The 59,711-nt window shown below is 37.9% G+C and overlaps 3 protein-coding genes and 1 long non-coding RNA gene across 5 annotated transcripts; 3 read left to right on the top strand and 1 right to left on the bottom strand.

Moving 5' to 3' along the window:
• Window positions 1–16,025: 16,025 nt before the first annotated feature.
• LOC136264720 (UPF0489 protein C5orf22 homolog) lies at window positions 16,026–20,639 on the top strand. The gene is made up of 7 exons (XM_066059497.1): window positions 16,026–16,036; window positions 16,082–16,361; window positions 16,537–16,608; window positions 16,860–16,942; window positions 16,996–17,047; window positions 20,201–20,334; window positions 20,383–20,639. The coding sequence occupies exons 1-7, from the start codon at window positions 16,026–16,028 to the stop codon at window positions 20,501–20,503; spliced, it is 753 nt and encodes a 250-aa protein (XP_065915569.1). The 3' UTR covers window positions 20,504–20,639.
• Window positions 20,640–26,812: 6,173 nt separating this feature from the next.
• On the top strand, window positions 26,813–29,863 carry LOC136264364 (transient receptor potential cation channel subfamily A member 1-like). The gene is made up of 2 exons (XM_066059094.1): window positions 26,813–26,917; window positions 27,035–29,863. Exon 2 carries the CDS (start codon window positions 27,041–27,043, stop codon window positions 29,708–29,710), a length of 2,670 nt encoding a protein of 889 aa, XP_065915166.1. The 5' UTR covers window positions 26,813–26,917; window positions 27,035–27,040; the 3' UTR covers window positions 29,711–29,863.
• A 6,039-nt stretch (window positions 29,864–35,902) lies between these two features.
• Window positions 35,903–39,520, bottom strand: LOC136264377 (uncharacterized). Of its 2 annotated transcripts, XR_010705091.1 has the most exons (3): window positions 39,253–39,435; window positions 39,048–39,102; window positions 35,903–38,984 (listed from the first exon to the last, which is right to left on the bottom strand). It is a non-coding gene; the product is annotated as an uncharacterized lncRNA (long non-coding RNA). The 2 variants fall into 2 exon arrangements; XR_010705090.1 differs by having other exon boundaries at window positions 35,903–39,102; window positions 39,253–39,520.
• A 3-nt stretch (window positions 39,521–39,523) lies between these two features.
• LOC136264366 (transient receptor potential cation channel subfamily A member 1-like) lies at window positions 39,524–42,884 on the top strand. Its single transcript, XM_066059097.1, has 2 exons — window positions 39,524–39,662; window positions 39,977–42,884. The coding sequence occupies exon 2, from the start codon at window positions 40,048–40,050 to the stop codon at window positions 42,646–42,648; it is 2,601 nt and encodes an 866-aa protein (XP_065915169.1). The 5' UTR covers window positions 39,524–39,662; window positions 39,977–40,047; the 3' UTR covers window positions 42,649–42,884.
• The last annotated feature ends 16,827 nt before the right edge of the window (window positions 42,885–59,711 follow it).

The raw sequence follows: 59,711 nt of genomic DNA, 5'->3' as shown, positions 1-59,711 counted from the left end.
TGTAATAGAGAGGTTCCACTGTATTAATTTTTACATTCCAGGTTTGTACAGGAACAAAATACTCCAGCAAGCAAGATCTAAAATATAATTATATCTTTTGTCATTATCACAGACCTAGGTAGGAATATTTAAAAACATACAGCTACTTGCTGTGGGCTGTAGATGTGTGAAACAAGAAGAAGAGGATGGAGATTAGAGACTATTTGGAAAGTTCAAAAACTACTTTCCAGGTGTATGTTCAACACAAGCTTTAGAAAGATTTGAAAGCCTATGGAAGGCTGCTTCAATGTGCGTCTATTAGAGAGTTTTGAAAATTTTCAGGCAGATCCCTATTATGACCTACTATCATGCATGTTTCGTGACAAAGGATCTATTCTAAACAGAAGGCTGTGTATAGTCCACTACAGAGGGATCTAGTAATTGTGGTAACTTTATGGATCATGGCTTGTCCATGCATGCATCTGAAAGCTATAGAGTAGCTTGTGAGCTAGTACATCACCTCTGTACAGTTTAACAATTTGTCATACCTATTCCCCTGTCAAGACAAAATATAACAGATTGTTACTTGACTTTTTAACTTCCATGTCTTACCATAATGGATTGGTCAGGCATAACATCCTAGCTATCAAATGAAGGATGAAGTGTAGGGGAAAGACATAACATGCTTATGATGACCTTGAAGTACTATTTTTTTATTATTTAAAGCTTTACAGCACAAGTGCTGAAGGTCAGTGTAGGACACCTGGTCCTACAGCCTGCTCAAAGACTATAGGCTAACTCCTCTCCAATTAGTAACATTTGCTAGCCTAACAGCAGTGCTTTTAATGATTACTGTAAACAAGATTTTTCAAGGGGGAGAATTTTCCCAATTTTTGCAAATTGGCAGTTGTCCATGTATTTTGACTGCATACACTAGGTTCAAGAATCTACTGAGCTATGTCTGATCAAATCTGCAACATCATGGTGGGTATACATGGTTGTCGCTATACATGATGATTTAGATATGCAAAATAGGTTACAAAACATCATGATATGCAACCATGTGATCATCTCCACAAAAATCAGTCTACTATCTTTTCCAATCATGAATCATAACTCTTGATAGTACTTATACCTATGAACTTGAAGGTATATCAGTATTAAATGGCTAAATAAATGACACATATGAAGTTGTTATATTGGCATAATTAGATCTAATCCAAAACAGCCAAGCTGTAAAAAAAGTGTGCGGCCCTCAGAAAGGCTATGGTGAAAAAAGATGTGAAATCCAAGGTGGCGGCCAAGAAATGGCTGTGATGGTAGGTTAGTGGTAAAAATTTTAATAATGACAATTCAGGTGAATTTTTGTGCCGCTTCACAAAAATTCACCTGAATTGTCGTTATTAAAATTTTTACCACTAACCTACCATCACAGCCATTTCTTGGCCGCCACCTTGGATTTCACATCTTTTTTCACCATAGCCTTTCTGAGGGCCGCACACTTTTTTTACAGCTTGGCTGTTTTGGATTAGATTTCATTTCTTTTTGTATTTGTATACCCCAAAGCCGGCCTATGGCCAGCTTTGGGACTTTTTTAACCTATGTTTTTTTCTTTACTACAGGAAGAAGAAAAGATGAAGTAGATGTACTTTAAATATTTTATCAGTAAATGTACAAATTATATATACTGTATAATACATATGTGACCGGATTTGCGAAAAGGGGTCCAATTTGCCAACTTTGACAATTGATAACTTCAGATTGGAAAGAGCTATTGCCTTGATATTTGGGCAGTGGTGAGCACCACTATAGCTGAATACATGGTGAAATGTTCAGGTTAATAATTATGTTACTTGAACACTGAGTTATGGTCTCCAACATTTACGGAATTGGATGTGTGTGGAAGACCCCTTTTCGCAAATCCGGTCACATATATTGATTACAGAAATCTCCATGGTGGTTTCTTTGTAACTGAACACTCTACAAGGTGACTTCTTCTAATTGCTCTCTCTACAGGGTGAATTGTTTGTAGCTGAACGATCTACAAGGTAACTTCTTCTAGCTGATCTCTCTACAGGTGATGTGTTTGTAGCTGAATTTTGTATAGGTGATTTGTTTGCAGCTGAGCTCTTTACAGAATGGTTTCTTTGTAGCTGAACTCTCTAAAAGGTAACTTCTTCTAACTGATCTTTCTACAGGGCAATTTGTTTCTGGCAGAATTTTCTACAGGGTGATTTCTTTGCAGCTGAACTCTCTACATGGTGGTTTCTTTGTAGCTGAACTCTCTACAAGGTAATTTCTTCTAGCTGATCTCTCTACAGGGAGATTTGTTTGTAGCTGAACTATCTACAAGGTAACTTCTTATAGCTGATCTCTACAGGGTGATTTGTTCGTAGTTGAATTCTGTACAGGTGATTTGTTTGCAGCTGAGCTCTTTACAAAATGGTTTCTTTGTAGCTGAACTTTCTCCAAGGTAAGTTCTTCTAACTGATCTTTCTACAGGGTGATTTGTTTGTAGCTGAACTATCTACAAGGTAATTTCTTCTAGCTGATCTCTCTACAGGGCGATTTGTTTGTAGCTGAATTCTGTACAAGTGATTTGTTTGCAGCTGAGCTCTTTACAGAATAGTTTCTTTGTAGCTGAACTCTCTACAGGGTGATTTGTTTGTAGCTGAAATCCCTACAAGGTAACTTCTTCTAGCTGATCTCTCTACAGGGTGATTTGTTTGTAGCTGAACTCTCTACAGGTGATTTGTTTGTAGCTGAACTCTACAAGGCGATACTTCTAGGTGATTTCTCTACAGGATTCCTTGTTTCTAACTGAACTCTCAACAGGGTGATCTGTTCATAGCTGAACTTTCTACTGGGTGATTTGTTTGCAGCTGAACTCTCTAAATGGTGGTTTCTTTGTAGCTGAACTCTCTACAATGTGACTTCTTCTAGCTGAACTCTCTACAAGGTGACTTGTTTCTAGCTGATCTCTCTACAGGGTGACTTGTTTCTAGCTGAACTCTCTACAGGTGATTTGTTTGTAGCTGAACTCTCTACATGGTGGTTTCGTTGTAGCTGAACTCTCTACAAGGTAACTTCTTCTAGCTGATCTTTTTCACTGCATATTTGTTTGTAGCTGAGTTCTCTACAGGGTGATTTGTTTGCAGCTGAACTCTCTACTCTCTACAATGCGACTTCTTCTAGCTGAACTCTCTACAGGGTGACTTGTTTCTAGCTGAACTCTCTACAGGTGATTTGTTTGCAGCTGAACTCTCTACATGGTGGTTTCTTTGTAGCTGAACTCTCTACAAGGTAACTTCTTCTAGCCGATCTTTCTACAAGGTGATTGAGTTTTTTGCAGCTGAACTCTTTACATGGTGGTTGCTTTGTAGCTGAACTCTCTAAAAGGTGACTTCTTCTAGCTGAACTCTCTACAGGATGATTTGTTTGCAGCTGGATTCTCTACGTGGTAGTTTCTTTGTAGCTGAACTCTCTACAATGTGACTTCTTCTAGCTGAACTCTCTACAGGGTGACTTGTTTCTAGCTGATCTCTCTACAGGGTGACTTGTTTCTAGCTGAATTCTCTACAGGTGATTTGTTTGCAGCTGAACTCTCTACATGGTGGTTTCTTTGTAGCTGAACTCTCTACAAGGTAACTTCTTCTAGCTGATCTTTCTACAGGGTGATTTGTTTGTAGCTGAATTCTCTACAGGGTGATTTATTTGCAGCTTAACTCTCTACAAGGTGACTTCTTCTAGCTGAACTCTCTACAGAGTGATTGATTTTTTGCAGCTGAACTCTCTACATGGTGGTTTCTTTGTAACTTAACTCTCTACAGGGTGATTTGTTTGTAGCTGAACTCTCTACAGGGTGATCTGTTCATAGCTGAACTCCCTATAAAGTAACTTCTTCTAGCTAATCTTTCTACAGGGCGATTTGTTTGTAGCTGAGTTCTCTACAGGGTGATTTGTTTGCAGCTGAACTCTACATGGTAGCTTCTTTGTAGCTCTACAATGTTACTTCTTCTAGCTGAAGTCTCTACAAGGTGACTTGTTTCTAGCTGATCTCTCTACAGGGTGACTTGTTTCTAGCTGAACTCTCTACAGGTGATTTGTTTGCAGCTGAACTCTCTACATGATTGTTTCTTTGTAGCTGAACTCTCTACAAGGTAATTTCTTCTAGCTGATCTCTCTACAGGCCGATTTGTTTGTAGCTGAACTCTCTACATGATGGTTTCTTTGTAGCTGAACTCTCTACAAGGTGATTTCTTCTATAGCTGATCTTTCTACAGGGTGATTTGTTTGTAGTTAAACTCTCTACACGATAGATTCTTTGTAGCTGAACTCTCTACAAGGTGATTTCTTCTATAGCTGATCTTTCTACAGGGTGATTTTGTTTGTACCTGAACTATCTACATGATGGTTTCTTTGTAGCTGAACTCTCTACAAGGTAACTTCTTCTAGCTGATCTCTCTACAGGACAATTTGTTTGTACCTGAACTCTCACATGATTGTTTCTTTGAAGCTGAACTCTCTACGAGGTGATTTCTTCTAGCTGATCTTTCTACAGGGTGATTTGTTTGTAGCAGAACTCTCTACAAGGAAACTTCTTCTAGCTGATCTCTCTACAGGGAGATTTGTTTGTAGCTGAACTCTCTATACATGATTTGTTTGCGGCTGAATTCTCTACATGATGGTTTCTTTGTAGCTGAACTCTCTACAAGGTAACTTCTTCTAGCTGATCTCTTTACAGGGTGAATTGTTTGTAGCAGAACGATCTACAAGGTAACTTCTTCTTACTTATCTCTCTACAGGGTGATTTGTTTGTAGCTGAACTTTTTACAAGGAAACCTCTTTTAACTGAGCTCTGTACAGGGTGAATTGTTTGTAGCTGAACTATCTACAAGGTAACTTCTTCTAGCTGATCTCTCTACAGGATGATTTGTTTGTAGCTGAACTATCTACAAGGTAACTTCTTCTAGCTGATCTCTCTACAGGGTGATTTGTTTGTAGCTGAATTCTGTATAGGTGATTTGTTTGCAGCTGAGCTCTTTACAGAATGGTTTCTTTGTAGCTGAACTCTCTACAAGGTAACTTCTTCTAGCTGATGTATCTACAGGGTCACTAGTTTGTAGCTGAATTCTCTACATGGTGGTTTCTTTGTAACTGAACTATCTACAAGGTGACATCTTCTAGCTGATCTTTCAACAGGGTGATTTGTTTGTATTTGAACTCTCTACAAGAAATCTTCTTCTAACTGATGTTTTAACAGGGTGAATTGTTTGTAGCTGAACTCTCTACAGGGTGATTTGTTTGTAGCTGATCTCTATACAGGTTACTTATTTCTAACTGATCTCTTTAATTCTGTTCAGGGTGACTGCTCTATTAGGATGACTGCTCTATTAGAGTATCTCGATCTCGCACTTGCTACACCAAGTTGGATTTCGTGTTATAACTCCGTGGATTTAAGTCTGATTCTTCTACACCATTGAAGAGCCTTTCTAAGATGATAACTCCATCTGTACAGCGATTTTGAAAGCATTACCCCAAGCGGTTTACCTGGTAGGCGTGGCAAGCATAATAATAATAATAATAATAAAATAAAAATTAGCTAATCTCGATTGCGTAATTGTTACACACTGTTGATTTTTTCGCTGTATCTTCCTGGTTTTTAGCTCGATTTCTTTCAAACCACAAAAGGTTTGAGGTTCAATAGTTAACCTATTCACCCACCGATTTTCAGCTTCTTCCCATACGCGGTTTACCCTGTAGGCGTGACAACATATTGGTGTTATTTTTCGTGCATAATCGCTCATAACTCTTTGTCTGTTTATGGTATTCCAGCCAAAGTTGGTACCGAGATGTGCCTTTATACCCCCCTTCTGTGTGCCAAATTTCAAGGCAATCGGATAACGCGTTCGAGTTTTATAGCAGTTTTTGTAAGTGTGCGACAAGAAAAAGAAAAATAAGAAGAAAAAAAAAACGAAGAAACTCAGCCAATTTTTGAAGTCGCATATCTCGGGAACGCGCGAAGCGATTTCGCTCAAATTTGGAATGTAGAGTGCTGCAGTTGGGGGGCATGTCCACAGCAAAAATCGTCTTGTTTCATCAAGGAAGCACAGAGCTACGTAGGTGCGAAAATTGCGTTTTCTTTCTTCCTGTCAATATACTCACGGGTGTTACGCGCCGGCTTCTTGGGCCGCACGACACACTACCGTGTGTCTTGATATGTGTTGTATGTTAAAGCAATCATAAAGAAGATCTGCTACTATTTTAATCAAATACTCTTAGAGTAATCAAAATTTCAAATTGATTTTATACTAATGAAATACTCTAAGCAATACTGAAACATGGATGCATGTAAAATTGCCTATGTAATAATTTACTGCATATATATATATATAATTATCAGAACATGTGATTATTTTAGTACTATACTCAAAAGCATCCTGCACATATACACTTCTATGATATAATTGCTTCATGATGTAGTGTAAACTTCAATGCTATATTATACACATATCACAAAGAAGATATCAGTCTTGTTGAGACAAACAGAAGTCCATAACAGACAGAGTTGATTATCTGAACAGAAATGTCAATTATCTAAATGCCAAACTGACTCTTTAATTACAGTATTTGTCAACAAGTGTAGCTTTGTTCTATTAGAATAATTAAACAAAATTCTGCATACTACAACATACATATCGTTCCATTATATGAACACCCTTCCCCAAAATTAGTTCAGATAATTTATTCACATTATAAGCTAGTTAACACAAATTTTAATTCATTTCTAATAATGCTCAATTGAGCTGAATAAATTACATCAACAGAGCTTTTCTTGCCCCATACACTTTCTGGTTACATTAATCTAAACAAAACAGCCAAGCTGTAAGAGTGCGGCCCCCAAAAAGGCCGAAGTGAAAAAAAAGATGCGAACTCCCAGGTGGCGGCCAAGAAATGACTGTGGTGGTAGGTTAATGGCAAAAAATCTAATTACGACAATTCAGGTGAATTTGCATTGCCTCCTTCACTAGGATTTGGCACCAAATTCACCTGAAATGTCGTAATTAAAATTTTTGCCAGGTGGCGTTGAAGTATTTATGTGAAGCCATACAATTCTCAATATACCACTTTAGCGAGGGCGTTCAAAGGCGCCGCTCGGTGTTTAACTCGCATATTGCCCGGGCAATATCATGGGAAAGCGGTTTGCCAATGATTTTGATACCCAGCCAGTTCAAAGAATCGATGCGCTTTGACTCGTTATATTAAGCAACATAGAGCTTTGTATTGTGGGACTCGGTTTTGTAGAGGTTGCTAAGCTTAGTACATAGGCTAAGATAGAGTAGTTGGTTGTTACTAAAGGATAATGAAGGCACAAAATAATTGTATGGGCGATTGTGGATGCGTATTTCTACCCAACGCGTATCAGCCTTTGAACAGACCATGGAACAGCAAAGCTACTACTGCTACGTTGAAATAGGTTAGTAACTTACAGTTCTAAGTACTTAACTTAATATAATAATTTACTTACTGTCCCAATAGCGAAGTTAGTTGGCTTAACTTAGTACAAAAATGATAACAATATAAACTCCATCCCACAATCGCAAGTTTTCTAACATTGCGTGTTGAAGCATAGTAACGTATTAATGACGTTTTAACGTATGGACAACGTTTTGATGGCTATTAGCCCACGCTATTAAAACCACAATCGATCTTCAGAAGCTACTGCATAAAACAAATGGGATGAGTTCTCATTAGTTCTTTCACCTATTAGGTGAGTGCGCCCCAAGTGATATATATCACTTGTACCATGGCTGCTTGGGATTTTGCTGACATATACACCTGCAGCCCTCGGGCCTGCGGCCCTTGGGCTTTGGGTGTATATATCAGCAAAATCCCTCGCAGCCATGGTATAACTATTACTTAAACAAGCGCCTGTTCTCACCCACAAGTGCTAATAACTTTTGTTCAAGTCTAATAGTGCGAATTATACAGGAATTTGTATCTAAACAACCTAAGACCATCTACATTACCAGATAAAATTGTGCGAGATAGATTGATTTCTTTACAAGGATACGTACCGCATAAATTACAACCTTCTCCCGTCTTATTTCTCTACAATGGAACCTCGAATGGAACAATGCAGCGCCTAGCTGTTTGACTTACAAACATTTCTTACTTTGTAGAACAATGTGACAGAGTTCGAATTGTGTACAAAAGTATAACCATAGATACTAAATACATAATGGATTGGAAACGCAATACATTTTACGGTTACGGGCTCGATACGGTCACGTGATGACATTTACGGGGCACAGCAGCATTTTCAATAGGCACAATACATTTTTGTCGAATTCGCCCAGAGTTTTCTCGAAAACAGGTGTCTTTTTTAATTCGTTCATCCTTTTTTTAGCACTCTCGAAGGTATGAACTTTTCTTTAGTTTTGCATGTATCGCTAGACTTGTTTTCACAAAGCCAGGAAAACCCCCACAGCCACTACCGTCATGTAGCCATTCTGTCGCTTCGCTTACGGAAAGTAACTGCTGCACAGTGCTAAAAATAATTATTTTGTATTCATTACGATGTGGCGAAACTGTTCAGCACTTCTAAAACTTCGTAATACGCCCTATGCACTAAAACCCCCACAGTAGTTTTTGAACACAAATTTCGCGTTCCTTCCTTCACACCTTCGGTTGTACGAAACGACTAACCTTCAGTCACAAACCAATAAATAGCTGAATCATTTAGCAATGATTTAACGCTTTATAAAACCTGTAATAGTAGTCTCAGTGTTAAGAACAACTGCAGTTTGTACACTTGGTAACGTTGCTATAAATCACGTGACCGTATCGAGCCCGTAACCGTAAAATGTATTGCGTTTCCAATCCATTATGTATTTAGTATCTATGGTATAACAGCTTGAGAAAATACATTTTCACGGCTTCCATGTAGGGTAAAACGCCCTGGAAACAAAGATCGCGAAAAATCTCTCTGTAGCCTTTTAGAGACACGCTTTCCCAATGCCTGTACCAAATTTTGATGGTCTATGGCACGTAATTTTGAAGATATTAGCAGGATAGTGAGACAAGTTGGCTGGCAAGGGCGCGCTCCGTATAGCACTAATCACGGGACAGCAGCGTGCTTCGTTCGCCAGTGACTTAACCAAAGTTTTGACAAATGAAGCCTTCTAGATGTGAATATCATTACTTATATCAACAGCAGTAGCCCAGAAGTCTGATGGAGTTAGTTCTTTCCAGCGCTACAATCAGGTTTGAAACGGTTTACAGTTTTCCGGGTTTGTTCGCGCATGACCACCAACACCCTATTCAATTAACCTTGTAAGGCTTCACATAATTACTCCAACGCCACCTGAACCTACCATCACAGCCATTTCTTGGCTGCCACCTTGGATTTCACATCTTTTTGTACCTTGGCCTTTTTGGGGGCCGCACTCTTTTTTTACAGCTGTTTAGGTATCACTTCCTTTTGCATTGCATGTCACAAAGCCAGCCATAAACTGGCTTTGGTGCTTCCTTTCAACTTTTTGTTTTTCTTTACTGCAGGAATTGTGGAAAAAGGAAGTAATTGTGTGTATAGCTTTTGTCTGATTAAATATTTGTATAGTTAATATTGAATGATGTTATCACATACTGTAGTTAATAAGGTGACTTCTTACATAACTGAACTGTAGCTGAAACTCTCATTGTTTGTAGCTGAACTCTTTTCAGGGTGGTTTGTTTCTAGCTGAACTCTCTACAGGATGATTTGTTTCTAGCTGAGCTCTCTACAGGGTGATTTGTTTGCAGCTGAACTCTCTACATGGTGGTTCTTTGTAGCTGAACTCTCTACAAGGTGACTTGTTCTAGCTGAAATTTCTCCAGGGTGGCTGAACTCTCAAGGATGATTTGTATATATGCAGCTGAACTCTCTACAAGATGATTTGTTTCTAGCTGATCTCTCTATAGTATAACTTGTTTGTAGCTGAACTCTCTACAGGATGGTTTCTTTGTAACTGATCTCTCTACAGGGTGACTTGTTTCTAGCTGATCTTGTTTCTAGCTGATCTTTTTTTCTAGCTGATCTCTCTATAGGGTTATCTGTTTGTAATTGAACTCTCTACAGGATGGTTTCTTTGTATATAGCTGATCTCTCTACAGGGTGACTTGTTTCTAGCTGATCTCTCTACTGGGTGAACTTGTTTCTGGCTGAACTCTCTACAGACGATTTGTTTGCAGCTGAACTCTCTACATGGTGGTTTCTTTGTAGCTGAACTCTCTACAAGGTGACTTCTTCTAGCTGATCTCTCTACAGGGTGAATTGTTTGTAGCTGAATTCTCTACAGGGTGATCTGTTCGTAGCTGAACTGTCTATAGGGTGACTTGTTTGTAGCTGAACTATCTGCAGGGTGATTTGTGTGTAGCTGAACTCTCTACAAGGTGATCCTTCTAGCTGATCTCTCTACAGGGAAAATTGTTTCTAGCTGAACTCTTTACAGGGTGATCTGTTCGTAGCCAATCACTCTGCAGATAGTTCAGCTACAAACCAGTCACCCTGTAGAGAGATTAGCTAGAAGAAGTTACCTTGTAGAGAGTTCAGCTACAAAGAAACCACCATGTAAAGAGTTCAGCTGCAAACAAATCACCCTGTAGATAGTTCAGCTACGATTACAAATCACCCTGTAGACAGTTCAGCTATGATTCGTAGCTGAACTGTCTACAGGGCGATTTGTTTGCAGCTGAACTCTTTATATGATGGTTTCTTTGTAACTGAACTCTCTATAAGGTGATGGCTTCTAGCTGATCTCTATACTAGATGACTAATTCTTTCTAGATGATCTCTCTATAGAGTTATAACTTTCTCTATAGAGTTATAACTTGTTTGTATAGCTGAACTCTTTACATGGTGGTTTTTTTGATTGGTTGCTGAACTCTCCAGCTACACGGTGACTTGTTTGTATTACAGAGTGACTTGTTTGTAGCTGAACTCTCTACAGAGTAACTTACTTGTAGCTGAACATTGTATTAAGTAACTTGTTTGTAGCTGATCTAGATGAACATTCTACTGGGTAGCTTTTTTGTAGCTGAACTCTCTACACAGTGACTTGTTTGTAGCTGAATTCTCTACAGAGTGACTTGTTGTAGCTGAACTCTCTACAGGGTAACTTGTTTATAGTTGAACTCTCTTCAGTATGACTTATAATGTTCTGAATCTCTATAGCGACATATTTGTAGCTGAACTCTCTACAGGGTGATTTGCCTGTAGCTGAATTGTCTATCAGATTAACTGTGTTTGTAGCTGAATTCCCTATAGAATAACTTTTAATGTAATATAATTCTATAATGGAGTAAGTTATAAACGTAGCTGAATGCTCTATTCGGGTGACTGTTCTATTAGAGTATTTCGATCTCGCATTTGCTACAGGTAGTTGCTTTTTGAATCATAACTCAGTGGTTTGTGCTACGATTCTTCTGTACTACTGCAAGGACTTTCTATAATGATTATTCTAGCTACATAATTATTTTCAGCTCATTGCTATAAGTGGTTTGCCTGGTAGACGTGAAAACTAATAGTTTTTTTATATTTTTATTCATAAAAATCGATCACGTAATTTTGACGCAGGTCGGGTTTTGTGTCATATCTCCATGGTCTTTATCTCGATTCCTTTCAAACCACAAAAATGCACTCCTACGATGGTTACTCCATCTACTTATCAGTTTTCAACTCATTCCTCCAAGGGGTTTACCCTGTAGGCGTGACAGAGCAGTTCGACCTTATTTTACGCAAATAAGTCATAACTTTGTGAATGTTAATCGGATTCTTACCAAAGTTGGTACTGCGATCCGCCTTAATGAGCCCTTCAGGTGTACCAAATTTCAGCCCAATCTGAGCATGCATTCATGTTTTATGGCAGATTTTGCGAAGTGTGCAAAATGAAGATGAAAAAACAACGAAGAAATTAAAACAAAACTTTGTTCACTCGTATCTCGGAAATGGCTGGAGCGATTTTCTTCAAATTTGGTATGTAGACTCCCCTAACTGGTCAGCACTCCTGTAGCAAATTTGGTTCCAATCGGATTAGGGATCACAGAGCTACATAGGTGTGAAAATTGTGTTTTCTTTCTTCCTGTTATACTCACGGTGTGGCGTGCCGGCTTCTTGGGCCGCATGACACACTACCGAGCCTTTGGAAGTTTAATTGTCAAAATTAATGGTCATGTCATATACTCCTAGTGGAAAATGAGCTATTAAAAATGTAGAGGGCGTTTCCTCAAAGTCATCCATGAATCTTGTTTACAACCTAGCTACAATTGCAATGTATAACTCAATCTTATCATACTTTGCATGTAGCTAAGAGGGTTCACAGAAACCTTATGAGTGTGATGTTTTCCTGTATTGTAGGAGAAGGATATTCCAGGAAAAGGTAATTATAAAAAATCAAACCAAATTTGTTTGCCGTTGTGTGACTGTAAGACATTTATTCTGCTTCACCCTAATAAAATGTGAGGCATCCTATAGCTATTTAGTTTAAGTTGTGTTTTACCAGTCGTACATGTCAGCATCAGATGTATCAACAGGTTAGTATTTTACATAGGACTTTGTGTAGCATACAGTGGATCTTCCCTGAATTAAGGACACAGTAGAAAAACCTCCTCAATGAAGACACTGACAGAGTTTTTTTAATTCCAAAAAGGTGTTGCTCCATACATGTTTACCTCTGAAGAAAGAAGAAACTCTATATTGCAGCAAATGTGAAACAAAATTTCTGGGCCCCAAACTGTCCACAGTTCTACAGTATACAGTGTATAACTAGCACTATAATAATGCATAATATTATTGTCATCAATGCTAAATAGACCAATACTTTTAATCTGTTACTGCAGTGTACCATGGATGAAATCAGTAAGTCTACTGATGCTCTTGCAATAGAAGAGGGGTCACATTGTAATGCTCTACCAGAAGTAACAAGTCCATTAAAAAAACGAGTAATACAACCTACAGTGGAAGAACTAGCAGCCCAAGAAAAACTCAGTGAATTGCAGCAGATAAAGGACTATACAAAACTGCACAGCAAGAGTTAACATGGTTTTACTCTCCTTCATCATGCAGCTAAAGAAAACAGAGCAGAGATCATAGAGTTCTTGGTAAGTAAAGGGTGTGACATAGATGCCGATGACAATGATGAGCAGACAGCTTTACGCAAAGCTAAATACAACTAAATAAATTGCAGCACAAAGGTGGTCTTTCAATACAGGTGGTCACTAATACAGGTTGCACTGTACTTGGACATCTTCATTGTGTAAGACAAAGTTGGCATGGCCTTATCAGCAGTGGTTATTAGAGGTGTACACTCCCATATAGCAATAATAGACTACAAAATTCCACTACATACCACAACATGTTTAATTATATCTCTTGAACCCATTGTGGCCCTGCCACAAAACGTTTACCAACAATAGACCATAACCTAATTATTATTTACTAAAAATTTTAAAGAATTTGAAGCAGCACTTTTTGAAATATTAAAGATTAAAGTTTTTAATGAAGCCTTTTTGAACCTTAATTTAATTGATATCCCATAGTTTATGATTACTTGAACTATCAATTAACAGTCTTTAATCGCTGAAACTTTTATTTTAAAATATTAACACAGTGGTGAGCTACAGTTGATTTTGTAACTCAAGACGAACCAATTTTTCATGAAATATTCAAAATATTTGTGATCATAAATCAGAAACTATGTGGTGTATGAGGCTATAAATTGGAATGGGTGATGAGCTCCATAGGTACTACAAACACACCAAGTGTCGTCAAAATCCGAGAGGTGACCCTACAATTTCTCGGTGATTTGACATGGAATGACCCTAATAGTAAACTTCCATGAATTAATTGTATGTCAAAGAATATCTGATGGTATAGACACCTCCTGGGGGCTCCAACTCTCCTACCACTTGGAAACGTTGTTAAAACTAACATTTTTCACTGTTTTGTACTCTTCAAATTGCAATTTGCTCACTTTACTGGTTAAAATATTGAAAGTTAAATACAACAAATAATTGTTTCATTTATCGAGATATGTTAGATAATCGTGATAAGTTTAAAAGAAATATTGAGATATGTCTAAAGTTGTCATCGCACACCTCTAATCCTAGTGTAATATATGAACTTACTATCAGATACTGATATTGTATGCATAATAGAATCATATCACAGATACAAGTATAGATAGATGCTTTACAATGGAGAAAAACCATCTACCTCTCCACACAATACGCAATTACAAACCAATCAAAAATTAGTTAATCATTAGCAGGGGCGGATCCAGGGGGGCCACAGGGGCGGATCCAGGAGCTGGCAAGGGGAGGGGCACAAACAGGCCAAGTTGTAAGTGGTTGGGGAGAGCCAAATTCTCTAGTTCAGTGCTGCATTTTTGAAGCAGAAAATAATCACCTCTTAGTAGTGTCTCACTGTTGCTTTTTGCCATTTTGGTCTTTTCAGATGGTTGTGAAGTCTTAAAAGTTGTTTTAAAGGCTCTGAATGTCTCAACAGCAACACGATAATTATTTTTAGAGACGTTTAATACGCACGAAGGTGCTGAGTGACAATTTCACAGCTAGTTTGACTTTGGTTTCAGGTGAATTTGTAATAAATTGCTAGTAAAACCATATTTTCATGAGTTTCTTGGCCTGACATAAACTTTAGTACCTATTTTAATCAGAAGTAGCTACAAGGGGGTGACACACAGGCACTCACTGTAGATCTGCGACCGCGGTCAAAGGTCATGGCCACCAAAGTCGTGCCAATTCGACGGTCAAGGGTAAAAGCTTCCAACCCACAATCGAAAAGTGCTGAAATATCGTCGCTAAGTCACTGGTCAAAGGTTGAAAAAGGCTCTTAGTCACAGGTCAAAGCGAACTTTCGGCCTGTCAAGACTTTGACCACGGTCGCAAATCTACTTACAGCGCGTACCTACGTGACACCCCCTTGTAGCTATGGCTGGCTCCTCCACAGGGGGGGGGGGCAAATGCCCCATCCTGGATCTGCCATTGGGCCAGTGCCCCCCCCCTCCCCCCCCCCCTTCAGATTTTTTTATAGTGTTGCTCATTGAACATGGCTAGGCACTTTAGACATAATTCAAACATTTTTAATGCAGTTTATGACTATGTGTAATATAATATATCTGTCTCTGCTAACTTGTTACCCATATAGGCATAGCACAAGGAGAACTAGGTGGGATAGAGCACCCTCTACGTTTAGAAATCAAGATACTCTAATAGAGCAGTCATTTACTCTAATAAAACAGTCAAGAAACATAATTATAAAACACTGTTTATCATTTTTAAAAACTAAAAACCTGTTCTAAATTGAGTTAATGACTCTATCCACATCCTAGTGACTATATTTAGAAATTCTCTGGAGATGCAGCTGCTGCACACCAAATGCCAGGATTATCTACATCCTTAAAGATTTTGTGATGCTTGTGGACCTTATGCTAAATCTAAAATTTTCATCTTAATTTCAGCCAAAAATAGCACCAAAATCATTCTCAAAAAGTCAATTTTTCAGAATTTCTTTATAGACTTTATAGCTACTAACAGCTCAGTAGCTTCCAGCATTGAAGTTTCATAAGCATTTACAAATTTTAGTCAAAATTGCCACCAAATTTAATCTTACAATGTTAAGTTTTCAAACTTTCATTAGTTCATTAGGGAGCAGTTTAAACTATTTTAACTTAGCATCTTCCAGTGTTTGAACTATCAACAAATTTCAGTAAAAATTGTCACCAAATTCAATCCTAGAATGTTAATTTTTCAAAATTTCTTATGGAGCTGCCTAGATCTTTACACTAATTCTGGTTTTTAACTCAGTAGCATCCAGTGTTTGAACTATCAACAAATTTCAGTTAAAATTGCCACTAAATTCAATCTCAGAAAGTTAAATTTTCTAAATTTTCTTATGGAGCAGCCTAGGCCTTTACACTAATTCTGGTTTTTAACTCAGTAACTTCCAGTGTTTGAACTATCAACAAATTTCAGTCAAAATTGTCACCATGTTTATCCAGTACACTGTATTGCGTGCTGCTTGTTATATCATTATACAATTTAGGACTACTCTTGCTGAAGACTATTTTCTCAGTGAATTACTATATTCACCATATGAAGATTTAGGCAACGTACACACTATTCCATTAGTGGTGGTGTCATTCAATAGTAACAGTGAATCAGACCTGGTACCGTGTGCTAAGAGGGCTAGAATTGAGAATGACAAAAATGATTCACCTTATGAGAAAGCAGTAGAATTGCTTGATGGTGCTCAACACTGGATATTGGATATTGACTTAGATTTCTTTTCTACTGCTAACCCATTTTGTGATATGTTCACAGAAGTAAGATATGTACATACAATGTGTATGTGTATGTGATCATTTGGTGATGCTTTTATTTTAGCAGTTTGAAAGGCATTGCTATGTTGTATTGTAAATGAGACCATTTCACCTAACCTATCACCAAAACTTTAGCTCCATGTGTATACTCAGTCTTTTGTGACATCTAATGTTTCAGGAACAATTTACAGTTCTCAAAGATCTATACCATTTCAATAACAACCCTAATGGCAGTGATAAAGAAAAACAAGTAAGAGCTTGTATAGTGTGTGCGCACATGCATGTGTGTGTGTGGCTTGAGGCGTGTGTGGCTTGAGGCGTGTGTGTGTGCATGCGTGTGTGTGTGCGTGCGTGTGTGTGTGCGTGCGTGTGTGCATGCGTGCGTGCGTGTGTGTGTGTGTGTGTGCATGAGTGTGGAATCTGTATGTTGCATGTGCACTTATCTTTGATATGTGAGTATGTGTCAGTGTTTGTGTGTTATGTGTACATGTCACATTGCAGCAAGCACAAGACAATCATGGGATAAAGTTAGACAGTCTTAAAGAGAGCTGGATTAAAGGCAAGATCGGAATTGAACACCCGAGGTAGCATAGACTACTCAGGTTACTCCCCATAACTACGTACTATTGAAACACAGAGCAAAAAGTTTGGAGGAACTTGTTAATAAACAGTGCATAAGTACAGATAAGGTGTGTCAGTAGCTATAGGTCAAACACATTTTGGCAACTGTACTTCAATAACTTAAGGCAGCGCATAAGATTTAAAGCCTTAGGATTCCTAATGATTAATGATATTAACATGCATAGGAACTTTGACATACATTTCCGTTAGGCAGATTATTGGAGAAGAGTGTTTTGAAGAACAGATGATGTTAACTTAAGATATGTACCTGCTCTTGTTTGTCTTCTTATACAATTGAGATCCACATTATTGCAAATTTTAACTCAGACTTTATTTATCATGAACCACGATAGTGGGTTCATAATAGGGATCGCAGTGGAATTTTTGAAAATCCTAATAGAGCAGTCACCTAAAACCAGCCTTAGAAAGCAGACTCAAGCATAAAACAACCCTCAGAAGGCTTACTATCAAACACTGAAATCAGAAAAATTGTGATATAGCAGTAAAAATGGTCTAGACGAAATTTGGAATCATTCAAAAATTGCAAAATTTACACGAATTGTTCATATTATTATTCTAATCCAACAACTGAATGTGTTACTGTATAATACTCTCAATAGCCCCTTGATGTATTATTTTGAAATACGTCAAGCGATTAGCCAATAGAATTAGTATTACACTTGTTTGTCAAGGTCCCATGACAAAAATCTATAATACTAATTTGATTGGCTAAAATAGTGTGGTGTGTTTATATTAGAAGTAAATGTCCGATTTGACAACTATTGTTACCATAATGATAGATTCCCCCAAGGTATGACACAATATGGTTGCTTAGCAATGGTTGCTAGGTAACCGTTGCTAAGGTAAAAGTCATTTTGAGACCATAGCAACGGTTGCCAGGCAACGGTTGTTAAGTGTGATTGGACTTTTGCAGTGGTTATTTTTTGAATTTCTGTTGCCTAGTAACAGTTGCTATGGTTGTCGGATTAATTTGCAATAGGACAGATGGCTGTGGTATTCGGGATTAATAGTTCTCGCATTGTAAACAGGAAGGAAATAGTGCTCGGCTTCGCCTCGCACTATTTTACTCCTTCCTGTTTACAATGCTTGCACTATTAATCCCGAATACCACAGCCATCCATCCTATTACATATACATATTATTATTATTATTTTGTTTCACTCGTGTACAGCCCAAGGCTTCTATTTTTTCGCAATAAAAGCTACACAGCCTTACTCACTGAGTCCTTCCGCGTGTCCATGACCCATTAATTAACCTGTACTCCACAGATCGCTAACCGGCCTCCACCTCGATAAATTTCTAAGTTCTTCTTTGCCATTGCCTGTTGTTCCGTATACTGAAGAAGCCGTAGAAGAACAAAATTACGGGATCTTGTGTGCACAGGGATGCGTGTTGTTCCGACTATAGTATTTATAACGTTAATAGATGGCAGATTGAAGTTGTGCAGCACTCTTTTACCTTACAAGATCGCCATAATACGGTCTCTAGTAAGCTCCCCGTGTTCGCTACGAGAAGCCGTTCAAGCGCACATGCAAGGCATACGTTTATTCTCAGTTCTTCCTAGCCATCACAGTGAGTGCTTTGTTTGTCCATTATAGGTGGAAGATAAATGGTAGCGCTGATATCATGGCTGCTTTTCACAACAACAAAAAATTTGGGTGGGGTGTTTATTACAACCCTACTGTTTAAAAATATTTTGTGGTCTAACCACATGTCATCAACAACCCTCCCATATGGTATCCATGTCATAAACAAGTTAAGGGTGTGAAGCCTGACAGTCTTATATGGGAGGATTGTGTGCTACTGTGCTTATGTCACTATAACTAGCTACTGTGTACTTTAGCACATTCTCTGATCAGCTAGTGACATTAGCAGTTGCAAGCATTTATGAACACATGCTAACCAGACTTAAATTTGCTGACTATACCTATGGTGTTCCACTTTATGACACACTGCTGCTAGCCGGCTATACCTAGGCTTTCCAGGGCTAGAGCCCAGTCTAAGTCCTGGCAATTGGAACTCAATATGCCAGTTTAAAGTAGTCTTGCATGGGTATGACTGCCAAATCCCTGGTAATCGTGTAAGACTGGCTACGCCCTGCACTTGCCACTAGTATAGTGACATTGTGATTTGTACATGCAGACACTGGCATAGGAAGACTTCGGCCAATCTCCTCCTATTTAGCTTCCAACTCACACGGTTGCTGCTGCATGCAGCCTTGCATGTTCATATGGGCAACTCGTACATTTATACAAAGGTGTCGTAAGCATCATCACTACAATAATAGCACTACAGCTACAATGTATAGCTATCTCTTCACTACCTATTCTGCTAGACAACTCTACACCTGTAATGCACATGCTTGATGTATACATCGTTCTTCATTTTTAATGGACTCTACAGGAATTATAACACTAACAGTTTGTAATACCATTCTTATAACTTGTATCATAGAGTTTCATTCTTTTCCTTCTTTTAGAATAAACACCTAAGACATCTTGTTCTTCTTCAAGTCTCCTGTGCTGTCATCAACACTGTCTCCTGTATGATAGGTGCACAATCAGTAATTCGTCTGACAGGTAGCTAGCTCGTTTAGCAGTGTGTTTTCAGCAATGGCACAAAGTGTGATGATGGTGGCTGAAACACTGAGTAGACTAGGAATTAATATATCCTACCTTATTATTTTGTGCGTGTACAAATCAGAACGAAAATACAGTCTTTATCATAGGTTACAAATAAATGTTGCATTAAGATATCTAGTTAATGAGTTAACCTTTTACACTGAGGAATCTCTGTTAGCTTTAACTTAGGCTACACTATAAATTATAATGTGCCAATTAACTTATAATCCACAAATGGATTTGGAAAAAAAGTACACAAACCAGACATATTAAAAATTTAAAATAAGAAATAGGGATCGCTAAAAAAAGCCACGAAACAAGAAGGGATCGCTGGGGTGGTAATGTAAATCACAAATCCCTATTTTGACTACCTATAAATGCTCCATTTGAGTATAAAGAGTCAAAATAGGGATTTGTGGTTTACATTACCACCCCAGCAATCCCTTCTTGTTTCGTGGCTTTTTTTAGCGATCCCTATTTCTTTTTTTAAATTTTTAATATGTCTAGTATTATCACATTGATGTTAAAGCATCAGTATAACAGATTGTAATGGCTTTTCAAAACTTTTGTTGTGTACAGATACATTTGTGTGGGATGATGTCTGACCTTCCTCATCACATCAGTTCAGAGCAAGAGATTACTGATACTATCAAGCAAATACAGAAATGGATAGGACAGTTACCTCACCAGCCAGTGATGGTCACTATTGCACGGTGATGCTCATGTATCATATTTGTTTCTGTTTAATGGTGGTCTTTTAGGTCTACAGATGATGAATACACTCCAAGTGACCAGGTGGGCTTTATTCAGAAACGTGTGCTAGATATGCTGAACTATGTATTTGACAACCAACTTGATGTGAATCAATATAATATTATCTGATTAACTGTAATACTTTGGCATAAGTAAGTGTGTAGTCACTAGTGTAACGCATCATACTTCAGATTGAAAGGAATATTTACCATATCTTCATTTTTGATTTTCGAGAAGCTACACTTGCCATGTTGTGCATTTTTTAAAACAGTATATATGTGTATATTTCCTAAGAATGCAATTCTATGTCAAAGGTGCACATTACTCCTGTCTAAGACAAATGTCATTTGTTTTATTTTACTTAAACATTTTCATTGCTGGATTTATGTATTAATTTAAACTTTCATCTCACAATCAAACTTCCTAAATAAGATATGGCTGGCATAGTTTGCTGGGAAGTTAGATAGTATGTACCATATGCCCTCAGGTGTTGGATGTGAATGCTTACAAAAATCCCTCAAGGAAAACAGCAATGACAGGTGGGGATGCGAAAGGTTATATGGCCTTATGTTCAATGCAAAAACAGAATCACTCTTTTGAGGACTTGTATAACCACTAAAAAAATGAATTCCTAATGTGGATGTCAAATTGTCCAGCATATATGGGTGTGATAAATGACACTCAGGAGTTTTGTTACTATGTAGGTTACTTAATTTGTTCACTATTATTGGGATACTTTCATTTCATCACTGCTTCATGCTACCGTTGAGTGTGATTCATATTGTATTTTAACTGATACAGTGCAAATACCGGTAAATGTCTGTATAGTGGCCTATAGTGATTGTTACTGAAGTCTTCATCATCACGTGTAATGTAAAAGAGGATGATTCGAACTTGTATCAATAGTTGTGATTCTTTGTTGATGGTGCATGCCATTCTTAGATTTCTTACCATATAATTTTTTCTTGCTATAGACAAATGAAATTACGAGAAGTGTCAACGCCTTGTATGTTAGGAACTGAATTGAATTCTATATTTGTCTTACATGCGTACGTATAAGGCAAAAGATTTCATTAGACTGTATAGGTTTGCCATCAGAAATCTGAGCATGTCAGGAAGTCCAGTGTAAGAATTCTATCCTTTATAGTGTTTCTCCCAGTTAACTATAATATGGTAATTTCTTAACAAAAACCTATTATTTAATTGCTTAACTAGGGTACATTGTCATTGAACTAAACGAATTTGCTATGTGATCACCACACTTCTTGCCTCTTAGACAGTCTCTACTGCTTGTTACTGCTATACAAAGTTGTAAGTACTGTGCTAAGTACTATGCTCTTTGAGAACATTGTTCATAGATGCATGGTTTAGCATCACAAGCCCTAGATTTAGTATGCATGCAGCAGGAAGATTGGAAACCAGTAGTCAAAACTCCTGTAGCTGCTCATGACTAAGTACATAAAATGCAAAATGACTTTATTATAATATATTCTATAATCACTGTACCTGGTAAATTTTGCAGGTGTGCTTCAGTATAACTTTTTGCAATAATTAGTAAGTATGCACTATTCACTCATCCAAGACAATATGTATTGCATGAAGGTTGGCATATGTACTTTAATACTCGTGGGGTGATGTAGCAGTGGCTAGCCGTACTTGTTTATCATATTTTCCAATTATGTTGTTATCAATGAAGCAAATGTTTTCTGTTTTACTAACCTTTGAAATTACATTGTTGCCCTTGCTAGTACACATGTAATCATTTTTCTAACATGTTTACTAGCTCCATGTTACTACTGCTGCCTTTTGACAAATTGTGTATTTTCTGTCGGTTGAAGGTACTGAATTAGACAGAAAATAAGCTCCCGCACGAATACTATTGGTGGTCACGTGAGCCTTCTCACGTGACAAGTGGTATTTATAAGGTTGGTATAAAGTGTGATAACTCATTCTACGCCACGTGTTTGGACAAGTGGGGTACCCTCCCACCCCCCCTGTGTAATTGTTATATATATATATATACCATGTATTTATGAACGTTGTTCTCTTGACTATCCCTGCAGATAGAGTCTCTGAAGGCAGGCATTAAAGAGTTTCCTTCCTTTTTTTTTTTGAACTGATGTGCATACATGATTACATGAGAGTGGAGCTAATTTGGGGTTTTTCCTGATGGGCAAAAAAAAAAAAAAAAAAGTAAAAGCCTGTCAGGTTTTTTCCTGGTGCTGTCTTGGGCAGGGCAGTTCCGAATTTATTATTTCTGTTGTTATTATTATTATTAGTTGTGGCTAAGCCCCCACTCTCCTCTTGTACATGCATAGGCAGTTGCTGTATGTGGTTGTAAGTGTTAGTTGTGATAAACAGTAGCCCACGCTTGGTGGCGCACAACCTAGAGTGTTAGTTGTGATAAACAGTAGCCCACGCTTGGTGGCGCACAACCCAAGGTGTTGTGGGTGGGTGGTAAGGGTAATAGTATGGTGAGGGAGCTTTCAATTTCCCATACATTGATAGTATATCTGCACTTTGAATAGGATTGTCCTTCAATATCACTGCAACTTAGAGTTGTGACCGGCTCTCTATATAACCGATTAATTGGCTTAAACTGTAGACCCATATGTCATAAGGTAAGAATTGTCATAATAACCTCTTATTATGTTTTTCAGTGTTCAAACACAGAAGAGTGTATAAGCATTGCAAGTTGTCTAGACAATGGTTTTTGTCATTCATTTTCACGAAAAAAAAACTATAGAACACTACCATATAGAGGGAGATTTTGGTATTGTGAAATTATGGTGAATTTGGTGAACAGTCTAAAATTTGTTAAATTTTGCCTTCCAAATCTTTACTTATCACTGCACTCAGTCAAGCAATATTGTATACCAGCCTGCATGGTAGCTGTATAGAGAGAAAGAGAAGCTTAGTTACATGCTAACCTTGCTTATGAAACAGCTTGAATCTCGCAAAGTATGCATGTATGTTTTCTTATTTCTAAATGGCCCCAAGCCCACCATGCAGTCACTAGATACATTATCAGTGTTTTCTTAATCAAACATGCTGTTTGACATAAGAGGTAAGGGTAAAGAGTGGCTCTGTGATGTGTAATTCCTACCAAAGAAAAACAGTAACCAGCCTCCTCGTTTGCTTTAGTGCACTCTTTATCACCAAAACTGTAAACAATTCTATGGTCATGTGATCCAATTGTATAATTGGTTGCTGTATACATAATTCAATCATCAATTACCCGCAACTATAACCAATTGATCAACCGATTATTACATAAGCGATTTGGTGACAAAATGTTTAATTCCTTGTCAAACATTTCAGTAACCTTAATACAGTGGCGGATCCAGGATGGGGCATTTGGGGCAAATGCCCCCCCCCCCCCCCCCCCCCCTTCAAGAAATTGCATACAAGATCGAGATACTCTAATAGAGCAGTCAATTACTCTAATAAAGCAGTCACAATGTTCATGAGGCAGTGTAGCTTACCTATGAAGCTATAAATAGGATTTTATTTTACATAACAGACGTGATATAGTTGGTAAGGATAACTAGCTATTATTGTCGTGACCTTTTTTTTTTTTTTTTTGGTCTTCAACTGGTTTTCAGCAAGTTTTTTTTGGTCTTCATCTGTTTTTCAGAAAGGTGCCCCCCCTTTTTCCAAACTCTGGATCCGCCCCTGTAATATAGTACATATAGTTATGAAACTTATGTTTAATTTTCCTCTTTTGTTGGTTCGTATGATGTCAACTTTGTCCTTCTTCCCACACACACACACACACACACACACACACACACACACACACACACACACACACACACTACACCTTTAGCCTTTAGCTACCCATCTGGGGATGACTGCTACATGTATAGCTTGCAATTCGCCAATTCATATTTCACCATGCAATGACTACTTGGTGGGTGATTTGCCAAGTAATTTCCCTTCATAATTATAGTATAGCCAAGCCTTTATTATTACATACACACATACATACATACATACATACATACATACATACATACGTACATACGTACATACATACATACATACATACATACATACATACATACATACATACATACATACATACATACATACTGTACATACATACATACATACATACACTGTACACGAATGCATATAATGGGTAGATGTAGAACTGTTCCAATTTTAAATAATTTGAATGTCTTAGACTTAGTTATGTGTGCCTGAGAAATGTAATGAACTAGGAATTGAAATAATATTCAAATTTTTCATGTATGTATAATATTTAATTTTAAAAAGCAAGAGCTTGTAATACAGCACACTATGTTTTTATTCGAAACCTTGCAATGTCTTTCTGGATCCAAATACTTGAAGGATACATCTATCAGTACCTAAAATGGTCAACTTTCATGATTAGAAATAAAAATTGAGGCATAGAGATAACGACATGAATGGTGCACAATAGTAGTTGTTGATTATCTTTTCAGCTACACAACTGGCATGCTACACTGGTACAGGGATATACTTGTGACTGGATTTGCAAAATTACGCTACAAAGATTAAATCAAGAGGCAAAATTTTTAAGGTTGAGCAATGTAGCTAAAAATAATGGATTTGGAAACAATTCCAAAAATGTATTTTTGCTGTTAACCCCCAAAAATCTTGAAGTCAGTGATAATTTTCCCCCTCAAAACATTTAGGCCATACAGTATGCCTTTTCACACATTTTTTATATACCAGCAAACAAAATGTTATAAAAGTTGACTACTTGTACTTTATTAAAATGCTATCCCACTAGGGACCTGTGAGAAGGCTAAAGCCTGTGAATACAGGGAGTCTGAAACATATAACTGAAATGTGAAGAATGCAGAAAAAATCCCAGACCCAGTAGTGACTTGATCCTCTTTATATGAAAATAATGTGACCAAAATCCGTAGCTTTATTCATGGAAATTTTAATCAATTAAAATCAGAGATACAAAAGTTAAGAAGTTTCACAATCCAAAAAAAAGACCAAACTTTGTGTGTGAAAAAGGTACTGTTTTACAAATCGGGTCACAAATGGTATTTGATTCTTTTTCACGAGATATGTTGATGTTTATGCCTGTGCAAATTGTCAAATTATAAAGTAAAATTTCTGTTGTTGACTTGCTTCATAACGAATGAGAATTAAGGAAATGGCCAAACTTGACTTTTGAGAAGCTGTCTAAAATGAGGAAAAGGCGATTTGATTATAACTATATTGAGTTACACAAGTTGGTTTATTCTTAATACCGTTAGGGCTTCTGTTTTTATCCTATACACATAATTTTTCGTGATGTTCACATATAGAAATTCACGGGGAATGTTGCATTGCATGTGCATGGTAAGCTACAGCAGACCACAGTATAAGACTACAATGCCAAGATTATAGATCATGTATGGCTGATTGTACATTAGACACAGTGGGGCTTTATCATTAATGTGTTACATGGATGCATACATACCACACATGCCAATTTGCAAGATTTAATACACCTGTAATAAATGTAGTACAGTACTACGCCATACTGAGCTTTTAGTGTAATCTTTGAGTGAGTTAATCAATCTAATAAGTACGTTGAATTATATTAAGCACCAAACTTCACAGCAATGTAATAAAAAATCATGCCTTAATTTTTCTTGAATTTGACAACTGACAAATGCATGGTGTCAATGCCATACCTCTCATTTAGCAATAGAGTCTAAATCAAAGAATGGCATTTATATTATCTAATAAAAGTAAACAATAGTTGTTCTTGTCTACTTCTTTGCAGTATTGTGGTGTATAACTAGTATTGTGGCTTGCTTTAACTGCTGCTAGTCCATACCATGTGTCCAGGTATATCTTGCAAATTGGCACACGTCAATCGAACTTATGGCAGATTGCTAGTCTGGCCACTACAAAAATAAAGACTATACTTCTTCACACAATCAACAGCGTTTTGATTTTGTTGTTATATGTAGCATTCCAGAGAGTTGTATTCTACTGTTTACTACTATACATAATTGTGGTGAAGCAGTATAATGGTCTATGCCATGTTGTGGACCAAATGTGCTTCTTTCCTGTGATACAGGAAACATTTATAGATATTCATGTAAAATCCCTTACATTAGATTGCATTCAAATGGCTTGTATCTGTCTGTGACAATGTTGTATAGGGACTCTTTTGCAACCATTCATATATGCAACAACATACCATTGTGAGGTCTATTATTTGAAAACACATATTATGTGTTTTCAAATAATAGACCTCACAATGGTATGTTGTTGCATATATGAATGGTTGCAAAAGAGTCCCTATACAACATTGTCACAGACAGATACAAGCCATTTGAATGCAATCTAATGTAAGGGATTTTACATGAATATCTATAAATGTTTCCTGTATCACAGGAAAGAAGCACATTTGGTCCACAACATGGCATAGACCATTATACTGCTTCACCACAATAAAATCCAAGACATTTTCTTAACTGCTTAGTACAGTTTGTTTTTCACGATTGTTGAATAAGTAACAGTGCCTGAAGCTAGCATAAACAGGTCAGTAGTATACATTGTGGAACTTTGTGTATAAGTCCATGTGACAGCAGCAGCTATATATTGTAATGTATATTAGCAGCAATTAATACTGTGTTAGATCAATACTTGTTACTGCAGGGTACCATGGAAGAAATCAGCAGGTCTACTGATGCTCTTGCAATAGAAGAGGGATCACCTCATAATCCTCTACCAGAAGTAACAAGGCCATTTAATAGAAGAGTAACGCAACCTACAGTGGAAGAACTAGCAGCCCAAGGAAAACTAAGTGAATTGCAACAGATACAGGACTATGCAAAACTGCACAGGAGAAGTAAGCATGGTTTTACTCTCCTTCATCATGCAGCTAAAGAAAACAGAACAGAGATCATTGAGTTCTTGGTAAGTAAAGGATGTGACATTGATGCAGATGATGATGATGAGCAGACAGCTTTACACAAAGCAGTCATGTTTGGTCATGCAGAGGCTATTAAGGCTCTTCTTGAAAATGGAGGTGATGTCAACAGAAGTGATGGCAATGGAAACACTCCACTTCACATAGCCATTATTAGTGGAGGCGATGTTAAGGTAATCGAGACGTTGATTACAAAAGCTGACCCAAGTATCAAGAATAATAAGGGTCAAAATGCACTTCATGTTGCAGTCAAATACCATAAAATCGATACCATCAAATTGATCCTCAACCATCCACACATATCTATGATTATTTCTGATCCTGATGATGAAGGTTATACACCACTCCATCTGGCAGTAAGTTTGGGTCACTTTGACACAACAGAAGAATTACTGAACAGACAAGACCTAGGTATTGACATTACTACATCCACTAAGAAAGGAAAAACTATTATTCACCTAGCAGCTACTACAAATGATGCAAATTTGTTGGCTCTCATTCTTGATGTTCCAAATGCTTTATACCTCATTAATAAGCCAGATAAGATTTCACATATCCCACTCCATGATGCTGCTGAACATGGAAGCCTAAAGCAAGTTTCAATGTTGTTGGATCGAGGTAGCATGATTGTTAGTACTGTAGATGGTTATACACCTCTTCACTTTGCTAGTTTCAGAGGTCATTTGAATGTTGCAGCAAAGTTAATAAAGCGGCATCCATTTCAAAAAGATTTAGTCACAAATAATGGTAACACTGCTTTGCATTCAGCTGCAACAAATGGTCACTCCACAGTTGTGAAGCTTCTTCTTGACAATGGAGTTCCAATAACTCATAATGCACAGCAAGTAAGCTTTCTTGACATGGCACTTTTTAAAAAGGACAGTAGCGTGGCACTTGTGGCAGTAAACCATGGTAGGTGGCAAGAGTGTTTAGATTTAGTCTCACCAAACCATCCAGCTCCAATGATTCACCTTGTTGAGACACTGCCAGATGTTGCCCAGGCCGTGATGGACCGCAGCATAACTTCTGCACAGCTCCATCCACAACATCCTTGCTATTGGAAGCAATATGATTTCAAATATCTCCTGGATGAAAATAGCATGAAGGCCTATCATCCCCATCGTAACTGGTATCAGTTTATATTACATTATCTACAACTTTTGTTTACAATCTCCGATAAAAACGATGCTAACCCATTGAAGGTAATCAAAACCATGCTACAACACAACCGGAAATGTCTTCTTGTCCATCCACTACTGCTGACTTTCTTAAATCTAAAATGGAGAAATTATGGCAGACTGTATATACAAATTAGAGCTAGTTTACTAGCAGTGCTTGCCATTCTTTTAAGCATATTAATAGCCGTTTCTGATCCCCCCAGGTGTCAAGATTATTTGACTGGTAATTGTACAAATGGTAATATAGATATGGATGAAATAAAATGCACTGGTGGGTTTAGGCTTGAAGCTTGCGGTCTTGATGGAAAAGTAGGTATTGCGAGTGTCACTCTTTTTGTAAACTTTGCATATATAATTATTTTAGTTTTGCAACTTATCTCCTATATTCGACAAAGGAAGGTTGTTCACTGGTTCCATACATTTGTTGAACTTGGCACTGTAGTTTCTACTGCCATCTTTATCCTCACCAATCCAGAAGATCGTTGGCTGGCTGCTGTAGTTGCTCTTTTGTGTGCTTGGGTGGCTCTTAATCTTTTTTCTCGTTATTTTGATGTGTTTGGCTTGTACACTATCATGTTCTATGACTTACTGTTCAGAATTACAAAAGCACTACTGGTTGGCTTGTACTACATTATTGGATTTGGACTAATAATTTACATTCTTATTGGAGAAGAACCTGAATATAGGGATCCAGTACTGGCTATTTATAACACTTTTATTGCAGCACTCCGTGGCTTTAATTTTCAAAGACTTACACAGAGAGAAGATGATGGTACACTGCTATATGAAAAGTCCACATACACTGTTGCACTGGTACTAACGGTGGTACTTACTATAACACTAGTCAACTTACTCATTGGTATTTCAGTTGGTAGTATTGGTAACATACAGAAAGATGCATTGCTGCATCAAGCAAAATTGAAAATACAGCTATTTCTTGAGCTGGATCCAAATATTCCAAGGCAACTGAAAGGGAAAATAATTCCAACGTCTTATAAAATTAAGGGATCAGCTTCAATCACTGACAGAGCATATAGTCTTTGGAATTTCATCGTAGCTCAATTTGCACCACACATTCAAGGTGAAGAGCATGAAGAAATGAGGGAAAATCAAGAAGACAATAAAGTGAAGGATATACACTATCGTATCAAACAAATGGAGCGTCAAGTTGAATCAGTACTAAAGCATCAGAAGGCTTTGATGGATAAGTTTAAGAATGAGTAATAGAAGTAACAAGCATTATATTTAAACGTAGCTTTACTGATTTGTAATGGCATGTGCTGTATTAACTATGCATAAATTATATGTGTACTTTATCCTCAAGAGGTTATTGTGTATTTAAAAAATAAAGCTTTAATAAAATACCCTAAATCTGAACACATGACACTGTGTAGAAGCTAGCTAATGTACTTAACAAATTCCATGGTTGCACTAAGTTTACATGTTGTAATATTACATGTGGCCATCATTCAAACATACTGTAGGTTGTGTGCGGAAATGCATTCAGTTTGAAATAGGAATACATCATGATGCTAGCTGTATGAATCAATTTCAACTGTTTGTGGAAATCTCTAAACTTCAAAATTTGTGTTTTGATTAAAATTAGATTTCCTGATTACTAGATATTAATGCTCTTTTTAATAACATCATTTTCATAGACATCTCTTCCTAGAGGTGTGAATTTATTGTATCTGCTTTTCTACCTTTAACCTACTATCACAGCCATTTCTTAGCTAGCACTTTAGATTTCACATCTTTTTTCACCCTGGTGTTTGGAAGGGCCACACCGGACCCCTTGGTTGTTTTGTTTAGATATCACTTCTTTTCACTTGTATATATACTCTAAAGTCTTTTTTTACTTGTCTTTATTTTTTACTGCAGAAAGGAGAAAGAGTCAATAGCTGAATTAATTTTGTTCATGGAATTTTTTTATACTGAAATTATCCATGAACTCTCTTATACTTTGACTTGAACTCTCTACAAGGTGACTTCTAATGTAGCTGAATACTCTGCAAGGTGTTGTATACAGCATGACTTCAGTTTGACTTGCTTGTCTATAGGATGACTTGTTTGTAGCTGAACTCTTTACAGGGTGAATTGTTTGTAGCTGAACTCTCCACAACATATTCCAAATTAAATAAGAAATCATAATTTAGGGGTAAAGTGCAGGAAGGAAGTTTACACTTGTGTAACTAAGGAACATGGTTCCTACATGTGTAGAGTTTTATTGAGAATTTTTGCAGAATTTTGTAGGAAATACTGTATTCCCATACTGTTGAATTTAGTAAAAAAGATTCCTACACAGTGAGCAAAGTGAGCAGTTTCACAAGGAGGAACAAGTCGCTCCAGTTTGTAAATGCCAGCGATGTAAATTTAATGGGGTTGGTAGGGTATCTGATAAAGCCTGCAACTCAAATGAGAGCTGGCCAGGATGAAATCCCAGTTTCACAACTGTGAATGTGAGTCTGTGATTCAGCTTCTAGTGCAGCACTATCTTCTGAGTGCTGCCGGCAATATTGGCTGGTGCCTAGCTACAGCTATATAGCATGGCATAATTAGTTTGCCTGTTACACCAGCATTACGGTTAACATTTGAGGTACCCAATTGGCGGGTGTCTAGATATCAGTTCTGCTATCTATCAATACTAAAACAGTCATTGCTGTATCTACTAATGGAGCACTCAACTTCAATAATTCAGTCAAATACTTTACTTCTCTCATGGCAAAGTAGTCGATTTTAATGAGTCAGGGTTACCAGCCATTCTGGTGGGTCAGTTATCATACAGCACCCTTATTTCAATGTTTAAATGTGTGTCAGCCACAAATTCCCACATCCATGACTATAAAACTACTGTTGAAATCCTATTATAATCTATTTCATAAAAGATTTTACACTTTGTGTGCTATAGATATGATGAAGCAAAGCAGTTATGTTTGGTCATGTACTCAACCTCTATATACATAGGCTCACAAAAAGTTGCAGTTGATGAAAGTCTCATTGTGAGCAGGTCTTCAAAAACAACGTTTTGGCACACTTGTGAGTATAAAATGTAAATTCAGTGAAAGTCGCATTGCTAGCTAATAGTGTTTCTAAGCAGCAGTATCCTCTTAAACACCTGAATCTTCAGTATACACATGGCTTTGTATATCATAGAAATCCACTCTCCTTGTATCCGACATGGATGCTTTGCCAAGAGAAGCTGAACACCCTCTCTGTTGCTTTTGAGTATAGTAGGTACTTGAAGCATCAAGCAAAATATGCTTGCATGATTTTGCCTACTGTTATGAAAAATTCATGTCATGGAATAAGATGTATAGTCCACCATTTGCTTATGTGAGGCTACTCCACTAAATAGTCTAATTAGTGACTCTAATAGAGCAGCCATGGAACATAATAATATAGCCTGCCAAAAGAATGTGACTTCAACAAACCAACTGAAACCCACTAATTTATTAGTAGACTGAGGCAAAAAATTATATAAGTATAATAGGTTGAATTTTGCATGAGCACTGTAGTATAGTAGTGTAATAGGTTAACTTTAAAAGTAGGCTTGCGCCAATTATGCTGCAGGGCATAATTTCGAGCATAAGGTATCAAGCACAACAGGATGATTTTCAAGAATTTTAATTAAAATGAGCAATGCGCGTGCCAAAAATACAACATGAACACACTACACATTATTATTGCTGCATTTCATATCAAAAACCTTGCAGTGTTATTATTTTTACTATTTCTTGACTGATTATTCACACTTTATGGTAATAAGATTGAGATACTCTAATAGAGCATGCAGTCACATACTCTAATACAGCAGTCAGGAAATGCAGATATACTCTGACAAAACAGTCAGCTCTTGAGCATAATCTTGAGCATAATAGGCTGGATTTTTGAGCACTGCTCAAAAGCATAATAGGCAATTTTCATAGCATAATTGGCTCAAGCCTATTTAAAAGCGCATAACGTCCTAGTGTCCAATCGTAGCTTGTGAAAATACATGTCATAGAAAGGTACAACAGAATAGTTAGCAGCTCAAATTAAGCTGTCATTGAGTTCTTTGAGGTGAACGCTCTATTAGAGGATATATTGACTACAGGAACACTTGCTATTAATTTTTATAGTACAAGTAAGAATAAAGTAGTACAAGAAGCTAGTACTGAATGAACACAATGACATTTAATGGGGGATACAGAAATGTAGATAGGACAAATTTATGCTACCATGTAGAATAGAAACTTTAATAATAGACTAGTCTCTATAAGAGCATTTGTAAAATGATCATTAATATCTTGAGTAGGATGGAAACCTAATCAAAGACATGATATGAAGTTTACAGATTTCCAAAAACAGTTGGGATTTATTTTCACAGTAGAAAACTAGCATCATACACTGCATTCCTTTTTCAAACTGAATATATGGTGCAACGGAATCCAAATTTGAAATGTTTATTCCAGTGAGTTTGTTAAGAGAAGTTTTCCTATGGCATAAAGATTCTTAATGTACCATGCTTTCCATTTTCAAAATATGTCATTATATGCAAATTTCCACAAAGCCACATGTATTCTTAAGTACTATTGATACCAATTTCTGTCAGAAATAAAGGCAAAATTGCATAACTCAACTTTGGTTGGTATTAAGATGCAGTTTGTCTTAATTAGAGAGCAAAAATCTTAGAGAATGCAATAGAGCATGTGCTATTTCAGCCAGACAAGACATGTTGACTCACTTAAACCTCCACACATAAGTACGTTGGATTACATTTTTGTATTTTGTTCAAAACTAATTAGATTTTTTTATTCATTGAGGCTTTACAGCACAAGTGCTGAAGGTCTGTAGGATCCCTGCTGTTTAAGGCGAGGTTTAAGGATGTCATAATTGTTATCCACACAAAAACAGCAAAGCTGTGAAAAAATGGTGCGGCTTTAAAGAGCTTGGGTGAAAAAAAGTTGTGAAATCAAAGTTGGCAGCCAAGAAATGGCTGCAATGATGTTAATGCTAATAAATTTTAACAATGCACATAGCCATTATTAAAGTTTTTTAACATTAACATCATTGCAGCCATTTCTTGGCCACCACCTTTGATTTCACAACTTTTTTTCACCCAAGCTTTTAAGGCCACACCATTTTTTCACAGCTTGGCTGTTTATGTGTGGATTTCACTTCTTTTTGTACTTTATAAGGCCCCAAAACCAGCCTATGGCTGACTTTGAGGTTTGTTTTTACTCACATTTCTTCTTTTCTATATAGATACAATGATGATTATTGAAGTGGACAGATTTATATCATTGCATGATTTAATTCAATAGAACATACATAGAATGTTCTAGAACAATCTAGTACTTCTATTGGCAGATCTATGAAATTACAAACGTTTGATTATAGCTAAGCAGATTTCAACTAGAAATTTCATTTCTAAAGTATAAAGAAGAAATTAAGTGAGGTGATCAGCCAAGGTAGCCGTGGTTCAGTGGTTAAGGATGCAGGTGTTAGGTATGGAGGTCTCTGGTTCGAAACTTTTTTTCCGACATTTTTGCACACCTTTAGGGGGTATCTCCAAACTGATTTTGGTACGCTTAACGTCATAATGACGTTAAGGGGGGAGGGGGGTTCAGGCCATGACGTTATAAATTTTTATTAAAGCAGCTATAGTGTAAACAGCTAGGAATAGAGGAATTGAAGTGATTAAGCAGCTAGCTATACTGCTTGTAGACTATACACTGACAATTTTTGTACTATAATTCACTTTGTTCATTGCAAAATAATGCATGCAAAAATTATACAATTTTTATATCAAGATAATCTAATAGAGCAGTCATTTATGTAAATCATGAAAATATTTTTGCACGAAAATTTTTATCATAAATTTTTTTTGCATAAAAATTAGGCAATTTTATGGTATGCTACTACACAGTTCCTGACAGCTACCTACAAATTTATTACCAAAAGGAAAGAACACATACACTCCAAAGGAAGAATGTATAATTGTACGTATGGCAAAGTGCATGCCTGTACACTATTATTTTACTTGTGAGCATGATGTCTGCCTATTAGCTACAGCCTTTCATATATAATGGAGAAAAGCACTGTTGAAGACGTGGTGGGAAAATAGCACACGATTTTCTGTTTTTATTCATGCATCATAATCAATGCACAAAACCACTGACACATTTAACATAGTATCACTACCCACAAATTGAAACCTTTACACTGTAAGAGAAAGGACTGGGGCACAAAGATATGTCCATGATGCATGTGTTGTACCAACCACGGTATACTTTACAGGCTGTAGGACCAGGTATCCTACAGGCCTTCAGCACTTGTACTGTAAAGCCTTAATAAAATTAATAATGTTTTACCAAAGGCATACATCAGGGTGAAGCAATATCTAACAGTGAAAAGTCAAACTCATAAATTCTTAAAGTAGAAAATTTCGCTACTTATTTTTAAAAACATCTTGGATCACCAATGAAGCTATCATAATATATAAAAGTGTTGTGAGGGTGGCTTTTTGGTTTATGTTTTAGTGCAATAATGTGACAGACCATAGGCGGTGGAGACGGGGGGGGGCAGGGGGCCATGGCCCCCTCACTTTTTGGGACACTGTTTGCAAGAAAAGATCGAGATACTCTAATAGAACAGTCAGGATTTGGATACTTTAATAGAGCAGTCACAGTATTCAGAGAAGCAGTGTAGCAAATTCCTTAGCTACGTATGTGTAGTTATAAATAAGGAGATGTAATTGGTGGAGAACAGCTATTGTCAGTAGGCTGTGACCTTTTTTTTTTTTTTTTGGGTCTTCAACTCACAGCTGGCCTGGCCCCCTCACTCCGAGTTTTGATCTGCTCCACCGCCCCTGTGACAGACATACTTAGTTCAAATAATGCAAGTGACCAGCGGAAACCAATAAATTTGAAGACTGCTGTAATTTATGCATAGTTTTATGGTTTTGTAATGCGCATGCGATGATGAGTTAACAGCGTTCTAATGCAAATCCCTAGCTTGAATCCTTCTCCTTGGGGTCACAATCATTACAACCGGTGACGAGATATTGACTTACAATGAATTACACATCATTTCACAATATTAATGTTGCTCCATGTACACTGTTTCTTAAGAGAGAGCCAGGATTGACCTTTTACATCATAGTTATTAACAGAAATGTTGCTTTGAAATAAGCACAACAGAAATTACAGCATGCATGACAGCCATGCTTACAAAAGATAACTGTTTTTGGGACGTGTGATGGTTCAAAATGGTGACAAATGGGTTCCTGCAACTATCATACAGTGAACTGGTCCTCTATCACATTTAGTTCAAGTGTCTGGATGGAGGTCAAACTTGGAAAAGGCACATTGACCATTTACAACAAATGACTGACAGTCAAGAAGATGACAAACCTACAACCAGTATAATGAATCATTCTCTTGAGGTATCCGCATACTAGTGGCCATACAAAAATATGTAATGTATGCATAATTTTACAGTGTTGTAACGTGCAAGCATAATGGTTTTGACAATAAGTAAATATTAAAGTTAACAGTATTCTAACACAAATCCTTTGAATTCTTCTACTTCGTCACAACCATTACAACTCCCAATTGCAAGCAACAGCAAAGGAATGAATTCCACAAATCAGACTCCATAGCTTACATAGTGTCCTTGATGGTTTCACTCCTTGATGACAAATATATTATGAATAATGGGTACATCGTGTGATCTTATGTGTACAAATTTTATTAAATTCTCAGCAGATATCTGAGTATTTGCAGCAATTCCAGATGTTACAACAGTTTATAAATGATTATGTATACATTTCATTTAGCAATGAATTTGGATTGTGATGGTATACTTGATAGTTATGTACGTAGTGTAAGTTGCTTTGACACTTCAGATGTCATACTGTTCTGTAAAGCCACACAGAAGAGGACATTATATATAAAGTTAGTGAATCAAAAGTACTGTGCGTTACTTATTTGCACATCTATTCCAGTTTAGCACAAGCGTAAATCGGATAGCTGCATGCAGGTTCAAGACCATTACCAACTATTTAATACTTAAAAACGAAAGACTGCTCTATTAGAGAGTTTTAAAATTGCTTTGTCATAAATCATAAATAGTTGTACTGAGAGCTAATTGTTGCATGCAGACAGCTTTATTGATCAACCAGTAGCTTATCTAACTAATGAAATTCATACAAGTGTAAATTACATTCATATGGTTATAGGTGTCATTTAGTCTGGACTATGTCGCCACTATTATCTTAAACAAGATTCATAGTTGCAATGAATTCATTAGCCCATATGGTACTGCTAATAATACTCTAAACGTCAAAGCCTACAATTATTCTTTGAAGGATTGCTGTGCGCTGTAACAAAAATAAATCTAAAAATGGGTGACTGTTTTATTAGAGTAACTCAAAATAATTGTGCTCATAGCAGTAACAGTTATACACTTACAATCACTTTTTTTGCTTTGACGTATTGAGTGGTTAGATGGCTGTTTATCTAGCTAATGAAATCCCTACAATTGTAAACTATATTCACACCGCTACTGGCGACACGTCTGACACGTTTGACTTCTATAATGTGATTCATTATTAAGGGAAGTTTATTAGTCCCTATGATGTATATAGCACTGTACTAAGTGTTTCTGCTTAAAAGTAGTCTTGAAATGCTCTGTATAGTACCAAAATCCATAATGACTGTATTCACTGACTCTATAATAGAGCATTCACCAAATTCGCAAAATTGTTATGTTATGACTGCCCAAGTCCAGTCATGGATTTTTCTCCTTTCTGCACCCTTTCAAACATACTTTATGCTGTATAGCCTAACTTTCATCACTAGAACCAACTACTTCATTTTATATTAATTGCACTAGTTCACTGATTTCGCAGCTTTGGGGATTATCCTTGAAATATTTAGACCTTCATACACATAGTGTAATACATTTTGGGAGTGTTTGCAATTCCACAAAAAAAAATTTACCAACATTGTTCAACCTCGAAAATTTGCCCATCGAAATATTTAGGCTATATACGTATATGGTACTGGTATAACACTTTTAAACTTGACCAGGTGTACTACAGACTTTCAGCACTTGTGCTGTAAAGCCTTAATAAATAAATAAATAAATTAGTAATGGCATCTTATGGTTTACTCACTTATCACATTCATGGTTTAAAGAATGCGGAATTTCATGATCATCAATAATATTCACCAAGTGCTTTGAATATAGCTACATGTCATGCCAATTACATAGTTCTTTATTTCTTGTGAGCCACTCTGTGTTTGTTTACTGCTGTTTGTTAATGCTGTTTAGTACCTCAGGAGAACATTCCCTTCATGCTATTCATCATCAAAAGTTCAGCAGCTCTGATCTTGTATATTAAAAGCAGAAGCCATAATGTTATAATAAGCATAACCAGATACTCGTAGGAGTAATTACTGTTTGACAGTGCAGTCCTATCTGTTTCTTCAATCCTTGTTATACACCACAATGCAGTGCAAATCATCAATAGAAGCCTTTTTTTGTTATTTAAACAGAGAGACAGCATCAACTAAAGCTGTTTTGCAGTTGTGCCCTGGATATAAAAATCTTCTTTAGGGAACCATGTACTCTCTTACTGTTGTATATATCTCGGTACATCTCGATATATAAGATTTCCAAGTATATACCACATCTCAATAAAGAATCAAAGTTGTCTCATTGTAAACCATTGCTTCTTATTTGGTATTTATTCCTATCATTTGAATTTTACAATCTTACATCAGCAGTCCACTAAGGCCAACCTTCTTTTTGGAACTACTGGCTGTGATAGGCATATGTACTCTAAAGCATTTGGAAATCGGCCGTGGATTCAGTAATGTATGTTGTTTAGTCACCACTAGGTCACGTACCACTTAAAAGTTATGTACAAATATGGCAAACACACATAAACAGCATTCATAACTGCGTGACAGCTATATACACTGATTAATTGCTAACAGGATATTTATGTGGTTGCAGTAGACCTCAGACTCCCCCAGGTGTCATCATTGCATGGGAATCTCACCAGCTGAAGACAACACCTGGTCCAACAGATCTAGAGTTTTAGTGTCAACTCCCTGCTATACAAGCTTTCAGTGGACTTCTTTGCAGGTCCTTAGTAGGATAGTCTAATAAATAAAATGGCATTAACCAGTGTGTGTTACTGTTATTATACTTATTATGTTAATGAACAGGTATGGGCTGAGTGTATCCCTGATTTATGGGCACACAGGGTTAACCCATGGTGAAGAGACAAACATGATTGTATCAGCACATTATTACATAGTTAAATTGGCCAACTCTACAAGATCAACGGAAGAATGGTAGATTAATTTTTCCTCACTACTACCTGCCATCACCATCTTTTCCAAGCACTAAGAGCTAAAATTCTCTCACTGTCAAGCCAAAACAGGAATATATCTCAATTTCATTTTCCCCAAGATGATCCCTGAATGGAATTCTCTACCCTATCCTGATTTATGTGAGACGACATAGAGATATTAAGTCATGTTTACTTACTTACTTATGTACTTACTCATTTCACTGTAACTGTATATTAATGTGATACACCTCCAAGGGCTTTGTTAATACTGAGAAAAAACAATGATCACACACATGGGTCTGAAATATCATACCAGCAAAACTGATTATGTACATACTAAGTATGTGCAAAACTGAATTAATGTGTAGCCAAACACATGTACATAATATTTAGTCATTACAGCTAATTAAAATCTCACATTGAATTTCCTGACTTTTAATTGCAGACTTCTGATGGCATAGCTATCTCTAGCACACCGCAGTTCAGTGTAGCATATCCAGCTACGTATACCTTTAATCTAGTACTTACAAACTAGATCTCGTGATTGCACACTGACTCTATTGTCTATTATACATAGGTGCAAGTCATAGAATTGCAAACTAATGTAAGGGAATTTACAGAAACCTTATGAGTGTGATGTTTTCCTGTATTATAGGAAGGGTATTCCAGGAAAATGTAATTATAAAAACCAAAACAAATTTGTTTGCCGTTGTGTGACTGTAAGACATTTATACTGCTTCACCCTAATAAAATGTAAGGCATCCTGTAGCCATTTAGTTTAAGTTGTATTTCACCAGTTGTACATGTCAGCATCAGATGTATCAACAGGTTAGTATTTTACATAGAGGATACTTTGTGTAGTATACAGTGGCCATGGACCTTCCCTGAATTAAGGACACAGTAGAAAAACCTCCTCAATAAAGACACTGACAGAGTTTTTTTTAATTCCAAAAAGGTGTTGCTCCATACATGTTTACCTCTGAAGAAAGAGGAAAACTCTATATTGCAGCAAATGTGAAACAAAATTTCTGGGTCCCAAATTGTCCACAGTTCTACTGTATACAGTGTATAACTAGTACTATAATAGTGCATAATATTATTGTCATCAATGCCAAATAAGACCAATACTTTTAACATGTTAGTGCTGAGTGTACCATGGATGAAATCAGCAAGTCTACTGATGCTCTTGCAATAGAAGAGGGGTCACATTGTAATGAAGTTACAAGTACGTTTAAAAAAAGTAACACAACCTACATTGGAAGAGCTAGCAGCCCAAGGAAAACTCAGTGAATTGCAGCAGATAAAGGACTATACAAAACTGTGCAACAAGAGTCAGCGTGGTTTTACTCTCCTTCATCATGCAGCTAAAGAAAACAGAGCAGAGATCATTGAGTTCTTGGTAAGTAAAGGTTGTGACATTGATGCAGATGATGACGATGAGCAGACAGCTTTACACAAAGCAGCCATGTTTGGTCGCTCAGAGGCTGCTAAGGCTCTTCTCAAAAGTGGAGCTGATGTCAACAAAGGTGACGGTAATGGAAACACTCCACTTCACATAGCCATTAATAGTGGAGGAGACGTTAAGGTAATTGAGTCTTTGATTACTAAAGCTGACCCAAGTATCAAGAATAATAAGGGTCGAAATGCACTTCATGTTGCAGTCAAATACCATAAAATCGATACCATCAAATTAATCCTCAACCACCCACATATATCTACAATAATTTCTGATTCAGATGATGAAGGGTATACGCCACTCCATCTGGCAGTAAGTTTGGGTCATTTTGACACAACAGAAGAATTCCTGAACAGACAAGACCTAGGTATTGACATTACTGCATCCACCAAGAAAGGAAAAACCATTATCCACTTAGCAGCTACTACAAATAATGCAAATTTGTTGGCTCTCATTCTTGAGGTTCCAAATGCTTTATACCTCATTAATAAGCCAGATAAGGTTTCACATATCCCAATCCATGATGCTGCTGAACATGGAAACCTAAGACAAGTTTCAATGTTGTTGGATCGAGGTAGCATGATTGTTAGTACTGTAGATGGTTATACACCTCTTCACTTTGCTAGTTTCAGGGGTCATTTGAATGTTGCAGCAAAGTTAATAAAGCGGCATCCATTTCAAAAAGATTTAGTCACAAATAATGGTAACACTGCTTTGCATTCAGCTGCAACAAATGGTCACTCCACAGTTGTGAAGCTTCTTCTTGATAATGGAGTTCCAATAACTCATAATGCACAGCAAGCAAGCTTTCTTGACATTGCACTTTTTAAAAAGGACAGTAGCGTGGCACTTGTGGCAGTAAACCATGGTAGGTGGCAAGAGTGTTTAGATTTAGTCTCACCAAACCATCCAGCTCCAATGATTCACCTTGTTCAGATACTTCCAGATGTTGCCCAGGCCGTGATGGACCACAGCATAACTTCAGCACAGCTCCATCCACAACATCCTTGCTATTGGAAGCAATATGATTTCAAATATCTCCTGGATGAAAATAGCATGAAGGCCTATCATCCCCATCGTAACTGGTATCAGTTCATTTTACATTATCTACAACTTTTGTTTACAATCTCTGATAAAAACGATGCTAACCCATTGAAGGTAATAAAAACCATGCTGCAACACAACCGGAAATGTCTTCTTGTCCATCCACTACTGCTGACTTTCTTAAATCTAAAATGGAGAAATTATGGCAGACTGTACATACAAATTAGAGCTAGTTTACTAGCAGTGCTTGCCATTCTTTTAAGCATATTAATAGCCGTTTCTGATCCCCCCAGGTGTCAAGATTATTTGACTGGTAATTGTACAAATGGTAATATAGATATGGATGAAATAAAATGCACTGGTGGGTTTAGGCTTGAAGCTTGTGGTCTTGATGGAAAAGTAGGTATTGCGAGTGTCACTCTTTTTGTAAACTTTGCATATATAATTATTTTAGCTTTGCAACTTATCTCCTATATTCGACAAAGGAAGGTTGTTCACTGGTTCCATACATTTGTTGAACTTGGCACTGTAGTTTCTACTGCCATCTTTATCCTCACCAATCCAGAAAATCGTTGGCTGGCTGCTGTAGTTGCTCTTTTGTGTGCTTGGGTGGCTCTTAATCTTTTCTCTCGTTATTTTGATGTGTTCGGCTTGTACACTATCATGTTCTACGACTTACTGTTCAGAATTACAAAAGCACTACTGGTTGGCTTGTACTACATTATTGGATTTGGACTAATAATTTACATTCTTATTGGAGAAGAACCTGAATATAGGGATCCAGTACTGGCTATTTATAACACTTTTATTGCAGCACTCCGTGGCTTTAATTTTCGAAGACTTACAGAGAGAGAAGATAATGGTACACTGCTATATGCAAAGACCACATACACCGTTGCACTGGTACTGACAGTGGTACTTACTATAACACTAGTCAACTTGCTCATTGGTATTTCAGTTGGTAGTATTGGTAACATACAAAAAGATGCATTGCTGCATCAAGCAAAATTGAAAATACAGCTATTTCTTGAGCTGGATCCAAACATCCCAAGGGGTTTGAAAGGAAAAATAATTCCGATGTCCTATAAGATTAAGGGATCAGCTTCCATCGCTGACAGAGCATATAGTCTTTGGAACTTCATCGTAGCTCAATTTGCACCACACATTCAAGGTGAAGAACATGAAGAAATGAGGGAAAATCAAGAAGACAGTAAAGTGAAAGACATACATTATCGTATCAAACAAATGGAACGTCAAGTTGAATCAGTACTAAAGCATCAGAAGACTTTGATGGATAAGTTAAAGAATGAGTGATATAAGTACAACACTACCAACTTTTGTAACTGCACATAGATGGGCTGCAATGGATATTTATTTGACAGATATACATTAACTATGCACGATTCTCAAGGATCAAGTTGCTGTTTTAGGCTACAAAGACAGCAGTCACAACATGCAACACTATTTTATGTACAAACTAATGTACTTAAGTTGAGCAAAATACTTGTCTTGTAAGATTAAACTGATTAATCATTGTCTGAATTCAACAATTTCTGGGTAGCTTGTGGATAACATGCAAACATGCAAACACACAGTGATGTGCATTTACATCTAGGTGGAGTTTTATGGGTTATCCAATATTAAAGTTTTCGGAGAGTTATTTCATACTTAATTATACATGTAGCACTCTACACTTGTGCGTAACTGCACACTACTGTATGTGCTTGCTAGAGAGCTAGTAGAAGCTACAGTCAGATGCAATTGCATCTTAAGCACATATGGGCAACTAAAATATGGAAAGAGCCATAAGGAAAGAGTTACTCTCTTCTAGGAATCAACAAGAGGGGGTAAAAGTTAGGCAAAACTACTGAAAGCTGCTAAAAATCACAATACTCTAATAGAACAGTCAACTATATTCTGATAGGACAATTTCAGCATTAAACTCTTCTAAACTATAAAGAACAAAGACCCAGGTGCTGATCCAGAAAAATAACCCAGAGGGTGGCTGGACATTTGAGAGCTGCCATTACCTTAGCTAGCAAGTGTTTACAATTTTACATTAGAGAACTGAAGAGCTGATCATGACAGTGTTATTGTCTAGCTTGTGTAGTGTGTAAGTGAAGCAAGCATAATGAATAGCATATGATGTGCTCTAATGCATTTATTATTTGTATTTTATAATCATGAGATAACACTAATGGTTGAAAACAAATAAATCACATGTATCCCTTCAGGTTCATCTGTACAGTGACGAAAGGAAAATTCCAAGCATTAGAACAAGGATATAGCAGCTACTTTGGAGCTTAGATGGAAAGTATTATGCCATAACAAGTGTAACCCAGAAGTAAGCAGCAAGAGCTGCATTTCTGCATTATTATTTTACCAAAAGTCCTTCCATTCAATCCCAGCAGCACCCTAGCTGTATCCCTGTCCCAGTATATATATAACTGAAGATCTCATCTTGCAACAATGCTACACATCTGATACGTAAGTACATAAGGGTAAGGCCTTTGACCTGAGTCAATCATGCTGGCAAGGTAAACAAGAAGGGATAATGCTATGCCATGTTAGGAAATAGTACAGCTGTAACACTTGTGCACATACTACACATTCCTCTGTTGTATGTGATATGCAGGAAATGATAGTTCTGGGTTTGCTCCATTGACTAACTAAATGTGAACTATCATCTCCTACTGATCACATGCCCCACAAGAAGAAACGTCACCCAAAAGATTATTAGAACTAAATGATATTATTATAATAATAATACCATCTAAAGTTAACGTTCAAAGAGAAAATGGGTGCTTTATTTTTCTTACTGTGCTAAAGTGTGCAACATTTTTTAGGTATGTTCCACTTCCAAAAATGGAAGGAAATGGTGGACCCACTTCTGGAAGATGTTAACCAAAATGATGCAAATTCTCCTACATGCAGTATAATAGTGATGCATTATATAGTAAGCAATTATCCAAATTTAGTCATTCACAACCCAAATTTGGATTGTTCCTTTTTGAGTGATACTTTTACCATAAAATAGTCATCCAAATTTGGATTGTTCCAGTCATTCACTTTTGGATGATTCACTGATTTGATGTATTATGTACACTCACAGTAGTTGGCAGAGCCATTCTTCCCTACATATGTACGGCAACTATACAACACCTACACGGTTAAGAGTGAAGAAAGAATGGGAGGACAGTGGTAAGGCCATGATGCATGCACTGTAGCTGCTGCAAAAGGGGCTGAAGTGATGTCAAACAGTGAAGAAATCAGACACGTAGCATTAATCATAGTAGAGCTGTGTTTAGCTGAAGGCATCAGTTAGTTAGTCAGCTGGTTGATCAGTAGAAAATTCAGTTAAATGGAAATTTTAAAAATTCCATAGAAACTTGTTGGAAAGTTGGTTTGGGATTGCTCTAGCTCTCAGAGCATTTTTGGGCTTAAATATAGTAAACAATACTTTCAAGCTGTTAAGAAGGAAAACTGGTTTTGGTTGGGCAAGAAAGCCCAAATCTCCTCTATACAGTACTACCACACTGTAAGATTTTTGGAAGTCATGTTATTCTGAAATTATTCTTGTTTCTTTTTTACCACCTATTATTTCCAAAAGTGTTCTGGCATGTTCTTTGAGTCCATAGTTGAATGCAAGCAAACAGTATTAATGGAAAAGGAGTTATATGGGTACATAGCATGCATATAGCTTACTGTTTTCTAAAAATGAAGAACTAATTCAGATTTGGTTGATAAATTTTATGGCTAAATTATCATCCAGAAGTGGATTACCAAATTTGGATGATTATTTCATCACCCAAAAGTGGATGACTATATAGAACAATCTAAAATGTTTACTCATTTTGCTCATTACATAGGAGAAATGTGTCATTCCATCCATTTTTGGATTGAAATTATGTACCTTTCAAAAGTGGATGAAACTAGGTAAAATGTATTATGGGTATGCAGATACAATAGTCAAAACACAGATAAAGTAATACAGCTACTATTCTACAACTAACTATTATGTACTACAACTAAGCTAACACAACTACACTACACTACTTTTTTGACTGCTTATAGTAGTTGGTTAGCAATATAGTCTTGTCTTGTGCATAAAAACCTGCAAGATATCATTCCAACAGGTAATACTGTTTCTGATCCCTGGGTTTTGGCTACGTATGTCTAATTTTGGCCATCATTTAGTATTGTGTATCAGAGGCGTAGCCAGAACCATAGTAGGGTAGGGAATAGAGTATAATCTATGCCAGAACCCGGGCCGCCCGGGCATCAATAATTCGATATACTCTAATAGAGCAGTCAGATCGAGATATATCAGTCTCAGTATTCAGAGAAGCAATGTAGCAAGCTACGTGTGTAGTTAGGTGTAGTTGGTGGAGAGATCAAGGGCGTAGCCAGAGGGGGGGAGGTTCCGGATGAACTTGACCCCCCTTTCAGAAGCAGAATATTTCAAAACTAAAAATCACATCAAGTCTTACAGCCCTGGAGCTCTCCGGTAGCTACTTGCACACTAGCGCTCCTCTGTAGTACTCTTGAGGGTCGCATTGCATTAATGCTAAACTATGCAAATCATCGAGATCTGTTGCATCATATGATCAGTAGCGTATGTGATGCATGATGGAAATGGCGAAGGAGTGTTGAGTGGTTGAGGCAGACATACTAAAAGTAAAAGGCAGCAGCTGCAATAAACTTGAGTGGTCGTGTTGTACATGTGTGAGGTAAGCACAAACTGTGAATAGTTGATGTATATTTATCTGATGAACGGTTTGTGTATTTGTCACATGTTACTGGCACGTGATGTCTCGAATACATTGGAGTACAAGTCAAGTCTAAAGTTACTGACATCAACAGGAGGACCGACCGAGAGAATAATGTATGCCCTGAAGGAAGTATTGCCAACTAAACGACTCGAGTGTGGAGGGTTCCCATGTATTAGAAAATTAATTTTGAAGTTGGCAGTCACGGTCTGGAAGTGAAGATTAAGTTAGTATTAGCTACAATAGGTTTATAGTTTCTATAAGCTGCATAAACAGCAGTGTGTAGGTTTCAGCTAGTTAGATGCACAAACAGCACCTTTTAATGTTACTGCCTAAGGGCACATTTTTTGTATGCATGATTTTGGTTCAGATGTGGTCTAGGGGGAAGCACCCAGGCCTTCCCCCTAGAACATTCCACTTCACTTTTGGTCTTCAGCTTGCAGCTAGGCCCTGGCATCACCAGAAGTCTGGCTACGCCCCTGTTGTGTATGCATTATCCAGTACCTATAATGCTTGCACCTGGTTGCTGTTCAGTCTATCATAGATGGTGGAAACAGAGGAGGAAGTGTTCATTGTCTAGGGGTGCCATACGCATGGGTCTCCTGCATTGGTCAATGTTTATTTTAAAAAGTTCAAGATACTCTAACAGAGCAGTTGATTACTCTATTAGAACAGTCACATTTATAAGCTGTAGCTAAGTGACGACTACTGAATACTGTCTTAGAGCTTGAAAATTTGACACATACCCTCCAGAATGGCATCCACGGATGTTCGTCAAAGTATGTATATAGTTGCTAGTCAGTATAGTTACTGCAAATGAACCTATAAGGCTGATAGCTCACATTTGTAGGCATGTACTTCTGATACAAAATAGCTATATATTTCATGATTACCTCTGCACATTTCAAGGGCTGATGGGGTAAAGGAGGGGACAACTTATGAGATATACACAAGTAAGTTTGAAGCCATCATACAACAGAAAATGTATAAATCTAATCCAAAACAGCTAAGCTGTAAAAAAAGAGTGCAGCCCTCAAAAAGGCTGTGATGGTAGGTTAATGGTAAAAAAAAAATTAATCACGACGATTCAGGTGAATTTTGGTGCCGCTTGGTCTTGGCAAAAAATACACCTGAATTGTCATTATTAAAATTTTTACCATTAACCTACCATCACAGCCATTTCTTGGCCGCCACCTTAGATTTCACATCTTTTTCACCATATAGCCTTTTTGAGGGCCACACTCTTTTTTTACAGCTTGGCTGTTTTGGATTAGATTTCACTTCTTTTTATATTTGTATACCCTAAAGCCAGCCTATGACCGGCTTTGGGGCTTATTAAACCTATTTTTTTTCTTTACCACAGGAAGAAGAAAAGATGAAGCAGATGTTCAATACTTTAAATATTTCTGACTTTATCAGTAAATGTACAACTTATATATATAATACGTATATTTATTACAGAATTATCTACATGATGGTTTCTTTTTAACTGAACACTCTACAAGGTGACTTCTTCTAGCTGATGTCTATACAGGGTCACTTGTTTGTAGTTGAACTTTCTACATGATAATTTCTTTGTAGCTGAACTCTCTACATGGTGGTTTCTTTGTAATTGAACTCTCTACAAGGTGACTTCTTCTAGCTGATCTTTCTACATGGTAATTTGTTTGTAGCTGAACTCTCTACAATGTAATTTCTTCTAGCTGATCTCTACAGGGTGAATTGTTTATAGCTGAACTCTCTACAAGATAACTTCTTCTAGCTGCATGATCTCTCTACAGCTGCAGGGTGTTTTGTTTGTAGCTGAACTCTCTACAGGTGATTCGTTTGCAGTTTATCTCTCTACATGATGGTTTTTTTTGTAGCCGAACTCTCTACAATGTAATTTCTTCTAGCTAATCTCTGTACAGGGTGAATTGTTTGTAGCTGAACTCTCTACAAGGTAACTTCTAGCTGATCTCTCTACAGGGCGATTTGTTTGTAGCTGAACTTTCTACATGGTGGTTTCTTTGTAGCTGAACTCTCTACAAGGTGACTTCTTCTAGCTGAACTATCTCTTTCCGTATAGTTGAACTCCCTACAAGGTAGCTTCTTCTAGCTGATCTATCTACAGAGTGAATTGTTTGTTACTGAACTCTCTACAGGGTGATTTGTTTGTAGCTGATCTCTATACAGGCTACTTGTTTCTAGCTAATCTCTTGAATTCTCTTCAAGGTGACTGTAGAGAGTTCAGTTACAAAGAAACCACCATGTAGAGAGCTCAGCTACAAACTAGTGACCTTGTAGAGACATCAGCTAGAAGAAGCTACCTTGTAGAGAGTTCAGCTACAAAGAAACCATTCTGTAAAAAGCTCAGCTGCAAACAAATCACCTGTACAGAATTCAGCTACAAACAAATCACCCTGTAGAGAGATCAGCTAGAAGGAGTTACCTTGTAGAGAGTTCAGTTACAAAGAAACCACCATGTATAGAATTCAGCTACAAACTAGTGACCCTGTAGAGACATCAGCTTGAAAAAGTTACCTTGTAGAGAGTTCAGCTACAAAGAAACCATTCTGTAAAGAGCTCAGCTGCAAACAAATCACCAATATACAGAATTCAGCTACAAACAAATCACCCTGTAGAGAGACCAGCTAGAAGAAATTACCTTGTAGAGAGTTTGGATACAAGGAAACCATCATGTAGAGAGTTCAGCTGCAAACAAATCACATGTAGAGAGTTCAGCTACAAACAAATCTCCCTGCATAGTGCAGTACATAAGCCCTTAAAATTGACATAATCGTTCACTTTTTGATAAAAGCACCAATTTTTTTACAGAGTATATGGAGTGTGCACTAAGTGTTTTAAGAAGGGAGGCATGTAAAAAGTCCTCAGGAACACCCCTTTTTGCACCCTGACAAGAAAACTATTTGTTACTATTAAAAATCAATCATGTTTTTATCAAGTTAACTGCTGGGCCTAGTATCATAGTAGTACAAAGCATACAGCTGGAACATAATAGCCTATTAGTAATCTATAAAAAAAACAACAAATAGTTTTCTCACCTAGGCAGTAAACAAAATCACTAAAATTTCCATTTGCAGGGATTCTGTTAAAGTTTTGGACCTTCAATGCTAACGATTGTGTAGTACTTAGTGTTGTTTTAGTACTGCTAAATCATTTTAGTTTGATTCTAGTTTTAGTACTATTAGTTAGCTGTAGTTTTAGTTAGTTTAGTTCTAGTACCCCTAAATACCTGCAATTTTAGTTGGTTTTAGTTCTAGTACTCTCAGCTAACCATAGTTTTAGTTAGTATTAGTTCTAGTACCCAGCTCTTCTGTAATTTTAGTTAGTATTAGTTGCAGTACCCAATTTTAGTTAGTTTTAGTTAGTGTACTACTAGTATGTTCAGATTTTATTACAATCTGAATCTGAATCAGTGAAGCCAAATTCAACCCTTGCCATACAGAGGTTATTAATATACCCAGTTGCACACTTTCACACATCTATTGCACAGCAAGAATTTAAATTATATTTGAATGTACATTTTGTTCTTTCGCAAGAATATCTAGATTATGGTTTGTTAAACGATTTCTTTTACCTCTGGTAACCTCTCCCCCTGAAGAAAAAAATTCTCTCAACAGGAGCTGATGATGCAGGTGTTGCGAGAATTTTGCAAGCAGTTAAAGCCAGATCTGGAAACTCATTTTTTTCTTCTGCCAAAACTCAAAAGGATCGATTTTTTATCATCTTTACTAACTCTGCATTCTATGTACCGATTCAATTGTTGCTCCTCCAGCGATATTCTGGTTGATATGTTCTCTTGATGGTCCTGTTCATCGTCTTCTTCATCTAGCAGTCTACTGAGTCGATCTAAATGTTTAAAGCGTTTTGCAGGTGGGGGCTGTCCATCTTGATCATCATTTGAAATTGGCAAATTAATTTCTTCATTGTCATTTTCTTGACTTCCTGGTGACGATTGTTCCGTTTCTTCAGCGTGTCTGTTAATATGCATTAGTTGTAATATGAACTCTTTTGCCTTTTCTAGCTGTTTATCATTCAGTATCTTACGATATGCAGGGTTTACCAAAGTGGTTGCTACATAAACTGGATCAAAATTAGGCATATCAGGATTGGTAGCAAACATAAATCTTTGATTTAAATCGATAAGCATTCTCCTGCATACTACAGCTACTCCACTGGTTTTGCACATTTCTTCAAAGTGCAGGTTTAGTTCTTTAAGGACAGGAATAACCATTGCAATGGTTGTGCTGTTTTCGGCTGAAGTGATGTTAGTGTGGTGAGCAAATGGCTGAAGTAGTTGTTGAATGAATTCTAAATGCTTCCACTGTGTTGCAGTAAGGTTGTCCCAGGCAAGTTCATCAAGACTGGCCTTTAAATTTTTTACCACAAACTGAACCATCATTAGTTTTTACATCACACACACTTTTGTCATTGATCTTATCAAACCTAAAGTAGCCCCATACTCCACTTGACTTTGGTCTTCCACCTCCACTTGCCATTTTATACAAATAAACAAATGCTTTAAATAATTGAGTTTAAATAGCAGAAAGAAAAATGCTTAATCAGCAGAATCAATGGTAACACATTTGTGGTATGTGTATCATTTGCAAGCATCAACATCTTCAAAGAAAAGTGCTAATAGGAATAATCTTTTAGGCATAGGATTACATGAAACCTTTTAGTTAGTTCCAGTTCTTGAACTCAAAGTTGAAAAGGTTTTGGTTTAGTTTTAGTTTTTGAACCAGAAGTTTAAAGAATTTTAGTTTAGTTATAGTTTTTGAACCAAAATTATTCATAAATTTAGTTTAGTTCTAGTGTACCAAAACTAAAATTAAATAGCTGTACTAAAAGTGTATTTAGTTCTAGTACTTTAGAACCAAAACAACACTAGTAGTACTATGTACAAGGATCATCCTGATGTGTATCGTTTCTTTATTAAAGGAGTATAACAAAAGTTATTTAATGCTAAAGTCACAGGTGGATATCTCAACAGAAAACCATGAACTACAGCAGTTCAATTATCAAGCACAGAGCTTGAACAAAAGGTCCCTTGTCCTTATACTGGGCACCATATGAAAGGTAATTAAATTTCTAGTTTAATGAAGGCAGTTGCAAGTTGTTTCAACATCTTGTTCTCAAGTTACAGCGCTTTCAATTCAGTGTAATATAGCATAAGCAAGAAAAGCACAAGGATGTGTCATAAGGTACTTCTGTAGTGAGGTTGACCGCCAGCAACTCTGGCCCGGAGGATGGGTCGTTACAGCGATTACACAGGATAGGATGATAACAGCAATATAAGAGCACGCACAATACTTCTCAATATCACAACTGACTCAAAGGTCAAGAAGACATACATGTACACTGTTTTCACTATATGTGTTGATACCTATACAAAGAATTACTTAGCTATGTTTGTCAGTGTGTGCACGTTCTGTTACTCCACTACACATGCCCCTTCTTTATAAGGACATGTCTCATGTCAGTCATCTCGGTATCGAAGTGGTCTTTGACGATTCTCTCTCTGTGGATACCGATGTCTCATATTATTAGATTGCTGAACTGAATTATCCGCCTGGTTGTTTAAAACAATAGGAGCATTGTTCTGTTCTGTCACGTCATCATCTTGGTCAACTAGTTGCAGTACAGTTCCCGGTGGTACAACAGTAGAATTTTCCAATGCTGTGTCCTCATTCATTTGGGCATTGTCTTGGGAATTGTTGCTGGTACTGGTTTGAGGCCTTGGTCTCATGTCTGGTGAGCAGGGTTTTAACCGCTCAAAGTGTACCACTTGTCGCTTCCTGTTTTGTGTGTGTTGTATCCTGTACACCTGATCTGAAAGTTTCTTAACCACTTTGTAAGGACCAGTCCACGGACAATGTAACTTTTTTGACTTCTTTTTGCCTACCATCGGTGTACAAAGCCATACCAAATCTCCTTTTTCATAAGCTCTCCCATGAACTCTGCTGTCATAATTTTCTTTCTGTCGGCAAGCAGCTCCCAGTGAATGCTTTCGCGCATTTTTGTAGCTGTGTTCTAGTGAAGATCGAAGGTTTTGTATGTACTCTGGAGGTGTTGTGGTTGCTGAGGCAGGGTCGCCATAGATGATGTCTAGTGGGATTTTTGCTTTTCGCCCAAACATTAAATAGAATGGGGAAAACCCAGTGGTGGCATGTTCTGATGTATTGTATGCAAAACACACTTTTGCTAGGTGAGTTTCCCAGTCATCTCCATATTCATCAATCATTGTGGCTAGCATCGCAATTATGGTCCTGTTAAGTCTCTCCACCTGGCCATCACCTTGTGGATGATAGGCTGTCGTATGGGTTTTCTTGATGTCTAGTAGTTTACTGATTTCCTTTACTAAAATGGACTCAAATTGTGCCCCCATATCAGTGTGAAATTGTTCTGGTACTCCAAAGCGGCAGAACATGTTGTCGATAAGTTTATTTGCAACGGTTTTAGCCTCCTGATTTGGGATTCCATAAGCCTCTGCCCATTTAGTAAAATAATCGGATACTACCAGGATATATTTATTACCTGTGCTACTTTTAGGTAGGGGGCCCACAATGTCTGCAGCAAGCATTTGGAGTGGGTATCCTCTCTCCTCCTTTTGTAGTGGTGGTCTTTGCTTCTGGTTTGGCTTTTCCCTGGCTGCACAGTGAGGGCAATTTTGACACCACTCTTTGACACTTTGAGAATACCCTGGCCAGTAGAAACGCTCTTGAAGCTTCTTAAAAGTTCTATCTTCACCCAAGTGTCCTGCCATCCTTCCTCCATGTATTTCATCCAGTATTGAGCTCTGCTGCTCAGTAGGAACTACCAATTGCAGGTGTAACTGGCTGCCCTGTGTATTCTCATATTTCCTGTAGAGCACTCCATGCTGGATAGTAAGCTGCTCCCACTGTTGTGAGAGCGTTGTGACTTCTCTGGGGAAGCGCTTCAACTCATCAGGAAGCAATTTATCTCCTTTTTCTTTTGCTGTTAAAACAGGGCCAATGATTTCATCCTGTATCTGTAAATGTCTTAACTCAAGATCGGTGGTGGACAGTTCTCTCTCAGGTGTTAATAATGTTGTTGCAACTTGTATCTCAGGCTCACTAGTAGTGCACTCTGATTCTGGCCGTTGGCACTGACTACATGGATGGCGTGACATGGCGTCTGCATTAGTATGTCTCCTGCCTGGGCGGTGTACTATTTCAAAATTGTACTCTTGCAATTGTTCCACCCATCTAGCCAGCTGACCTTCAGGCTCTTTAAAGTTTTGCAACCATATTAGTGATCCATGATCAGTACGAAGTATAAACTGGTGCCCTAGCAAATAGGGTCGGAAGTGGTGAATGAAAGTCACAGCTGAGAGTAGCTCCTTCCTCGTCACGCAGTACTTCCGTTCACTCTTTGATAGAGAGCGGCTGGCATAAGCAATAACCACTTCCTGGTCTCCCTGTCTCTGTGATAGCACAGCCCCAATGCCTTCTTGGCTGGCATCTGTGTCCAATATGAATTCCTTTTTGTGGTCAGGATAGGAAAGGATAGGAGCAGTGGTCAGGCGATTCTTCAAAGCTGCAAAAGCTTCTGCACATTCTTTGGTCCACTTAAATGTTCGTCCTCGTTCAGTCAACTTATATAGTGGTTTGGCTAGTGAGGCAAAATTGCAGACAAAACGGCGGTAATAAGAAGCCAGCCCTAAAAACTGCTGCACTTCCTTTATGGTGGTAGGTGTTGGCCATCCTGAGACCTTCTTGGTTTTAGCTGGATCTGTGGCAATGCCTTGTCTGGACACCACATGCCCTAAATACAAAACCTCCTCTCGAAAAAGTACGCATTTTGCTGGCTTGAGGTGTAAATTAGCTTCTCGCAATCTCTGCAAGACTAATACCAGGTGCTGAAGGTGCTCCTCAAATGATTTTCCAAGCACAATGATGTCATCCAAATACACTAGGCACTTTGACCACTGAATACCTGCAAGGACTAAATCCATCAACCGTTGGAATGTTGCTGGTGCGTTGCAAAGGCCAAAGGGCATAACTTTAAATTCAAATAGTCCTTCATGTGTGGCAAAGGCCGTCTTCTCTCTGTCTCTTGGATCCATCTCAACTTGCCAGTATCCGCTTAAGAGGTCTAACGTGCTGAACCACTTTGAGCCATTCAGAGTATCCAGTGTTTCATCTATGCGAGGTAAAGGGTAGGCATCTCGCTGTGTTACTGCATTCAATTTGCGGTAGTCTATGCAAAACCTAACAGAACCATCTTTCTTTTGGACTAACACCACTGGTGAAGCCCATGGGCTCTTGGATGGTGTAATTACATCTTTGGATAGCATATCATTAAGCAATTTGCATACAGTCTCCCTATGGCAAAGTGGCGCCCTTCTTGGTGGCTGACGAATTGGTTGGGCTGTCCCTGTGGGGATTGTGTGTGGAAGCAGATCACTGTGGCCCAGGTCATCATCACCTGCTGTGAACACATCTGCAAATGCCAGTAGGGTACTGTACAGTGTTGTCTGTTGTGCACTGGTAAGTGTGTCTCCACTGTCAGTTACCATCTTCCACAAGAGCTCTTGTTTGTGGGGAGGGGCTTCAGGTATTTGAGTTAGGCTAGAGGTATGTAGGTTCTGTGACACACTAGCAATCTTAATAGAGTCATCTAATTGAGTAATCTGGCCTATTCTAGAATCTTTGTAGATGTTGACAACTTCTCCTGATAAGTTGGCTAATCGCAGTGGGACTGTGGTATTGTGGCCATCATAATGGGGTGTTACTACGGCTGTAGCAACCATGACAGTATCCTTAAGTGGCAAAGCTTCTAGTAACCAGTCGGCAGAGCTACTGATAATGTCTGTGGTGGCTACCTGCAATTGTAGCTCGCTAAACGGTGGGATGTTGATGGTCTCTTGGACTCTAACAGTAGACACAAGTGCATCATGTTGATCAGTGCCCTGTAACAGTGGTATGGCTTTCCCTGCTATGTGCAGCACCTTTTGCTCAGTGTTAATTACACACTTGACACTCTGTAAAAAATCTAACCCTAGTATGGCTTGAGTGCTTAATCCACTGGCCACTAAAATATCTGCCCTAAGCACCTCACCGGCTAGTGTGATGTCTATTGCTGCAGCACCATGGATTATGATAGGGCTACCTTCAACACCTGTCAACTGTGGACCAGTCCATGGTTCTAGAGTATTTGCATTTATGTCTATACCCTTAGATACCTGTTCCCATGCATCCCTGCTGAGCAGGCTTACTGATGCCCCTGTGTCTAGCATAAACTGCACTCTTACCCCTGAAACTACCCCAATCACATGGTATGCTTTGGCAGGATTTACTGCCAACAGATCAATAGCATTAATTTTACAATTATTTGACACATTGTTTACAACTTGCATATGTGAGTTACAGTCATTAGAATTAAGTTCACTTGTTGATGATTGGGTCTGTTGGTGGTGATCGCCCCCACGTGCCTGACCCTCGGCACTGGGGGCTTCTATTTTCCCTGCTTACGTTGACCATAGGTGGCAGCGCAACCCTTGGCAAAATGGCCCTCTTTGCCACACTTCCGGCAAATAATAGGCTCCTGGGGGCGGTTCATAGCTGTCTGATTCTGCTTGGGTGGAACTGGCCTACGTTCCATCAGTTGAGAAAGGGTGTGCTCCATCTGCTCCATTCGTATGGTGAGGGACTTTAACATCTCCACCATGTTATCTTGTCTCATCTGGATTGCTGCTATAGTAGCGGGGTTTTCTTCTGAGACATGACAGCCATTTGTAGTAGTTATAGCAGCTGCTACCGAGTTAGTAGGTCCGGACGTCAGGGATAAGTGTGTTTCTACCTCCAGTGTATACATCACGGCTTCGTCTAAATTCTTTGGATGTCGTTGACGGACGGTTAACGCAATCGTGGGCTTCTCTATCAATCCCAGGAAACGATCTAGAGATAACTGCTCTCTGGCCTTATCTTCTAAATCAGGGAACGCGCGGTCTGAGATAGCTCGAAGATCATCGGCTAGGTCTCCCCATGATTCCTTCTCCCGTCGTTTCCTAGCCTGAAATTCCGCTGCGTATAAGTCCCTCTTGCTACTAGGCTCAAAACGTTGACGTAATGCGCATGTGGCTTTCTCATATGTTGATTTCGCCTCTTGACTCAGGCGTTCCCATGCTGTCTGCGCCTTTCCTATCAGCCTTACTTGGAGCCATAAAAGACGAGCGGATTCATCCCATCCATTAATCTGAGCCACACTATCGAAGTGAGCAATCCACTGGTCCCACCTACTACTCGCCTCTCCGTTATATGGTTCTGGCGTTATCACAGGACGATTAATTGTAACACTACGAGTACCTTCATGGCTGTCTCCAGGTCCCTGAGGCTGTAGTGACATGTCTGCTGCGAACGGTAGACCACGTGATCACCACGCTTCTAATTGTCGCACGTGTCGGTGTGTCTAGACGATGTCAGGAGAACGAAAGAACACAACTCTGGTCGGCTAACCTTTCCTGGTACCGTTAATCCAAATCTATGCCACGGTACAACAGCGTTTTCACCTTTGGTTCAAGTTATAAACTGCCAGGACTACGCCAGTTGTAGTGAGGTTGACCGCCAGCAACTCTGGCCCGGAGGATGGGTCGTTACAGCGATTACACAGGATAGGATGATAACAGCAATATAAGAGCACGCACAATACTTCTCAATATCACAACTGACTCAAAGGTCAAGAAGACATACATGTACACTGTTTTCACTATATGTGTTGATACCTATACAAAGAATTACTTAGCTATGTTTGTCAGTGTGTGCACGTTCTGTTACTCCACTACACTTCTTAGTGCTCAAAATCTCACTTCATTGGAACCCAGCTCCTTTATGCTTATTTTGAGCATTATCACAGCACTAAGAAATGCCTTAATACTCATCTGTGTGCTTTTCTTGCTTATGCTATATTACACTGAATTGAAAGCGCTGTAACTTGAGAACAAGATGTTGAAACAACTTGCAACTGCCTTCATTAAACTAGAAATTTAATTACCTTTCATATGGTGCCCAGTATAAGGACAAGGGACCTTTTGTTCAAGCTCTGTGCTTGATAATTGAACTGCTGTAGTTCATGGTTTTCTGTTGAGATATCCACCTGTGACTTTAGCATTAAATAACTTTTGTTATACTCCTTTAATAAAGAAACGATACACATCAGGATGATCCTTGTACATAGTACTGCACAATCGTTAGCATTGAAGGTCTAAAACTTTAATAGAATCCCTGCAAATGGAAATTTTAGTGATTTTGTTTACTGCCTAGGTGAGAAAACTATTTGTTTTTTTATAGATTACTAATAGGCTATTATGTTCCAGCTGTATGCTTTGTACTACTATGATACTAGGCCCAGCAGTTAACTTGATAGAAACATGATTGATTTTTAATAGTAACAAATAGTTTTCTTGTCAGGGTGCAAAAAGGGGTGTTCCTGGGGACTTTTTACGTGCCTCCCCTTCTTAAAACACTTAGTGCACGCTCCGTATACTCTGTAAAAAAATTGGTGCTTTTATCAAAAAGTGAACGAATATTTGGCTTAGGCGCTGGACTAGTAGAGAGATCAGGTAGAAGAAGTTTCCTTGTAGACATTTTAGCTACAAACAAATCACCCTGTAAAAAGATCAGCTAGAAGAAGTCACCTTGTAGAGAGTTCAGTTACAAAGAAACCACCATGTATAGAGTTCAGCTATAAACTACTGACCTTGTAGAGACATCAGCTAGAAGAAGCTACATTGTAGAGAGTTCAGCTACAAAGAAACTATTCTGTAAAGAGCTCAGCTGCAAACAAATCACCTATACAGAATTCGACTACAACAAATCACCCTGTGGAGAGATCAGCTAGAAGGAGTTACCTTGTAGATATTTCTGCTACAAACAAATCACCCTGTAGAAAGATTAGCTAGAAGAAGTCAACTTGTAGAGAGTTCAGCTACAAAGAAACCATTCTGTAAAGAGCTCAGCTGCAATCGAATCACCTGTACAGAATTCAGCTACAAACAAATCACCCTGTAGAAAGATCAGCTAGAAGAAGTCAACTTGTAGAGAGTTCAGCTACAAAGAAACTATTCTGTAAAGAGCTCAGCTGCAATCGAATCACCTGTACAGAATTCAGCTACAAACAAATCACCCTGTAGAAAGATCAGCTAGAAGGAGTTACCTTGTAGAGAGTTCAGTTACAAAGAAACCAACATATCATGAACCACGATAGTGGGTTCATAATAGGGATCGCAGTGGAATTTTTGAAAATCCTAATAGAGCAGTCACCTAAAACCAGCCTTAGAAAGCAGTCTCGAGCATAAAACAACACTCAGAAGTCTTATTATCAAACACTGAACTCAGACAAATGGTGATATAGCAGTAAAATCTAGACAAAATTTGGAAACATTCAAAAATTGCGAATTTTACGCGACTTGTTCGTACGGGTTAAGTTCTTCTTCGCCATCGCCTGCTGTTCCGTATACGGAAGAAGCCGTAGAAGAACAAAATTACGGGATCTTGTGTACTCAGGATGCGTGTTATTCGACTATGGTATTTATAACGTTAATAGATGGCAGATTGAAGTTGTGCAGCACTCTTTTACCTTACAAGATCGCCATAATAGGGTCTCTAGTGAGCTGCCCGTCTTCGCTACGAGAAGCCGTTCAAGCGCGCATGCAAGGCATCCACGTTATTCTTCTTCCTAGCCATCACAGTGAGTGCTTTGTTTGTCCATTATATAGGTGGAAGATAAATGGTAGCGCTGATATCATGGCTGCTTTTCACACGCAAAAAAAGTTGGGTGGGGTATTCATTACAACCCTACCATTTAAAATATTTTGTGGTCTAACCACATATCATCAACAACCCTCCCATATGGTATCCATGTCATAAACAACTTGCAGAATGTGAAGCCTGACAGTCTTATATGGGAGGATTGTGTGCTACTGTGCTTATGTCACTAACTAGCTACTGTGTACTTATTTTAGCACATTCTTCGATCAGCTAGTGACATTGACAGTTGCAAACATTTAGCTATGACCACATGCTAACCATACTTTGCTGACTATACCTATGGTGTCGCACTTTATGACACACTGCTGCTAGCCTAGGCTTTCCAGGGCTAGAGCCCAGTCTAAGTCCTGGCAATTAAAACTCAATAAGCCAGTTTAAAATACTCCTACATGGGTAATGACTGCCAAATCCCTGGTAATCATGTAAGACTGGCTACGCCATGCACTGGCCACTAGTAGTGACATTGTGATTTGTACATGCAGACACCGGCATAGGAAGACTTTTCGGCCAAGCCTAGCCATCTCCTGTTTGCTTGATTAATACCAACTCACAGTGTTGCTGCTTTATTCAGCCCTGTTCATACGTGTATTTATACAAAGGTGTTGTAAAGCGTCATCGCTACTAGTAGCACTACAGCTACAATGTATATAGCTATCTCTTCACTACCTATTCTGCTAGACAACTCTACACCTATAATGCATGTGCTTGATGTATGCATCATTATATCATGTGAAAATTTATCTTCTCTTTTGAAAAAAAAAATTGGACTCTACAGGAATAATAACACTAACAGTTACCATTCTTATAACTTGTA

Source organism: Dysidea avara, chromosome 8, assembly GCF_963678975.1.
Source record: "Dysidea avara chromosome 8, odDysAvar1.4, whole genome shotgun sequence".
Lineage (NCBI taxonomy): Eukaryota > Metazoa > Porifera > Demospongiae > Dictyoceratida > Dysideidae > Dysidea > Dysidea avara.
Note: the sequence above shows the minus strand (reverse complement) of the source record. Positions and strands in the feature narration are given on the sequence as shown.

Excerpts from the sequence above, each read along its gene's own strand:
- LOC136264720 (XM_066059497.1), top strand. Across the intron at positions 16,609-16,859 it reads GCAGTGATAAAGAAAAACAA|CAAGCACAAGACAATCATGG; the intron begins GTAAGAGCTTGT and ends GTCACATTGCAG. Across the intron at positions 16,943-16,995 it reads ATCGGAATTGAACACCCGAG|AGCAAAAAGTTTGGAGGAAC; the intron begins GTAGCATAGACT and ends ATTGAAACACAG.
- LOC136264364 (XM_066059094.1), top strand. The coding sequence starts at position 27,041 with ATGGAAGAAATCAGCAGGTCTACTGATGCTCTTGCAATAGAAGAGGGA.
- LOC136264366 (XM_066059097.1), top strand. The coding sequence starts at position 40,048 with ATGAAGTTACAAGTACGTTTAAAAAAAGTAACACAACCTACATTGGAA.